At 34.7% G+C, this 72089-nt stretch overlaps 1 protein-coding gene across 2 annotated transcripts; it reads right to left on the minus strand.

Annotated features, from left to right (window-relative positions):
* Positions 1–31721: 31721 nt before the first annotated feature.
* Positions 31722–35687, minus strand: LOC108480549 (transcription factor ICE1-like). 2 transcript variants are annotated; one of them, XR_001870645.2, is made up of 5 exons: positions 34150–35687; positions 32985–33212; positions 32532–32702; positions 32084–32224; positions 31722–32014 (listed from the first exon to the last, which is right to left on the minus strand). XR_001870645.2 is itself a non-coding variant. In XM_017783586.2 (4 exons), exons 1-4 carry the CDS (start codon positions 35329–35331, stop codon positions 32141–32143), a joined length of 1665 nt encoding a protein of 554 aa, XP_017639075.1. In that variant the 5' UTR covers positions 35332–35687; the 3' UTR covers positions 31722–32140. The 2 variants fall into 2 exon arrangements, 1 of the variants encoding a protein (XP_017639075.1); XM_017783586.2 differs by having other exon boundaries at positions 31722–32224.
* Between the last annotated feature and the right edge of the window lie 36402 nt (positions 35688–72089).

Raw genomic sequence — 72089 nt, forward strand, 5'->3', positions numbered from 1 at the left:
CATTTAATTTCCTTTAATTATTATTTATTTTTGGGTTGTAATAAGGCCAATTTTAACTTTCCTTTTATTTCTTTTGAATTATTTTAATTTTAATAACTTTAAAATTGGTTAATAATTATTCAAATGGGCTAGACTTAGGGCGTGTTTTCAAAATGATACTTGTTTTCAAAATATCTCAACACCACGATTAATCGATTTATCAAAGACGTCCACTTAAACAAATTTAAACTCGATATAACAAAGTGTGGCTATTGTTGTGGGCATGTCTAGGATTGGATCCAATTAAAGAGCTTGGTACTTAGCGACCTTCATGGCTCACCTCCTCTGTCTCGGATACCTACACGGTGCCCGACTTCCATACACTTTGTTAACTCAAATTAATGTATGGTTTTAAAACACTAAAACGGAACGTGGGTTTTCAACTCCAATGTGGCACGTCAGATTCGGCCATAACGTCTGGGCCGGGTTTGGGGTGTTACATTTAGTGGTATCAGAGCCTAGGTTGCAACAACTCGGCTGTGGATCGGGTCCGAAAATCTATTTGAAAACTTAGGCCTAAGAAGGGTATTTTTGGAAATGGTTTCTGAAAAGTTCATTTTAAAGATGTTTTGCGGAAAATATATGTTAAAAAGGTACCAGTCTTTCTGTTTTAATCAAGAGTTCAAAATAAAGGGAGTTTTCAAATCAAAGTTTTCGAATTTCTATTTTCGATAATCAAAAACATGGTTTTTTTTGGAGAAAGAAGTGGCGCACTGAATCCCCGGCACCAAGTCTGTAAGTATATTTTCCTTACAATATATGATATTGATATGATATTATGAATAGTGCTGAGACCCTACTATGATACCTTAGCTAGGGTAGAGCTGTAAACGGTAGGAATGAGACTGTAGCTAGGCTATGATGATACGAAAACAATCCTTGAACTGCTATATCTACATAAGACATTTTCTTAATAAACAGTGGAACGTTATACTAATTTCATAAAATTCGTAAATCAGATAATTCGATATGAGTACTAGAGGAGCTCGTGGACGAGGCCACGGACGTGGTCGCGGAAGGGTGCAAGCTGAATCTTCATCCTCGGGGCATAGGCGGTGAGGAGCCAGTGCCGCAAGCAACAGAGACTGGGTCTTATGATCGGGCTGCGGGGGATGACGCTTTATCCCAAGCCATGTTAAGGGTTTTAGAAAGAGTGGCTGGAGCTAGTACTGGGACGGTGAATAGGGGGTCTATATCGGAGCGACTCGGGCCAACGAGCGAGGTATTTAGGGGTGTATCTGGAGTGGCCCCAATGTGGCGTAATATTGGTGGAGGCAACAGAACGGATCATGGACGACTTAGACGCTCGGTGGAGCAAAAGTGAAAGGAGCTGTGTCGTTTGCTACGTGACGAGGCATACCGATGGTGGATCACCGTAGGGAGAGTACCCCAATTGAGCAAGTAACACGGGAATTGTTCAAAGCGCCTTTAAAGGGAGGTATGTTGGAGCAAGCTATGTGGATGCTCGTCGAAAGGAATTCTTGAATCGACTCAAGGTGATAAGACATGGCAGTAGTGAGGCGAATTTTTGAGGCCGAGTCGATATGCTAGTGGTATAGTGGTAATCGAATCTGGCGCAAAGTCCGCTTCGAGGATGGTCTCCGCGATGAGCTTAGGATATTGATAGCTCCACGGAGGGAGCGTGGTTTTGCTGCTTTGGTAGAAAAGGCTAAGATAGCCGAGGAGGTGAAGTGAGTGAGAGAGAATCGTGAGAAGGATCGACCCAGTTCAAGAGGATTTCGACCCTCGAGTGCCACGAATCGAAGTGTTAAAAGAGCAAGGATGGAAGAACCGGTTCGAGCGGTTCGATAAATACTTATAGACCGCAGCTTGCGGGGACTGTGGTAGGGTGCATATGGGGAGTCTTTGGAAGCGAAGTGGAGCATGTTTTCGATGTGGGTCAAAGGAGCATAAGTTCGAGAGTGTCCTCGGAGGACAGCTCGAGAGCTAGCGGCAGCAAAGGGATGTCCAACCACGGCGAGGAGGACCACCACCACAGAGGGTCGTGGGCAAGGTAGAGGTGGCAATGGTAATGGACGAGGACGTGGGGCACTGGCGAGGTCTTGGACATCTTTGAAGCTCGACAACCGGCGTTGGTTTATGCTGCACGACGTCGTGAGGAGGGTGACGCTCCTGATGTTATAACTGGTACGTTCTTCATTCATAGCATAACTTACACTGCTTTGATTGATGTGGGTTCCACCCACTCGTATGTTGCTTGTGATGTATCTGGGGCTTTGGATGTGCTTCCTGAGAAGACTGTGAGTGGGGTATCAGTAATAAGTCCATTGGGACATTCGGTTAAGGTAGATAAAATTTTTAGGGCAGTACCGTTAGTGACACAAGATAAAATCTTTGAAGGAGATTTGATGGAGCTGCCATTTCGGGATTTTGATCTTATTTTGGGAATGGATTGGTTAATCAAGCACAAGGCGACGTTGGATTGTCTTGCAAAGAGGATGGTACTAAGAACTGAAGATGAGGAGATAATGGTCATAGGGGAACGAAGGATTATTTATCCAATGTTGTTTGACGTTAAGAGCCGAGAAGTTGATCCGGAAAGGTTGTGAGGCGTACTTGGCCTTTGTAAGTCAAACGGGACTTGAGGAGATAACGGTGGAGTCGGTTAGGACTATTAAGGAATTTCAGGATGTATTCCCAGATGAACTTCCTGGATTACCCCGAGCGAGAAGTCGAGTTTGGAATCGACTTACTACAGAATAGCTCCTGTGTCCATTGCGCCTTATCGGATGGCACCAAAGGAGTTGGTAGAATTGAAAGCTTCGATTCAAGAGTCTGCTGGATAGAGGTTTATAAGACCAAGTGTTTCTCCGTAGGGTGCACGGTCTGTTCAGAAGAAGAAAGATGGGACTATGCGAATGTGTATTGACTATCGGCGGTTGAATAAGTCGACTATCAAGAACAAGTATCCGTTACCAAGAATCGATGATCTGTTCGACCAATTAAAAGGAGCCTCGGTGTTTTCTAAGATCGACCTTCGGTCGGGATATCATCAATTAAGAGTTAAAGAGGGGATATTTATAAGACGGTGTTCGGGACTCGTCACGGACATTACGAGTTTACGGTAATGCCATTTGGGTTGACTAATACACGGTGGCATTCATGGATTTGATGAATCGGGTATTCCACCATACTTGGATCGGTTCGTAGTCGTTTTATTGATGATATCTTGGTGTATTCGGAAGCGGAAGAGAAGCATGATGAGCATCTTCGTGTAGTCTTTGCAAGTGTTAAGGGAGAAGCAACTTTATGCAAAGTTTAGTAAGTGCGAGTTTTGGCTGAAGGAAGTTACCTTCTTAGGGCATGTTGTGTCTGCTGAAGGGATCAAGGTGGACCCTCGAAAGATTGAAGCCATTTTGGAATGGAAGCCACCGAAGTCGGTATCAGAAATTCGAAGTTTTCTGGGGTTGGCAGGTTATTATCGGAGATTCGTGGAAGGATTTTACGTGATGGCGACCAGATAATCTAAACTTATAAGGAAGGGAGCACCTTTTGTTTGGACGGATAAGCGACAAGAGGCTTTTGAGAAGTTGAAGAAGGTTTTGATGGAAGTGCAGTTTGATTCACCGAGTCCGGTAAGGATTTCATGGTGTCTGATGATGCGTCACATGTAGGTTTGGGCTGCGTGTTGATGCAAGAGGGTAAAGTGGTCGCTTATGCTTCACTTACGCCTTAAGCCACATGAGGTGAACTACCCTACGCATGACTTGGAATTGGCGGTAATCTTTGCACTTAAGATATGGAGGCATTACGTATGGAGAGAAATGCATCATCTATACGGATCACAAGAGTCTTAAGTACTTGCGACTTAAAAGGAGTGAACCTTAGGCGTGAAGGTGGATAGAGTTGTTAAAGGACTATGACTGCTCGATTGAGTACCACCTGTAAGGCGAATGTCGTGGTGATGCATTAAGTCGAAGGGTCATCGCGAATTAAAGGTGATGTTTGCTCGTCTAAGTTTGTATGACGACGGGAGTTTGTTGGCGAGTTACAGGTGAGACCAACTTGGGTAGAACAGTTAAAAGCAACAGTTGGAGGATGAGTCATTGGTTGCTCGGTTTGACAAGTTGAGAAGGGGAGAATCGACTTTGGGTTAAATAGTGAGGAATTCTTTGTTTTCGAGGAGAATTTGTATCTTAGAAGAACTCCGATTTCAGATTGATGATTTTGAAAGAGGCACATAATGGACCTTGTGCTATGCATCCGGGAGGGAGTAAGTTGTATCGAGACTTGCGAGAGCAATATTGGTGGCCCTGGCTTAAGCGAGAAGTGACCGAATTTGTTGGGAGATATTTGACATGTCAACAAGTGAAGGCCGAGCATCAACTACCTTCTGGATTGTTACAGGTAGGTAAAGATACCACTTTGGAAGTGGGAAAGGGTAATTATGGACTTTGTAAGTGGGTTGTCGTTGACACCTTCTAAGAAGGATTCGGTTTGGGTGATTGTGGATAGACTCACGAAATCGCTCATTTCATACCGTCCGAACCGATTACTCACTTGAAGTTGGCCAGATTGTATATGGCGGAAATAGTACGGTTGCATGGTGTGCCAGTATCGATAATTTCAAACCGAGACCCAAGGTTTACATCTCGGTTTTGGCGAAGTTGCATGAGGCATTGGGAACGCGATTGGATTTCATCTGACTTTTCACCCTCGATCGGATGGGCGATCGAGAGGGTTATTCAGATTTTAGAGGATATGTTGAGGGTTGTGCTATTGAGTTTAAAGGCACTGGGATGACCATTTGCCCTTAGCGGAGTTCGCGATAACAACAGTTATCAAGCAAGTATTCGAGATGGCTCCATATGAGGCACTATATGGGCGAAGGTGTCGCTCGCCTACTTGTTGGGCGAATTGGGGAAAGGCAAATACTTGGACCGAGTTGGTAGCAGATCATCAAGACAAGATTAAGGTAATCGGAAGAGGTTAAAGAGGCGGCGGATCGACAAAAGTCTTATGCCGATCTGAAGCGTAAGAATATTGAATATGCGGTAGGAGACATGGTCTTTTGAAAGTTTCGCCTTGGAAGAAGATCTTGAGATTTGGTAAGAAGGGTAAGTTGAGCCCACGGTTTATTGGGCCTTACCAATCATTAAGCGGATAGGGCCGTGGCTTATCACCTAGAGTTACCTCCGAATCGGATCGCATTCACGATGTCTTCCATGTGTCCATGCTAAGGCGATATCGTTCGACCCAACTCATATCGTGCGATTCAGTAAATTGAGGTACAATCGATTTGACCTTTGAAGAGGAACTGTGCAAATACTTGATCGTGATGTCAAGGTGTTGAGAAAGAGGTCGATCCGTTGGTGAAGGTACTTTGGAGGAACCATGGCAAGGAAGAAGCTACAGGAGACCGAAGAGGCAATCGTCGTGATACCCTCAACTGTTTGGACGGAGTAAATTTCGAGGCGAAATTTCTTTAAGGAGGGTAGAGTTGTAACATCCCGATTTTCGGGTTTTTCGCGATTCCTGATATTTTAAGTAAATTTCTAAAATTTGGTATGTGATGATGGAATTCATAATTTTGGTATGTAAATGGGCTTATGGAAGGCCCATGAGTTGGCCAAAACCCGATGGAATTTTTAAATTTTGGACTTAGGAGTTAGGGGTTCTGGCTAGGTGCCCTTATATTAAGTTGTGGGTAAAGTGTATCACAAAAGATCCTCCGCAAAGTGGCTAAGTGGCGCCACTAGGGAGCTTTAAAGGTGGCGTGTAAGTGTTGGGGAAGACACAGGATCGATTCCTGTGTTGGCAAATAGGAGTATTTATTTTGTGCGGGAAGGGTAAGTGTTGGAACCCGAGTGGATTACTGTAAGAGGAGAGAGTTGGATCAAGTCAAATGCATAAATTAAGGAGGGATAAGGGGAGAGATTTTAGGGATGTGATAGGGAGATAGAGTTGGCCGAATAAGGGAGATTGGAGAGGGATTTTCGGCAAAGGGGCATTAGGTTAGTAATTTGGCATTAGGGTCTTAGTTGTGCCGATTTCTTCTTTGTGTGTAGCCTTTTCTCTCTTTTCTTTTCCAGCCGAATCTACCTCCCTCCTATTCATTTTTCTTCCTTTTCTTCTTTCAAATCAGCCCACTATTTCCTCCATTCACCATTGTTTCTTTCCCTTATCTCTATTTTTGCCGAAGTGCCGCAAAAAAGCCGAAATCAGTGAAGATAGGGGGTGCCGATTCTTTGTGACCAGCAACCTTTTTCTTCCTTTTCAATAGTTGGCGTTCGGTTCCTTTACCTTTTAGACATCCGGATTCAAGAGGAGAAAGACTGTGGTAAGTGTTCAAACTCTAAACAATTCCTAGTGTAGCTTTGGCCAAAAGCAAAACTCCAAGTTTAGGGAGATGGCCGAATATGGGCATAGACTCTATGGGGTATTCTTTTAATATTTTTGGTTTATTTATTGAAGGAGCAGCAAGGTGTAGTGTCGATTTGGAGTAGCTTGGATCGTCGGAGTAGCTAGGCCTAGTCATCAATCGCGACAAAGGTAAGGTGCCTAAGGCCATTATGGATGGTGGCCGAATGTGTAAGTGTTAATATTGGAAAGTTCTTGATTTGGTTCAATTATTGCGAGCTGATCTATTTAACAATTGATTATAGGAGAAATCGCATAGGAGATCTCGTCAAGGAATATCGCAAATCAGGTGTGTAACGAACCCTTTCATAGCTTAAAGCGATAAAATGCGAAAAGTCGAAATGCCAAATTCGGCATTTCGAGGACTTGTGAGCAATGAACGCTCACTAGTTAGTTAAAATCGATGAGACGGTGATCGAGAACGATGGAAACGGTAAGAATGTGATTTTTGGCGTTCTTGGTAAGTTGGGCCTCGAGGGGAAGTGGGGCCCATTGGGCTTTGGGCCCATTTGGGTAAAATTGGTAGAAAACGAAATCTGTTATATGGCATGATAAGACCGTTAAAACCGTTATGGAATATAGGCTAAATGGGCCTAGATGACGAAATTGGCTAAGTAGGGCCCATTAGGGTTTTAGGCCCAATAACTCGATTTCGCTAAAAATGGGCCAGAATCACTGTTTGCACCCATGGATTGTTAGTAATCGTTAATGAACATGGAAACCCTAATTTTTGGTAAAATTATGAGATTACCCTTATACCATGAAAATGACCGTTTTGCCCTAGGTAAAAATAACCATTATACCCCTAGGGTTTATGTATGATTTTAATACATGGGATTTTGATAAATATGGTATGTATGATATGCACATGAAATGTATGATATGCACATGATATGTATGATATGCACATGAGGTAATCATAAATGCATTGGGTTGGGTTTTTATATGGATGGAGGAAGTGAAAAGGGCTTATGCCCCGATTATCGAGAAGGGCTTATGCCCGATTATAAAAGGGCTTATGCCCCGATTATTGAAAGGGCTTTTGCCCGATTATTAAAAGAGGCTAGGCCTCGGTTATATGATAAAGTAGCTATCTTGCCAAAGGAGAGTATGCCGGGGGTGGGTCGAGTTAATCCCACATGGTGTGTTGGTTGGTACGGTGGAGAGTAGCGGATGGTGGGTTGAGTAGTCTCCCAAATGGGTTGCATTCTTTCATTGAAATTATATGTGATATTGAAATGGGCCTAAGGGCCATACCGTTTCTGATAAAAGGCTTGACCCAAGAATATGAAATATGAAAAGGCTTGACCCAGTGTTATGGAATATGAAACATGAAAAGGGCTATGGCCCAAGATATGTTGAGATTGGATTTGGGCTTAGACCCAACAGTCATTATTATTTTGGGCTCTAAAGGGCTTGTTGCACACCGAGTTTCCAAACTCACCCCCTTTCCTTAACCTTGCGGTGAGCCTTGATGTGGGGACTTGGTAGGAGAGGATTGAGTGGCCACGGTGATCATCTTTGGGCTTTTAAATAAGTGTTGGTTTTCATTTAATTTCCTTTAATTATTATTTATTTTTGGGTTGTAATAAGGCCAATTTTAACTTTCCTTTTGTTTCTTTTCTAATTATTTTAATTTTAATAACTTTAAAATTGGTTAATAATTATTCAAATGGGCTAGACTTAGGACGTGTTTTCAAAATGATACTTGTTTTCAAAATATCTCAACACCACGATTAATCGATTTATCAAAGACGTCCACTTAAACAAATTTAAACTCGATATAACAAAGTGTGGCTATTGTTGTGGGCATGTCTAGATTGGATCCAATTAAAGAGCTTGGTACTTAAGACCTTCATGGCTCACCTCCTCTGTCTCGGATACCTACCGGTGCCCAGCTTCCATACACTTTGTTAACTCAAATTAATGTATGGTTTTAAAACACTAAAACGGCGTGGGTTTTCAACTCCAATGTGGCACGTCAGATTCGGCCATAACGTCTGGGCCGGGTTTGGGGTGTTACAATCTCCGTGGAGGAAAATCCTCAGATTTGGTAGAAAAGGCAAGTTGAGTCCTCATTTCATAGGACCTTATGTGGTTACCAAAAGAGTGGGGCCAGTTGCCTACTGATTGGATTTACCACCGGAATTGGAAAAGATTAACGACGTGTTTCATGTGTCCATGTTACATCGATATAGATCAGACCCTTCGCATGTGATTGAGCCGACAGAGGTTGAGATTCTTCCGGACATGACTTATGGTGAAAAGCCAATCAAGATTTTGGCTCGGGAAGTCAAACAGTTGAGAAATAAGAACATAGCACTGGTGAAAGTTTTGTGGCATAGACATGGAGTCGAGGAAGCCACATGGGAACCCGAGGAGACTATGAGAGATCAGTACCCGAACTTATTCACTAGTAAAATTTTCGACGACGAAAATTTCTAAGGGAGGAGAAATGTAACAGCCCGATTTAAGGCCTAGTCAGAATAGTGGCTCGAGACCACAAATTCAAATTTGGAAAAATTATTTTATTATTATTTTGGAGTCATAGCATGTTTATATTAGCACATGAAAAATTTGGTTAGTTAATTTTGACTGTTGTGAGCCCGATTGTGAAAAAGGACTAAATCGCATAAAGTGTAAAAGTCATAAATTGATAGCTAAAGGTGTTAAATAGATAGAGAACCTAAATTAAGGGTCTTTAAATGGAAATTAGGCCCTTAGACACTAGCTTGGCCGGCCATGGGAGACAAAATTGGAGAGAAGGTCAAAATTAGGTGAAGCTTATGTCACCAATTTTGACTAGTTGTAATTTTAATAACACAAAAAGGAAAAGCTATCATTTTTATTCCTTCTTAGCTGAAGATATCAACCATTGTAGGGGGCTTGAGAGCTTAAATTTTTCAGCAACTTGAAGCACTCACAAGTAAGTGATTTTCATGTCCTTTGTTGATGATTTTTGTACTTTTGAGACCCTAGAAGCATAAGTTTTCAAATGAGGGTGCTATCTTGCAAAATGATCAAGAGTTTAGGGTTTTTCCATGAAGGGATTTATGTTGTGTGCTGAGTTTTTATGGAAGAAAATGAGTCTTAGTTGTCTTATAAACAACTTTTGTGAAAGGTGTTAGCATGAAAACACCTAAAGGGACTATTTTGCACAAGTTGCACAATAAGTGATAAGTGTATGAAATAGAGAAAATTTGGAGTTGCTATAATAGCAAAAAGGGTTTAGTTAGGCTTAAGATACGAAGACATTCGATAAAAATCGATTTTCCAGCATAGGAGTAAAATGGTCATTTTGTCAAAATCTAGGGGCGAAATGGTCATTTTACCGAAGGTGTCAATTTTCAATTGCCTAATTGTGATTAATGACTAAATGAGTGTATTTTTCTAATATAGATCAAGAATTTCCAACTCCGATCCAAGACCGAGGGAAAGCCAAGCAAATCGACTAAACCGACTAGTCGTGTATGTTTTGTAATCTGAGGTAAGTTGTATATAAATAATACAACTACATTATTAATGTATGTACTGAATTATACTTGAAATTAACATAGCATGAATTGCTTGATTTTGGAATTGAGAAAGCATGATGATAATAGAGATAGTAGGGTTCCCATTTGAACCTAGGAAATAAATCGGATATTCATGCCATGACATATGGGTTATTGTGGGCTAGTGTAAGACATGTTTGGGACATGCATCAGCCATATTATGAGAGCCAATGTAAGACCATGTCTAGGACATGGCATCGGCATTGAGACGAGTGCTAGTGTAAGACATGTCTGTGACATGCATCGACCTTGGGACGTAAGCCAGTGTAAGACATGTTTAGGACATGTATCGACTACGAAATGTGTTAGTGTAGGACCATGTCTAGGACATGGCGTTGGCACGGATATGTGAGAGCTAGTGTAAGACCATGTCTGGGACATGGCATCGGCCTCGGTGATGATAGCTAGTGTAAAACCATGTCTAAGACATGGCATCGACAACTTGCCCGTGTTTAAGGCTTATGGAATATTCGATAGTGTTCCGAATGGTTCAACGGTGAGAGTAGTGATTTTATCTTAATGAAGAAAAGTATAATCGTGTTGTGAGTGGTACACGTACCTAATTGGTACGTATGAGATATAAACTCTATATACATGATTTGTGGATTGTATGGACGGCAATGAGTAAGTTATACTTATGCCTACTTTGGTATCATGAACATAGTGATTGTTGTTGTATATTACTTATATGCAACTTACTAAGCTTTAATGCTTACTCCCTTTCCTTTTCATTTCCTTTTAGTGCCGCCTAATTAGCTCAAGGATTGCCGAAAGTCAGAGATATCGATCACACTATCAGCCGAAGAACCGGTATAGTTGGATTTATATTTTTGAATATGGCATGTATAGGGCTTAGACTTTATCATTTTGTGTATTTGAGAATTAGCCAATTGCAATTACTCGGGTTTGGAACCCTTCATGGCTAACACTTATTTTGATTTATAAAAGATGTATTGTCTTGATATTGGTTGGTATTTGCATGGAACTAGGTATATAAGGGTGGCAATGAGGCTTGGTAAATAGCCTTATATTGTCCACACGGGTATACACATGGGCATGTCTCTAGGTCGTGTGTGACACATGGTCTGCCCCATAGGAATGTAGTTCGGTCGTGTGTCCCTTGCATATAAAAATTTCAAGTCAGTATGCATGGTATTAAACACACAGGCAGAGACACAGCCGTGTGGAGGACACGGCCTAATACACGGGTGTATGCCATGGCTGTGTGTCATTTTAAGGATGCTGACGTCAGAAATAGAATGTCCAAGTTTTTGCACACAGGCTAGAACACGGGCGTGTCATGGCCGTGTGAGGGACACGGGCCATTGACATGGGCGTGTGTTCAGCAGTATGAAAACTCCTGTAGGTGTGAATTAGAATTTAATTCCACATAGGTATTGGACACGGGTGTGTCCCTAGGTGCCTAGGTTGTGTGAGCCACACGAGCCATCAGCACGACCATGTTAAAATGGAAACACAGGCATGTTGGCCTTCCATACGGGCATGTGACTGTTCAAGGATAAAATTTTCATAGTTGGTTTAGGGACCCAGAATGGTCCCGATTAGTTTTCAATGGTCGATTTGGGATTTGTAGGCCCATAATAATAAGTCTAAAGTAGATATAGAAAAAGTTTTAAAATTTGGCCGAATCTCGGTGACTTGAGATTAAGTGAGGTAATGCCTTGTACTCCGCTCGGCATGGGTTACGAGTATGGGGTGTTACAATTGTCATGTATATGAAATTAATTACATATCCGATAAACATTAAGTCTCGTTTGAATAAATGAAATTTGATGGATACAGGACTTCCTGTACTGGTTGTGGTCTTGCACATGTTGCGGACACACCATAGCTCTTACGAGCATCCTGTTATAAGCCCTCTTGAGCTTCTTGTTGTATGGTTCCTACGAGCATCCTAATCGATAGTGATCTTGCATGTGTTGTGGACTATCGCAGCTCTTTGTGAGCTTCCTGTTATATAATCAATTCTGATCCTGCATAAATTGTGAACACAAACTTAGCTCTTTATGAGCGTCCTGATATAGGCTTTTTGTGAGCTTCCTGATGTGGCTCACTTGAACTTCCTGTTATATGGCTATTCGAAGCTCCATGATAATAACTCTTCGGAGTTACCTGTTAAGCTCAATTAGATTCTTGTTTTAAACTCTTATGAGTTTCTTGTTATAGCCCGGATAAGTTTCCCGTTACATGGCTCACATGAGCATCCTATTTTATGGCTCGAGAGAGTGCTTGCTGATTATGTGCCCTAATGGGTACCCCTAAATATGAATTGACAGATCACTGTTTTGTACGCCTTGAGTGTCCTACTTGGGTATCCATCGATATTTAAATAATTCGACGGGCAAAACTCTTGATGTGAGAAAATATGATATTTAAATGAATTATATCTCTAATATCCCTAAAATACCTAGAAATCGTTGCACGATGAGCTCATCTTTGGTTTCATGATAATCATGTGAATTTCATTACTAACTTGTTTGATGGAAGAAAGTGTTTAGGCAATTGGCCAAAATGTTTTTGATGCATGTATGTATACTTACATTAAATGAACATGATTGGTAAGTTAAATTATTATTATACGAACTTACTAAGCATTAAATGTTTACTCTATTTATTTTCTCTATTTCATAGTACTCGAAAGCTTGTAAAGTTTGGAGCGGGTCGGGGTAAGATCACACTATCCTTCAACTCAATTTGGTATAATTAGCAAAACTGCTTTTGGTATAATGGCATGTATAGGCTAAGTTAGACCAAATGATGAAATGTTTTGGTTGTAAATAGCCATTGGAATGGCTAGTGATGATATATTTTATGTATATATATACATGAGGTGGTATTATGTTGATATGACTATGCAAAAAATGGTAAAATAGGTACAAGCATATTTAAATGAATGTTTGATCAAAAAGGTAAGATGGATACTTGAACATATGTAGTAGTATATCATGCACAAGATTGGTTTTGGCTTGGTTTTAATGTCTTGGATTGGTTAATGCGTGTGTGTTGTAACATTAATGTAGGTGAAAGACAAGTTTTGATGAGAAATAAAGCTTAGAAATAGTCTTATTTTGACCACACGAGCAGAGACATGGGCATGTGTCTTAGCCGTGTGTGACACACGACATGTGTACGGGCATGTGGTTTGGCTGTGTGTCCTCTACATCTTAATTTTAAGAAACAAAATGCATCGAATTGCTCACACAGGCAGAGACACGGACGTGTGTCTCAGCCATGTGTGTCACACAGCCTAGCACATGGGCGTGTGACTTGGCTGTGTGACCCTTATACTTAATTTTTGAAAATTAAATTGTCTACACAGGAGTGTGGCTGGCTGTGTGACCCAAGTCAGAGAGTTACACGGACATGGACACGGGCTGGGACAAGACCGTGTGCCTCACATCGAATGCCCACACGCCTGGGACACAGGTGTGTCACTTGGCTGTGTGGCTACCCACACGGGTGTGTGTCCCCTGCATCTAAGAAAAAATTTGAAATTTTGCGAAACATTCTTTAAGTTCTCGATTTGGTCTCGACTTGCATCTATTTCAAAAATTGGACCTCGAGGATCCATTTAAGGCACAGTGTGATTGATTATCTATGATTTTGGTTATGAATAGTAAATGATACAATTTAATTATATTTGATCTGTAAACTCTGGTAATGCTCCATAATCCTGTTTCGATTACGAATATTGGTTAAGGGTGTTACAATTTGGACCAACAATAGATAAAAAATTACTAGTTTGGAGTATTCCTGAACGGTTAGTGATATGTTTGGCACTGCTGATACATTCATTTCCTTTCCTGGAGGTTTTGGTATATTAGAGGAAATATTTTGCATAACCTCTTGGTCATCTTTCTTCAAACATAAAAAACTCATTTGTTTCCTTAATGTTAATGGCTATTATAACAATTTGCTCTCATTTTTAGATAATGTTGTGGAAAGTGGATTTGTGTTTTCAGAGCCAAGGAATGTCTTGATTGTTGCTACAACTGTTGGTGAACTATTCGTTAAGCTACAAGCATTTGAGTACCATCTAGATCTAATCACTCAATAGATTGTTGAATCAATAACAAGGAAAAGAGATTCTGACAAGCAAGAAATGGATTTAACTTCGTCTTTGTGACATTATCCAACTTTTGGGTTTAACTTATATTTACATTTATATATATGCACATTGTCATGTTTTAGTTGTACCAATCTTGACCAACTATCACAGGTGATATCCTCTAAACTTCCCTTATGATTTTGACATAGAGGACAATGCCCTAATTTGGCAAGGGGTAGGGGATACTTTTGTGAAAATCCTAAGTAACACTAAGGGTTCTTATTGTAATCAAGGTGACAGAGTATGTAAAATAATCTTGAGACTGCACCTTATTAGAATGCCTACCCTTATTATTATTTTTAAATAAATAAATTAGTAAAATACAAGTAAGGAGTGAAGAGCATTCTTGAATTGCATCATTTTATGTTGAAATGGAGGATAATGAGTAATCGTGACACCTATTTTTCACTTTTTTCTCTTTAAAAAAAAATTCTTTGTCAGTTTTGTTTTCTTTATGTGTGATGTCAATAAATGTTTTGCATGATCATTTAATATACATAGTACTTTTGAGATTTTAACATGCTTGCGAAGTACTAAAATTTGTAATTTTGAATAATTGATGATTATCGAAAGATTAGTTGCTAGCCTATTATAGAATGTGTTCAATGGGTTTTGTGTAATTAGGTTTTGTTAGGACTTTGTATTTTTCCACTTTGAACTTTATTTGATGATATTATCTTTTGAAATTTCTTTGATACATTGTCTGTCTTTAGATGATATACATGACTTGTAATGGGTTGTAAGTAATATCTTAATCATGATCTTAGAATCTATTGGCTTATTACCCTTAAATATAATGAGTAGTTCCAAATGCATGATAAGGGAAGACCTAGGCAATTTCTTTGGATCATTTGAGCCTTTCGAGCCAACCCTTGCATAAATTTTCTAAGTACCCTGATTTTGAGCCTTTTAGGGTTTTTTTTCCTTTAATGTTGTAATCTTAGCTTATAAAGCCTTAATTGCTAAATCTCAATCCTTTTGTTTACCCTAAGTATTTAGTGCTTACTGAACTTATTCTTTTAGCTTAAGTATTAAATGGGATAAGTAGAAATATTAAGGTGGATATTTTAGGGTGAGAAAATGAATAAAGCATGGCTTCACTTTGTATATACATCATGAAAAAAAATAAAAAGATAAGGACTGTTTTTTGTCTACCTCTTTTGTGCATGCTTTATTTGAAGGATGGAGAAATAAGGAGATAAAAAAAAAACAAACAAAACAAAACAAAAAATAGATGGAGATGAAAATATAATTAGTGCTCATATTGAGGAAGTAGGGAATGATACTTTAAGCTTTTTATGATATGTAAGTAACTAATGCTTAAGATTTAAGTCTAAATTGACTTTTCATCCTACCTTAACCCTAGCCTAATGTTACAAGCCAAAAGACCTAGTGAACTTGTTATGCATATTGGAATCAGATTAAAGGAGAAGGTAACTGTTAATAAACTTATAAAATCATGATTATTATGCTTAACTTACAACTTATTACTGTTTAATGCACACATAGGTAATTACATACAAGCACAGAGGTCCAAGGTTTCTAATTTTGCCTAATTATATAAATATTCATGTGACTATTTATATTTTGACTAGCATCTATGATTTCTATTTTCATCATGACTTCTTGTTTTATAATACTTTTTCACTTTATTCATATATTGTTTTAATTCGTGTAATAATTTTGGGTAATAGCAATTTTCTTTTTTTCTTTTTTGTTTTGTTCCTTAAGGACAAGCAAAAATGTAACTGTGGGGGTATGATGAGTTATCATCATATGATTATTTTGGACTATATCTTAATTACATTTGTTTAGTTTCCTGAGCATTTTTATATGTTTTAAATTTATTTTAGTGATTTGACTTTTTTGTTTGTATTGTAAATATTGTGTATTTTTAGTGTTTTTCATGTATTTAGTTTCAATAAAATATTCCATGTGGGATTTGCAGGTAAAACGGGTTTGGGAAGAAGACGTCAATACATGGAACTATAAGATTAAATGCACTAAGCCTAAAGTTGATCCAAGATGATGAAAAGTTCAAAGCTCAAAAGATTAAAAATTTGTAATTTGAACGCATTCAAAACTTTCAATCGGAACTCTTCTTAGTGTTTTGATCATGTCTCGAGCTTCAGGACTCCATTTTGGGTGTACATTATATCTTCGAAAAGGGAATTTGAAGATCTATTCAAATATTGGAACACCAACATCAAAATGCATCAGGAAGAAATTCAAAAGTAAAGATAAACTTACAAGTTTCACATTGATGGATAATTTTAAAGCATTTTCGTTTTTGGTTCATATCTCCTAACACAATTGGAGTTTGGACTTGAAATTTTTTATAACATATAGACAAGATACAGACCATCAATCAACTCTCTTGGACTATTCCCATTGAGAGCCGTTAACTTGGACAAAAGGAGTCATCTCTTAACATGTGAAAAATGCTTTAAAAGATGACAAAGAAGTAGACCTAGAAATTGATTATTAGCAAGTCCTTTGTATTGCAATTTTCCTTTTCAAAAATCTTTGTAAATAGATTTTTGTTTCAACATAGGAGGCATCTTGAAGTTGAGTTCAAGATCATTGTCTTGATAAGTTTTTGTTTGTTTCATTATTTGTGTAAAATTTCAAGCTTCTTATTTCTAATATGTCTATTTCATCTAAGTTTGAGTTGTTTACTTTTGCTATGTTATTTTAAGTTTTCAATGCTGAGGTGAAAGGGTGAAACTCTTGGGAAATGTTAAGGTAAATTGCATACTTATCATTTTAGCTAAAATTAATTATCAATCACTTGTTCTAATCATACTTGTAAAGTAAGATATTTTATTTGGTATAGACAATATATGACACAGTGAATGCTTGGATAAATTAACATTGATTTGTTGTAGACATAAAAATTGGCATAATAAATATTTGAAATCTTTTTGTAAGTCTTGAAGTTATCAGGTGATTATAATACCATATGGTTGGACTAAACTTAAATAGTTTAACTATCATATTGCACCATCCTTTGCTTATGGATTCATGTGCTAAAGTCTTCGACTTATTGGGCAATCATTTTGGACACTTCATTGATGGACATAACTTTGCTTATATGCTTAATTAGTGGACATACATTACTAAAATTTAGCACCCCATGCTCGACCTAAACGTTATGGTCGGATTATAAAGGTTACATCATACTTGCAAAAGAAATGGTTGTATAATTTTGAAAGAAACCAACTTTTTGCGAAAAGATATGTCACTTTGAACAACTCTTGAAAATCATAGCAATTTCCAAAATCGCAGCTTAAAATAGTTTTACCAAAAATCAAATCCAATTTGCTTAAGTGTTGCGAGAAAAATCTCTTATTAAACTTCAATTTATTATGTAGCGGAAAACCTTATAACATATCAATTTTAAAACTGTGATTCATTTTTAATTATCTTAAGTTAGGCGCCACTCAAGGTAAAAAGATCTGCGAGATAAATTCCAAATAATCCTAACATTCTAAACAAAACTTAAAATGTCTCAAAGTCCATAAAATCAATGAAAAGTCCAAAATGTCCATATTAAACAAAAAGAAAGTCCAAAGTACTTAAACTAAAAGAAATGTGAAATTCGAGCTCTAGAGTCATCGTCCAATCCTAAGTTGAAGGATCACCTGAAACGAAGCAAAACATAGGCATGAGCTTTAAGCCCAGTGTGTGACTTAACGCATAATTTCAATACAAGTAATCACAACCATTAATTTGTCTCATAGCATATCAGATTTCATATCAAGATATATCTTATTATAACATAACATATTGTATCATATCATACCATTTTGTAACATAGCATAACATATCATAGCATATCATGTCTTATCTCCATCCGTTACACACCATATCCATCTAGCCAATCGCACCATAAAAGACAACTAGAGTTCATACATCCAATCATATCAATAGGTGGTGATGTGCCACTCATATAATTGCAGCTAAGCTGCCATACATAAATTTACAGTCTAGCCGCCATAATTGTAGTATAAATTGCCATATATATCATAAAATATATCATAACTTACATATATCATAAATCATATGGCATGCATACATACATATTTTCATACAAATCATAACATAACACATGATTTAATGGTAACATTTCCTACTTAACATACCCTCTAAGCTTATTCGTATACTTTTATGTACTCAAAATTAGGCCTTTTTGACCTCATATGATGTCTACGAACCCAAATTTTGAGTCCCTTAAATAGCTCCTAATCAGGACCTACAATTTGGCAAAAAGGCTCACACTGCCTAAAAAACTAACCCATGTGATCCATATGGCCTACCCACATGATCTGCAAGGTTTCACACGATCATGTGCTCCACACGGCTTGCAAAAACATACACAGCCGTGTAGTACACACGATCCACCACACGGCTGTGTGGTCGTTGGGCAGTTTCGAAACCAATCCCTGTTTTCACAATTTTTTCAATTCCTGATGAGCTTTTTGAGTTAGATCATACAACTGATAATGAAATTTATCACCTACAAGTCTGAAACTTACAAAACCTACATTTGTTCCACAAATTACACCAATTAACCATCACAAGATCCAATCTAGAAGCATCTAATAATCAACACTTCAATCTTTAAAACCAAAACCAAGTCTTTACCACTCAAGTAACAATGCCCAAAATGTGACTTACTCTACTAGAGGTAATCGACCTTTATTCCCTTCATCTAACGAAAACACAGTAACGTTTAAACTACTAACACATGAATTAATCATTACATGACCCCCAAAACTGACCAAAAACAAAACAAAAGAAATCAACATAACAGAAAATATTCAATCGGACTTACACCCCAATTACAACGATTCGATAAAATTGCCGAAATGAACACAAAAGAAGATATAATGATAGCAAATAAACAAAAATGATGGAAAGAAAGATAAGATCATTTCTACGGAGAAAAATAAATAATAAAAGAAGAAAGCAAAGAAAGTGAAAAAAAAAGAAACAAAGAAAGAACAAGCAGAAGGGGGTATGGACGATTAGGAGTAAGAGCTAATTTAGGAAATTCTAAAATTCAATTTGAGAATAAAATATATTAAAAAGATATCCACCAGATTTCCTAGAGCTTAATTTAAACTCTAATGCCCAACCAAAAGAGCAAGACTAATCAAAAATATTTCTCCGTTGCATACGATAGAGCTCGAACATAGGACTAAAATGAACAATCCAAAGCACTTAGCGAACACACCATAAAAAATTACTTTGCAATCTTACACAATTAAAAACTAAGAACTTTGGGGCATTACATAGATCATTCGATTGGGACCTCCATTTATCTGTGGATTCTAATTTAATAATAACATTGAGTATTAAAATATAATCTTAATATGACACCAAGAGTTGATCCTCTAACCTCAGCATATTTTCTTCCAATTATTTGTTTTTTATTATTTTTAGTTAATTTCTTACGCTGACTTTTTATTTCTAGTGTTTCTAGCTACTACCTTTGTAACAGCCTATTTTTAGTCAAATCAGAATAGTGGTTTTGGAACCACAAATACGAAGTCAAAATATTTATTTTATTATTTTAATAAGTTCTACAGCATGATAGATTAATTATGTGAAATTTTCGTAAAGAAATTTTACTGTTTGAATGCTTAATTCGGTAAAAAGGGTTAAATCGCGTAAAGTGTAAAAGAGGAGTTCCATTAGCTAAAGGAATCTAGTAGCTATGGGATTTTAATTTAGAGGTCCTTAAGTGGTAAATATACCATCAATATCATGAGTGGACAATTTTGGACAACCATTATGTGATTTTAATGGTTTAGTATTAAGGTTAATATGGTAAATAATATTCAAAGGTTAATTAAAAAAAATAAAACATGAAAATGCATGAAAGTGTGCATCTTCTCCACCGAAACTAAAGCTTGAGAAAGCTATAACAAGCTTGAACGTTTGGCTACTTTGAAAGCTAGATTAAGGTATGGTTTTAGCTCAGTTTTTAATGATTTTTACGTTTTTGAGATTGTTGCTTCGTATTCTAGCTAGCCCGTACCTTAGATTTTGAAACTGTTAAAGATTTACCATGTTTCCATCATTGAATTCTTGAGTAATTTGATATTGATGATAGATTATGAAGGTTTACTGATAGATTTACTAATTTTGTAAAGTGATTTTTGACAAAAATGTCAAAAAGGGGTTAATTTGTGAAAATGTAAAATTATGTGGGTAAAAGTGTGAATAAATAAAAGATATGGTCTGCTAGGGACTCCATTAAAATTCGGCTAGCATGAAATTGTACTAAATTGCATGAATTTGAAATTTTATGTAATAAGGACTAAATTGTAAAGTGTGAAACATTAGGGGTAAAGGTGTAAATTTTCCAAAATATGAATTATAGGCTAAATTGAATAGATCAAATATTGAATGTGCTAAATTTGATAATATATAGATCAAGATAAGTCGAGGTCGGGATTAGATCGGAGAAATGGAAAAGTGGACAAATAGTCGATAATTTCCATTCGAGCAACTCGGGGTAAGTTCATATAATTAGAATCAAACTTTTAAATAATTGTAATGTAACACCCCTTACCCGTACCCGAGGCCGGGATAAGGTACGAGGCGTTACCGGACAAACATACAAACATTAAACTAAAATACAGGCCATAAAATTTCATTCATATTTCAAAACATTCATTCACTTACACATAGTCCCTTATTTGAGTCTATGAAGCCCAAAACATACTTTAGAAAAGGTCCGGGACTAAACCGAGAACTTACAAAAATCTTGGAAATTTCATACTTTAAGGCTCCACACGCCCGTGTCCCAAAGTCGTGTTCCATACACGGCTGAGACATATGGTCGTGTCTCTGCCTGTGTGGAATATACCTAGGCTATTTTCCAAGCTTTGGTCAACCTTAATCTCTTACACAATTATACAGAATCAAAAGCATATAACATGGTATTCATTTAATGATTGAATATTCTCAATTAAACCACAAACATAGCATTTGTATGTCATCATACATGTGTCTCTCATACTCATTTTACCTTGTTTATTATAGTACCACTTATACATTTATACCAAGATTATCATCTTACAAAATATCTTCAGCTTAATCATCAAGCATTCATATTTAAAACTAGATCATATCTTTATAAAATACCACAATTCAGATACACAAAATAACATGTTTTCCTGATACATTTCAATTTAACTCCATGCCCAACAAGCATTACATTGAGACTAGTCATATATATATATATACACGTCATGATACATATCATTCTCTTTCTGTTTTCTTATAAACACATATCATTTATTTTATTATATCAATATTTCATATACCATAGTTTCCATGTATTCCACTGATATTTATTTTCCTCCTCTTCCTCTCCATTCCACATCCTTAATGTATATAGTATTCTTGTAAGAACGATTTCACAATTTACTAATAAATGCTCACATCAAACTGTTCACACGAGTCATAGTCACTTACTTATTTATAATTAGAGCTAAAGAGCTCCAAATTAATATCCGTAAATTTCCCCTAAAACTAGACTCACATACCTTTGCACCATAAAATTTTCATAATTTTTGGTTTAGCCAATTAGTACAGTTTATTCATTAAAATTTCTCTGTTTCACTTTCGGCGATTCGACTCTCTTCACTAAAATTAATTAGCTCACAAGATGAACTCGGATAATGTTCTTGTTGATTTATCTTGAAAATATACTCATTAGGGATTTAAAAATATAAGTTTAAGCCTCTAATTATTTTTATCCAAAATTTTGTGATTTTCCAAAGTCAGAACAGGGGATCACGTAATCATTCTGAACTAGTCTCACAAAAACATAAATATCTCAAAATATAGAACTCCTTTTCTTGCTCTGTTTCTTTTTTATGAAAATAGACTCATTAAGATTTAATTTGATGTCTCATTCAGTCTCTGATTCAATTTCTACTATTTTTTTTGTGAGTTTTCAAAATCACGTCACTGCTACTGTCCAAAACAGTTTTATTGCTAATTCACTCTTTCACACTTTCTTTGTATTAACCTCATTTTAACATACATATCACAAATCATTTTCACCACATTTCATACATCACAAGTATAGGCCCATGATCACAAGGTCACCATAAAATCATCCTCATGTATAACTTACTTGTTTATAACCTCACCACATCCTCGGTCACTTAATGAACACATCATTCACATAATCAAGTTCACGCACTTATTCATCACAAAACTCACAAAGCAATACATAGAGAGTCTCCGTTGAACACTTGGATCAATCCTCGATACTTGGTGGTTTTAGCACATAGCTCCACCCATCATATAGTTCGGCTCTCTTGTACACATGGTGAACACTCAGTACCACCCATGCGACCTAGCCAATTTATCTCGTAGCTCTCTTGTCTACATGGTGTCCTTCACGTGGAACCACGCATGCAACCTAGCTATATATATCCCGTAGCTCTCTTGTCTACATGGTGTACACATAGTATCACCCATGCGACCTAGCTACATCATATTGTCTTGTAGCTCTCTTGTACACATGATGTGCACTCAAGACCATACATGTGACCTAGCTACATACTATCAGATCATCCAATCTTTCCAAGGTTCAACCGGATTTCTCTCTTTTCCAACAATTTCACCAATCAAGTAATTATCCACAAACATATTTCCAATATTATTATAAAATATCATAATACAAGTAAAATTGATGTATTACTTACATATAAACTTACATCTCATTTAATATCAAGGTAATAACATTAAATTACACATTGCCTTATTAAAAATCATATGAACTTACAATTTCCATAATATCCCTAATCATAGAAATCACATTTATGTATGATAATTCAATGCACTTCATGTACCACAGACATATTTTTAAATCAATTCATAAACTTGGCACCATAATCATTTAATTTAATATAATTCAATTAATTCACTAAATTTAACTTTCAAATATAAATTACAGCATTATTGTTGTATTATTATCATACCAACTTACATACTTTCAACACCTCGAAAATCATAATGAACATATCAATTTTACATTGAAACATGCATAAATTAATGCTTATTATACATATGATCTTAACTCGATACTAAAACGACCATTTTACCAACTTTCCCAATTTTCGATTTTTCTCTCATTCTAGGTTCAAATCTCGTTTCTGGGATCTAAAACATCATATTTTACTTGTTTAATTAATGTACTATTCAAAACAGTCCTTAACTCAAACTTTGGAAAAATTACAATTTTTCCCCTAAACTTTTGCATATTTACACTTTTGCCCCTAGGCTCGGGAATTAAACTTCATCCCTTATTCTTATGTTTTATGGCATGCTGATAACTTTTCCCTTCTATGGCAACATCAAAATCTCACTCTAACATATACTTATGACTATTAGGTATTTTTACCGATTAAGCCCTTTTACTCGTTTTCACTCAAAACCGAGTAGCACAAGTTGTCTAACATAATTTAAAACCTCATATTCTATTATAAAACATCAAAATAAACACATTTCACCTATGGGTATTTTTCCAAATATGAACCCTGGCATAAATTATTGCTAGAATAAGCTTAATCAAATTATCGGGATTCCAAAAACATAAAGAACTTGAAAAACGGGGTTAGAACGGACTTACTATTGAGCTTGGAAAGCTTGAAAACCCTAGCCATGGCTTCCCCCATGCTAATCTCGGCCTCCATGATAAAGATGAGTCAATTTTGGCTTTATTTTCCCTTTTTATTTCTTTTAATTACCAAATGACCAAAATGCCCTTCCTTACTAAACTTTTAAAAATTCCATCTATGTCCAATTTTTTCCATCACTTAGAAATTGGTAAAATTTCTATTTAAGGCCTCCTAATTAATATTTCAAAGCAATTTCATACTAGAAACTTCTAGAATGCAAGTTTTGCAACTTATTCAATTTAGTCCGTAACTTCAAATTGAGCACTTTATGCATAGAATTTCTTCACGAAATTTTCACACCATCATGAAATCATATCATAGACCTCAAAATAATCATAAAATAGTTATTTCTATCTCAGATTTTTTGGTCCTAAAACCTCTGTTCCAACTAGACCCAATTTTGGGCTATTACATGTAATTATTTGAAATAAATGTATGTAATTGAGTAAATGATCTACTTGAAATTCAAATGCCTTATTGATATGGTTTGATGGTTACCGAGCCCCGTTTGAACCGTAGGATTTCATAGGATACAAGTGACATGTCACTAGGGTTACCGTTTAGGTTGAGATCCTGTATATGTTGCAGACTCACCGCAGCTCGTATGAGATTACCGATATATCATCTCGTAAGCGTTTACTGTTTTCAGCTCAATAGAGCTTACTTGTAACACCCCTAACCTGCATCCTTCGCGGGAATGGGGTTACAAGGCATTACCAGACCAGACACAATTTCCAAATGATTACATAAACTCTTAGGTCATTATGAATGCAAATATAATAATTAAGTCACAAAGTAGAACTTCATGAAACATTAACATTAACATTAAATAAACATCTCATTCCATACTCGAACCATGTTATATTCAAAAATAATCATGTTTCCTTAAAACTTGAACAAATATTCAAGTGGTCTTTTTTTTGTTTTTTTTTCAAACCCTAGCCGAATATAAAGTTTAATGCAACTTATAGAATGAATAAAACATAAAAATTATAGTACACGTCAAACACATATTAAAAAATCGTACATAAATAGAACTCACAGAACTAAGTACATATATTCTTATCAATTTGATCTTATCATATTCGGCACATATACATTATCACATAATCAACCAGTTTATAATCATAATTTAGGGACTGACCTATACATTACTCAACATTCATCAAATATCAAGTAGGACATTTATACATCACATAAAAAAAAAAACTCATATTATCTTCATGATTTACTAACGCACAAGTCACTTTACCTTTGGTTGTTTTTCAATGCATTTAGCCGAATACAAATTTATTTAGCAAATATGCTTTAACAATTGTTCACTTTCAAGTTTATTCAATCAATTTACAAATCTATACATTTCAAAGGCTTAAACTAGTATATATATATATATATATATATATATATAAATTATATATATATCGACATAATTTGTATAAATTTTCACATCTCATAAACAAATAAAAACATGATAATATTACCTATTAGCAATATAACAAAGACCATAATTATAACTAATTTAATAACCTTATATTTGACTAAGTATTTAAGTATACATTTTACTAAGATTTATGTCATATCAAATTTATTACAACGTATGTTTATATATATATAGTCCAAATCATGTTAAATACATATACTAAACATTTACCAAAATACAACTCAAAGCCAATTTACTTTTCATTAATTCGGAAATAATAAACTATTCATAAAAACAATTCATACCATATAACATGTATATCAAAATAAAATCCAACCATGTTTAGGTATAACCTAATATTCTTTATTAGCAAACCACCTAACATCGCCTTAACTAAACATATCAACTAAATTCACATTCACTTTTATCCATGCATAAACTAAAACTGAATTAATCATTCATACACATCCAAAATCTTCAACCATCTTCAATGCACATAACACATATAAACTTAATTAAGGTTTCTTGTACTTATAATACTGGCCATAGTTTACATATAAACATATATAATAGCCAAAAACATCATAACCACAATCAAACATATCCATGGCATATTACAGCTTAAAACCAAACATCAATCCTATATGTCACAAAGTATACATACCAAAATGAACATAAACCATGGTCAAATATAACCGAACATAAACATAATGATCAAGCCTTGTAACTAAACTTAACAAAATAAACAAGCCATTTTCGCATGGCTCATTATATATACATACTTCAAACTTGACCCAAAACAACCTAGGTTATACATGCCATAGGTTCGAGTTAAAACTTATAAAATACCAAAAACAGTCGATAGTGTGATGGACTTTGCTGACGATCCCCGAGCTCGTAATTTGACTTCAAAATCTATAAAACAGAGACAAACATAAACACATACAGTAAGCTATTGTAGCTTAGTAAGTCATAAGCAAATAAATAATTCAATATCAACATCAACTCATTTTAAACAAACTAATTATACTATCATGATCACATTTATTCTCAAACTCAACATTTCATATATATATATATATATATATATATATATAACTTATACTTTCATATTCAAATTTAACCTTGGCCGAATATTCATGTATGTATATTTTTTTATCTGAGTAACATTCAACTTCAAATCCTTAATATCATCATATAACCGATTATATATATATATATATATATATATATATATATACATGAACATATATATATATATATATATATATATATGTTCATGTACATATATTTGTTTTATCATTTTATAACATATAACAAATAATCAATTTACCTTAATTCAAATAAGAAATAAGCTATTACACACCGATCATTTTAGCTCGTTTTACACATTCAATCACACTTATCATTACCTGTTGAACCCTTCAAAATTAAATAAAATACTTGGATAACCACACATATCGTACAGTGCCAATGTCCCAGACGTGGTTTTACATGTAATCACATATCGATGTCACTGACCCAGACAGGGTCTTACTCACACACATATATCAGAATCACATATCGATGCCAACGTATGAAACGTGGACTTACTCGCACACATATATCGAAATCACATATCGATGCCAACATAAACATGGACTCACTCGCACACATATATCGGAATCACATATCGATGCCACATATACTTCCAGGTATTAACTTTAAAATCGGCCAAATTATACATAAGTTCATTAACAAAATTATCATTCATAACCAAAGTCACATTATCATTAAATATTCGAATGTATATACACTTTTAATCATAATTCACATTTTAAATATCACATACATATTTCATTTAGCCGAATATAGACTTGTAATTAATATACAAATAATCAACATTTGAACATATATAATTCATATCATCACTTTAAATACTAAACTTATTCATTACTTATCATCAAACATAGATTATTTTCATTTTCAATATCAATTCGTAATTTACTTTTAATTAATATAACTATTTATTAATCACATATATTAAAAATTTAACAATTTCTATTTACTTATAAACTTACCTTGGACGATGTAAAACGGAACGAGACAGCTAGTCGATAACTTTCGTTTTTTCCCGATCCAATTCCAATCTCTTTGGTTCTTGGTCTAAACATATTCAAATTAAACTCATTCAAATATATTTTCATTCAATTTAGTCCAAAAATACATAAATAGGCAAATTACCATTTTACCCCTGACATTTACACTTTTTACAATTTAATCCCTATTGCACAAAACACAAAATATGCAAACTTTCAATATGCCCATGTTTGACCGAATATTCCTAGTATTCATACAAGTCCTTACATTTCATTTATTTCACATTTTAGTCCCTCAAATTATTATTTTTTCAATTTAACCCTAATTACTCAAATTCATCAAAAATTCAAATACAAAACATATTAATCCAAAACATATCTTCCAAAATTCATCATCAAACATCACAAAACACAAATATTAATCAATGACATAACTCAAAATATTCATCAAAATCAAAAAATCTAGCATGGGTCGGATAGTATTCGAAGCAACGATCTCAAAAACGTAAAAATTATCAAAAACTGAACTTGTTTCATACCTTGATTGAGCTCCAAAAATGGCTAAACTCTAAGCTTGGTTTCTTTTTTTCCTTTTTTATGATATTCGGTCACTAAGAAAGATAATGAATATGGCTTTTAATTATGATATATTATATCATATATAAGTTATTAATTATCTTACAAATTTAACTTTTTAAAATTAATTAGAAAACCATATTTAACAAGTCCAAAACCGTCCACTTACAAAATCAATGGAATAATTGCAACATAAGCAATTCCTCTTATAAAGACACATTCATTTTGGCCCTTTTATAGTTAACCATCAAATTTTCATTTTACGCGATTAAGTCCTTTTATTTAATCGAGCACTCGAACGAAAAAATTAAATCACGAAAATTTCACACACACAAATTCACACATAATAAATACATAAAATAATTTTAAAATATTTTTAAAATATTTTTCTGACTCGAATTTATGGTCCAGAAACCACCATTCCAATTAGGGTCTAAATCGGGCCGTTACATTACTATCCATCAGCTCAGGAGGAGCTTACTGATCATAGCTCGAAAGAGCGGAAATAATAATGAATTGACGGATTACTGATTTATATGTTATGTATATCACCCGAGTATCCTTTGATATTCTAATAGGTTCAACGGGCATAAATTTTGTTATTAATTATGTGAAAAAGCTATGTGTTACACGGATGAATTACTGTTATATGAATGAAGTACTGTTTATAGAGATGAGTTACTATTATCGAATGAATTACTGTTTATATGATTGAGAGTGAAATGTTACAAATGATCTATATGATATATGTGAATTTGATATGACACAATGTATTGAGTATTGAATTGAGATATTGGATGGTTACATGCACTTATGTGACTAACTTGTTGATGAATGCTTGTGTATAGGCATTTGGCAAGTGAACTTAATATACTTTGTTTAATTGTTTGATTATATTTTAATGGTAAGTTAAATTCTGAATTATACGGGCTTAAGCTTACTCTGTTTCTTTTCCGTATTTTATAGAGGTTCAATAGCTCGCTCAATTTAGATTAAGCCAGAGTTACGCATCACACTATCCAGTTGCCGATTGGTACCTTTGAATTTATGGATATTTTTAAACATGACATGTATAGGCTAGTTGTAAAGATGATAGTTATGGTTACTTGAGTTAGAGATTTTGGTACATGTTGTGGTATAAGATAAAGCCATGTGATTTGGCTTAACTTGGTATAATGTTTTGGTTGTGTATAAGTATTCAACTATTGTATGTTTTAGCAAGTAGTAAATGGAATAGAAATATGTAATGTTGTTTTGATATGTGATAGGCATATGAATGGAAGATGATTGTGATTGAATTAGTCTAAAATGTGTATGAAATGTTTTGGGTTGGCTGCCTATTAAGCTGTAAAAATGTTGCAATTTATGCTTGTGCAGTTATGTAAAAATAGGGTGGCAAAAATGGCTTTGCAAATAGCCTATTTTTGTCCACACAAGTAAAGATACGGGCATGTGTCTCGGCTGTGTGTGACACACGGTCATGTTACACGGCCACGTGTCTCCTAGTGTTGAAATTAAAATGAAGTCAGTTTACTCCACACTGTCTCACACACGGGCGTGTGACTGGCCATGTGGTACAAGTCAGTGTACCCCCTAATTGGCACACGGCCTAGCACACGGGCATGTGACTTGGACGTGTTGCATAAGTTAGTATACCCTACAAGTTTTGCACGGCCTAACACATGGCTTGGCACACGGGTGTGTGTGGCCACTTCGAAGGGTACACCGGCTAGACACACGGGTGTGTAGTTGGCCGTGTGACCCAAGTCAATATGTACCCCCTGTTTTCACACGGCTTGTGACACGGGCGTGTCTGGTGGTCGTGTGAGACACACGGCCTGCCCACACGGGCGTGTGTCCTCCGTTTTGAGAAAAAATTTCAAAGTTTGAGAAAGTTTTATAAGTTATTGGTTTAGTCCCAAACCGGTTCTAAAGCATGTTTAAGGCCTCGTAGGCTATTATAAGGGACAAATTGATTGTGATTGAATGAGTATTGTATAAATTGATCGAATATATAAGAAAAGCACTATTATATGTGTTATAAGTCCGGTAATGCTTCGTAACCCCATTCCAGCGTTGAATACGGGTGAGGGGTGTTACAACTTTCATTATCAATGCTTATTCCAAAATCAAGTGTTAAATTTCTGTTATAGCATAATACTTGTAATCTTGTAAGTTCTAATAAACTTCTTTGTGGACCGACCTCAAACTCACGAGATTTTATTACTTGAATATAACCTGCACTTGGGTTGTAGACCTAGAAAGTCACTGTCAGTAATACTTCGAAGACTTCTTCCATAGAAGTCAATCCCCCTCAACAATAAAAGGCGCATTTTATTATTGATTGTGGATCGTTTCCTCTAGGAGAAGTCTTCAAAGTGTCATCCTTGGGGACACCATCCCGTCTCAGCAACAAAAGGTATTTTCTTTCAGGAGGATTTTACCCTCTCCCTCCATAAAGAGTTGTGTACAGTTCACAAAGAGGAGCGTCTCGACCGTACATAGACATGCAACCACCCACCAAGTGGTGATGTGAACATTTCGCCTTTAATGAGATCGAACCTCTAACCTATTGTATATAGATCAATTACTGAGGTATAAGGTACCACTTAAAAAAATTAGAATTGAAGTCACTAAATTTAAATACCAATAGATTGTCGAACTATGTTTACCAATTGAATTATGTCCAAATTATCAATGTGACAATTGAAGCGGCCATAGTGAATTAAATATTATATTAAATTTTAATATGCAATTGTGAGTAAATGATAAATGACGTTGAAAATTTATCAAATAAAATTATTAGTATATTTTTTAGATATTTACGAAATGATTTATACTACATCAATAAATTTCATAATTTTAAAGATATATAATTATTAATTAATAGTATATGATGTATAACATCGTAAATAATAACATTTTATAATCAATAATAATATAAAGGTAAACATTAGAATAAGTAATTTATAATATACAAATAAAAACATTTTTTTCGGTGGAAGTAAATAGTCAAAGGACAGCAATTACAAGACTAACAAACAAATATTAAAACAGCCATATCCTAAATTAGAAAAGCTTTAACCAAAACTGGGGATAGTTATAAATCTGTAAATTACAATGGTGAATGTCTGTAAATATTATGAATAAAATAATAATAAATGATATATGATAAAATAAATAATTGATAATATAAAATAATAGTAAAATTAATTACATTTGTACAATTTTGTATAAACTAAGTAAAAGGTTATAAATATATTTGTATTAAAATTTCAAATTCAAAGCTTAACTTGCAATTAAATTATCAATTATATGTTTTAAAATTTACATCAAATTAATTAAATTTTTTTATAGAATATTATAATACTTATATTTTAAATACTTCATATGTAAATTTAGATAGAAAAACTAAAATGGAAAGATCATATATTTAGTTTCTACAAATATTAAGCCTTAATTTTTTTGTTATATTTATTTCTATTTTAAATTTTAAATTTCATATTAATGTAATATAATGAAGATTATTTTAATTAATTTTTATAAAACATTAAACTATCATGTAACATTTTGATAATATCACATACATAATATATGATATTAAAATTAGTATATGTTATGAACTAGAGCAGTAGGTTCATTGGTCGAAAGAGAGTTCACCTATACTCGACATCAAAGTTCGCCTGTGTGGTAGTATGTGTGAGTTTGAGCTCATGTTGTAAATAAAAAAAAAAAAAACTAGTATATATTATAGCAAGGAGATGTAAATTAGACTTTGTTTTTAAATGTTGCTCAAGTTTTGTTCTAATGTCAAATTTGAGACAAAGCAGCACGTTTCATGCAACGTAGAGAATTGGCTTAGCTGGAAAAGTCCATAACAATTCCAGGATCATATCAACCCACTTTCTCAGGTTCATATGAGTATTGTCTTTAAAAACGAATCTGAAATCTGAATTTAAAGTGTTTCAAATCTAAGGCCTAAGGCACATGTTTGCTCGACTATAGTCTACATACATTCCAAATATAACAACATATGTTTTTATTAGTAAAAAGCGGAAAAAGATTTTGCAAATTACAGATTATCAGTTTGTCCAAAAGTTTAGCTTAGTTGATGATGAGTTTCTGACCTGAAGAAACAAAGTTAAAAGTTTTTCAGGTTTATATAATTTGATCTGGTGGAACAAATATACACTTACCTCATGGAGATTTCAAGACTATTCATGGTCAAAATATAAACTTGGGGGAAGAAACCTCTATATCATGTTGGGGAAGCCAGTTGAATCCAAAAGTACGGCTTTGATATTCTCAGGATTGATGTCCTGCCCTTCCTTGCATTGCTGGAAATTGGAAAAACACAACAATTAGTATGTTAAAACTCAAAAGTGAACTGTGAATTCTCAATAAGAATATAGAAGATACCCCTCCTATCCTTTACTTGCATGATAAACCAGATAGGAGAAAGCTATAATCCAAACTGCAGATGCTTTTCTCATGATAACAGAGTTGGCTAAGAGGGAAAACTACATATATTCGTTTTTCTTTCGTGTCATGATCATGTTAAAGTTTTCACGGTCACCACCGTTATTGCTGTCATCAACTTTTGAAAAGCAAAATGGGAAGTTTACAAGGGGTCAGAAAATGTACCTCAGCTCGAAAGATATCCATGGAAAAACCGTTGAAACAGCTAATGACTGCTTGCTGGGCGTCAAGTCCAAGGTTGTCCAAAGCCCTGATTATGGAGAGCAAAAGACCTGGTCTCCGCCCACAGAACATGTGGATGTTTACAGCTTTTCCTTCTCTCAGCCTTACTTCAACCTATATAAATACAGTCACACACACACATTTGGCTAAATCAGTTGGCATACAATTTGGCTAAATTTTACAATGTGACTCATATCGAATGACGCTACATGCAACCCAATTCTATGTTACTCTCTGACTCTTCATTTTTCTTCAAGTACCCATGTACAACATATTTATGATCAGTTAAATACTGATATTTGCTAAAATTCAGAAAGACCTAACTAGATATAATTGCAGAAACAAAGAAAAGTGAAAGGTGAAAGTAACTTTTCATGATACAGATATGAAGCTTACTCTTGCTGGCTGCCCATTCAGACCCGGTGATGAACTGGGGCCAAGTTCATCCTTGATACGGCTAGGAAAGGTAGCTGGAGTGGGTGTCAATGGATGGAAACTGCTGGTTGTAGGTGTCAGTGAGGAGCTTGGAAGGATTGACTCCAATTCATTGTGGAGGTCATTGATTCTCTGTAGAAGTTCCTTCAGGTACTCGATAGCATCCCCGAGAATTGAAGCTCTATCCATCTATAAGTAAAAGGAGAAGGTAAATCATACTATTTCTAAGAAGCAAAAATGAGAAAATATGAACTTTCCAAAACCCTTCTTTTGCAAGTAAAGTAACATGCTCCTTCGTCGAGGTTAGTTAGATTAGAAGTTTAACTACTCTTCATTTGACAAACACATGGGTATGGGGTACATTCAAATTTTTTAAAGTTGTTTCCATGAATTTAGAGAGTCGGCTTCGTGGGCGAGCTAAACATAGATACTTGAAGAAAAATATAAACACAGAGCACATAAGATGTGTTGAGAATGTGCCTGAGAATGTGCCTTAGACTTGCTTAATAATAGGTCTGTAGACCAAGTCTTTAGGGCTTTTTAATTTTTAATTTTTTGTGAAATGATTTTAGGAGTAAGTTAAGTGTTTGTGGTATGATTTTAGGAGTAAGTTTAACAGGCTTCTGTTTTTTTTTTTTTTTTTTGCCTATATAATCTTAACAATACAACAGATTATTGTGTGCTTCCAATATATCTTTCTTTCATATTTTCAGTGTTTTATATTGTTGCTAAAATACCAACAATGTAACTATTTACGGTGCTCAAATATAAAAGTATAAAGACATGATAAGAAAAGATTGCAAGTATTGAACTTTACTTATGGATGAGTTGAAAGAAGTTACTGAAATGTGGTCCAAAGAATTATGGTGAAATTTGAAACACACAACCAGACTCCATGTGAGAGAAATTAATGCTAACTTTCTCACAGCATTTTGAGAACACATAAAAACAAAAGATTGCCAGTGACTCACATATAATCCAAAAATGCCACCCAGAAAACAAAAACACACACACCAAAATAAGAAAAAGTAAGAAAATTTGATGTTTTTCCGAGGATCAAAATGAACACAATAGTTCATACTTGAATTCACAAGATAAAAAAGAAAGTCTGAAAGAAAATTCTTACTTTGCTAATCTTTGGAACAACAGAGCGCAACATGTAAAGCCTATCATTGAGTTTCTTCCGACGGCGCCTCTCAGCCATCAAATTCTTAGCAGGAAGCCCTTTCCTTTTACCCTTTTGGTTTTGGTCTCCTCCAGTAGCACTAGTGTTTGCATTTATGGTATTTCCCCCATTTTTAAGAGTTTCCTCCACCTTGGTATTCTCAGTAAACTCATCTGAATCATAATTCAGAGCTGACCCATCAATGCTCACATCTTCTACATCATCTCTGCTGTTAATTTTCCTCTTCTCATTCTCTTCTTTACCCATTTCTTTCTTCCCTTTATCTCCCCCAGTACCACTTGAAACAGTAACCTTTCCTCCATCTAACACCCCGAAATTTGGTCCACTATCAGTTGAATTCTTCCTCATAGCTGCTCTTTTTTGGAATAAATTAGGTTGTGCACCAACGGAAGGACAACTTTCTAGTGGCCTTAACAACTTAGATCTCTTTAAAAACAGAGCATTTCCAGGATTCTCATCAAACCCTTGAAAACCAGCAAACCCGGCACCATTTTCTGGTAGCTGAGCTATCCGAGAACTCGAAAACTGAGCCTCAGGACACAAATTAGCAGGGTCTAAATGATTATCATGACCTAGATCAGTTAAACTACCCAAAACCCCAGCATTTCCCCTGTTCAACAAATTAATACCATTTGTTGCTTGGTTGTCAAGGAACCCAATTTCACTCAAATCAAAACCATGGTCTAAAGGGCTATTAGAAACAAAATTAAGGATTGAAGATAAGTTTGGTTTTGGTTGGCAAAAGTACTGTACCTGAGATGGGTTAAGATGGTTGAAAACGGAGGAAGATGGTGAACATGAAGATGAAGAATCCACTGAAGGGAGAGAATGATGATGGAGCAAAAGATTATCTCTATGATGGTCACCAAGATTTGAAGTAAAGGAAAGGTCTCTAATATCTTGATGGCTTGAAATGCTGTTGTTTCCTACGTACCATTCATCATCTAACATGGATTTGAATGTTGAAAAAGTACCCATATCTTCTTTGTTCTCCATTATAACACCACTGTTATTGTTGTTATTATTATTGTTGCTGTTGTAGTTGGTTCGGTTCCATGAAGCTGAGTCTTCATCTTCTTTATCTTCCATCCAAATAACACCGCCATTAACCCTTGGAAGCATGGGTTTCGGGAGAACTTCTTGATTATGCAGGACTCCAAATTTTCTTTGTTTTCTTTGAAAAGAGAGAATCAAAACCTACCTTTGTTTTTTGTTGAGCGATTATGAACTTAAAATAGTGGGGGTAGGGGGAATGGGGCAGCTTTTGAGAGAGAGAGAGAGAGAGAGTGAGAGAGTTGCAGAAATGGCGAAAGCTTTTTGATTGAATCAGCTAAAGAGAAAAACAATCAAATTGTCGACTTTAGAGGGATTAAATGATACGTGGTGAAATAAATAAAAAGGTAAATAAAGTTTAAGGAATTGAAATTGGGTGTAACTTTGTAGAGGTCACTTCCAAAATCTTCATATAAAACACACAAAATGCTCAAATTAGGCTAAAATTTGTTAAAGAAACCTTTCAAAAGAAAAAGTTTAAATTCAAATATCTTATAGATTTTAAATTATACTTTTATTTTTAAATAATATTTAATTCAATTTATATGTTTTATTTTAAATACATCAATATTTGCATAACTTTTATTATAAAGTAAATAAAATGTCTTTCTTAAAGTTTAAGCCCTTACATGATTATTTTTGAAAGATTTGACAATAATCTAAGCTCTAATGTGAACATTTAGTGAATTTATAATAGGGTTGTTTTTAAACCTAATATATAAAAAAGCCTAAGTAAAATAAGTTAATAGTAAATTAAGATTTTAATTGAAAATAACACTCAATTGAGCCCTTGGTCGAATTAATTTTAATATAAATCCCTTAAGTCCGTTAATTTCACTATGGCACGTTAAGGTTGTGCCACATGATGAAATATGCTAATTTTCATTTAAAATATTTAAAAATAATAAAAAATTTAAACTTATAAAAAATAGAATTTCAAAAAAATAGAATTTTTAAAAATATATGGAAATTTATCTAAAAATAATATAAAATTTTTTAAAAAATTTGTAAAAGAATTAGAATTTTCAAAAAATTATAAAAGGAAAAATTATAAAATATATTAAAATTTATTTAAAATAATATAAAAATGTAAAACTTATAAAATTGCAAACAATATTAAAAATAGAAAATTATTAAAATTATATAAAATTATGAAAAGAATCAGCATAGTTCACTAATTTGTGACATAAAGAATTAACCAACGAGAAAAAGAACCAAAATTGGGTTAAGGTTAAAGGGGACAGTTCAGGCTCCTAATGACAACACCATGTTCCCTTGTGGAGTTTATGCTTATATTAATGATATTGACAAGTTGACCAAACTCAAAGATGGCTGCATAAAAAAAAATTGTTATATTTTCATAATTTTTAAATATTTTTAATAATTTTTATAATTTTCTATAATAATTTTTGAAAAATTATAAAAAATTAGGTGTAATTTTTTAAATTTTAAAAATTCTAAAATTTTAATAATTTTCTATTATTTTTAATATTTTTATAAATTTGTAAATTTTTATAATTTTATAACTTTTAAAAATTCTATTTTAAAAATTTTCAAAGTTCTAATTCTTTTATAATTTTAGAATTCTTTTATAATTTCTATAAATTTTATGCTTTTTAAACCTTTTTAGGAAATTACTCAATTTTGCCACATTGCACAACCTTAGTGTGCCACGAGGCGACGTTAATGGAAATCAAAGGCTTTCACATGTTAAACTAGCTTTATTTGATAATATGTTTTGATATAACAAATTAAAACATTTTTAAATAAAAGTTAAATTAAACAAAATTGGTAAAATGATAAAATCAAGTTAAAATAGTTTTAGTTGAGTTAAACATTTTCAATTAAGTTAAAATTGTTTTAAAACAAGTTAATATTTCTCTAGGCAAAAAAGTATCAGTATCTATAGTTTTCAAAATATCGATACCCATTCTAAAATCGATACCAAATTAACATTCCGTTTTCAACCAATTTAGCTAAGTATCGGTCTAGTATCGATACTTTTTATATGGTATCGATAAAAGTTCATTGGTATCGATATCTTTAGCTCCAACAGCTACTGAACTTTGCATTAAATGCAAAAATTATTGATACCTTTTTAGTTGGTACTAATACTCGTTGTTACATATGAATTAAATGCACTACTTTTTACATCCCTAACGACTCTATTCATATCTCCAACAACCACAACAATTAGAAATCAATTATGGGGTATAAATATCAGCTTCTAAATATCCTACAACAATAAGAGAGATCATCAAGCTTAAAGATCAATAAAAAAAACCTTATTGCTTAATTCTTCATACCTTTCTTGTACACATTTCTGAGCTTTCATTGTTATTTTTTGGCTCAAGTGTATTATTATTTATTTGAGCTTTATTGGCAAACATTTTGATCTTTTAAGGATTATTTCTTTGTTTTCTTCTTTATATCTTTTAAGAGGGTTGTATCTTAAGGTTTAGGTAAAAGCCATGAGGGAGTTACAATCTTAAGGTTTGGGTAGAAACCTTAAAGGAGTTGCAATCTTAAAACTTTAGGTAGAAATCTTAAAGTAGATTGTAAGGTTAAATCTTATCCTCAAAGGTTATCAAATTATTAAATTTAGGAAAATCCTTAATTGTGGAAAGCTAAGGTAGTGGAGTAGGCAATTGGGGCTGAACCCCTCTAAATTCTTGTGTTCATTGTTTCATATTCTTTCATTTCTTCCACCATTTTTCTTAAAGGTCAATTCTCCTTCCCTCTTGGTGATTTCGAGTTGAATTATCGAGCTAAAAATTAGTATCAAAGCTAGTCTCTAAAGACTGTTTAACAACCAAAAGAAGATCCTCAGAGAAGCTAAAATGATTATCAACTCATTCTACAATAATGACATTTACTTCTAGGTCAATTTTCTTGGTAAGTCTCAATCTATTTCCAAACCTTCTTATCTCAGTGGTGTTAACTATTCCTATTGGTAGATAAGGATGATGTTGTTCATCCAAACAAATAATATTGCCATTTAGGATATTATTATGGATGGTCCTTCAATTTCATTCAAATAAGAAGGAGAGTTTTTAGTTCCAAAAAACAAGAATGAATGAAATGAGGAAGATAGGAGAAACATTAGACTTAATGCCAAAGGCAATGCATATTCTATTTTGTGCACTTGGTCCATATGAGTATAGTAGAGTTTTGCCTTGTTCAAATACCAAAGAGATATGAGAGAAGCTTGAATTCACCCATGAAGGCACTATCTAAGTGAAGAAGTCTAAAGCCTGAATTCTTAAACTCATCTATGAAACTTTCAAGATGAAGCCCAAAGAGGATATTAATGAGATATCCGATCGATTCATAATCATCATAAATGGATTGAAGTCTTATGGAAAGATTTATCCAAATGAATAGGTGGTAAGGAAGATGCTTTGAAGCTTACTTAAATCGTGGGAAGCCAAGGTGACTGTAATTGAAGAAGCAAAAATTTAGAACATTTACTTTGGATGAACTCAGTGGTTCTTTGCTTACATATGAGATGAGACTCAATGAAGGGGCTGAAGAAGAAAATGTTGTGAAGAAGAAGGTTAGTATTACTCTAAAATCCACCATAAATGAAGATAGCGAATCAAGTGAAGAGATGGATAAAGACAAAGAGATGGAAATGTTTGCTAGAAGATTCAAGAGGTTCATAAAGTCTAATAAAGGAAGAAGTTATACCAAGGAGGAAGATCACATTATTTGTTATGAGTGAAAGAAAATGAGACACATCAAGTTTGATTGTCCTCAATGGAAGAAGAAGGGATCAAACGAACAAAAGCTTAAAGCTAATGTTGCTACTTGGAGTGATGAGGTTCCTCCGATGATGAAGATCAAGAAGTAGCCAACCTATGCCTTATGGTTATCAATGATTTTAAGGTAGCTTCTAACTCATGTGCTTCAAATACTTATTCTTTTGATGAGTTGTAAGATGCCTATGATGAATTAGGCTTGCAGTTTGAATTAATGGTTTCAAAATATAGGAAAACTATTTCGAAACTAAAAGATGAAAATAAATAAAAGATGAAAATAATTCACTCTCCAAAGTCAATCATGAACTTGAAAGTAAAATAAATGATATGCAAGCTATTATAAATGATTTTGAGAAAAAGAATTGTGACTTGCATAATTTAGTTTCTAAAGTTCATGATGATCATCGAAAGTAACTTGAGTTGTTTAAGAGTGAAAAAGCTCACTCTAACAAATTTTTTGAACAAGGAGAAAGTTTAGAACAAAACTTTGTTAAAACTAGCTTTAATTTCTATAAACATAAAAGTCCTCTAAACTTTTACAAAGGAAAAATTGTTAAAAGTAGATGGCTCCCTAAAGGACTCATAACTACTAAAGATAATGATATCCTTTATAAATGGATACCTAAAGGGACTAGAATCTTGAAAACTAATGCTTACGGACCCAAAAGAAATTGGGCACCAAAAACAAAATTTAATTCTATTTTTGAAGGAAAAGGTGCATTGCTTCAAGGAGAACATCACTAATGTAAGTTCTATGTGATTGCACCTTAATGTTTACTTAGTATAGTTCACTTGTTCCTTATTTTTGATATATATGTTTGGACTAACCACTTTCTTTTTCTCTTAAGCTTTATTTGATTATTTTTAATATAGCAAAAAGGGGAAGAAGAGAACGGTAAATTTAATGGTTGATTGATTATGATTAATTGATTTTATGTCAAATTTAGTGACCATATTTTCAAAGAAAATGAATGTAAAATTTGATCTTATTTCAAATTTTTAATCCTTACATTGAAAATGAATTTTATATAGAGGAACAATTTATTCAAAAACAAATCTACAAAATGTTTTGTTATATCAAAAGGTAGAGATTGTTAAACTAGCTTTATTTGATAATATGTTTTGATATAACAAATTAAAATGGATTTGAGTAAAAGTTAAAGTTGAACAAATTTGGAAAAATGATAAAATCAAGTTAAAATAGTTTCAATTGAGTTAAACATTTTCAATCAAGTTGAAACTATTTTAAAAAAAGTTAGTATTTTTATCATTTTTATCAATACTTATCAAAATATTGATACCCATTTTAAAATCGGTACCAAATTGACATTTTGTTTTCAACCAATTCAGCTAAGTTTTGATCCAGTATCGAGACTTTTCATATGGTATCGTTAAAAGCCTATTGGTATCGATATCTTTAGCTCAAATGGTTACTGAGCTTTGCATCAAGTGCAAAAATTATCTATACCTTTTTAGTCAGTATCGATACTCATTGTTGTAGGTGAATTAATTGAACTAGTTTTCATATCCCTAATGACTCTATTCATATCTCCAACAACCATAATGGCTGGAAATCAATGAAGGGGTATAAATACCAGCTTCCAAATATCCTACATGAATAAGAGAAATAATCAAGATTAAAGATCAATCAAAACAATCTTATTGCTTAATTCTTTAATACTTTTCTTGTACACACTTATGAGCTTTCATTATTATTCTTTAGCTCAAGTATATTCTTGTTTATTTGAGCTTTATTGGAAAATATTTTGATCTTGTAAGGGATTATTTCTTTGTTTACTTCTTTGTATCTCTTTGAGAGGGTTGTATCTTAAGGTTTGGGTAGAAACCTTAAGGGAGTTGCAATCTTAAAATTTTGAGTAGAAATATTAAAGGAGATTTTAAGGTTAAACCTTTTCCTCAAAGGTTACCAAATTAATAAATTTGGGAAAATCATTAGTTGTGGAAAGCTAAGGTAGCGGAGTAGGCAATTGGGGCCGAACCACTCGAAATTCTTGTGTTCATTTTTTCATATTCTTTCATTGCTTAAAGGTCAATTCTCTTTCCCTCTTGGCAATTTCAAGTTGTGTAACACCCCTCACCCATATTCAACGCCGGAATAGGGTTACGGAGCATTACCAAACATACAATACAGTTAAACATTCATTTAACATACATTTTCTCAATTCAACCATTCATCATTCAATCTCAATCAATTTGTCCATAAATTGAGCCTACGAGGCCCTAAACATGCTTTAGAAGTGGATCAGGACTAAACCTATAACTTATGAAACTTTTACGAAACTTAAAAAATTTTCCTCAAAACAGGGGACACGCCCGTGTGGACATTCAAAATGGGAGCACATCGCCGTGTCCCAACCTGTGTCCTACCCCGTGTCCAAACAAGTGAGCTTACTAACTTGGGTCACACGGCCAACCACACGACTCTGTGTCTAGCCTGTGTGCCCTTCGAAGTGGCCATACACACCCGTGTACCAAGCTGTGTGCTAGGCCGTGCCAAACCTGTAGGGTATACTTACTTATGCTACACGGCCAAGTCACACGCCCGTGTGTGAAGCCGTGTGGAGTATACGGACTGGATTTCAATTTCAACATCAAGGGAAACACGGTCATGTAACATGACCGTGTGTCACACACGGCTGAGACACACGTCCGTGTCTCTGCCATTGTGGACAAAAATAGGCTATTTACCAAGCCAATTTGCACCCCAAATTTCACACACCTACACAATCCAATTGGTACACATTCATAGCATAAATAGATATCCAAATCAACCACAACCAAGACCAAAATGTACCATTTCAAGATCAACATCTAACATACTTTCAACTCCATACTTTGCCCACTCAATTCATTTTAATTCACATTTCCAAAGCATTTATATATATATATATATATATATATATATATATATATACCATTTCAATTAAGCAGTTCTTAGCCTAAAATCACAAACACAAATATTCTCAAATTTTCAACCATTAGCTACCATGAAAGTTGCATTCAACAAGCCATTCACTATCAAACGTGAACCACATCACTAAGAGGCATTAAGGCTTATATATATATACATCACATAATTGCCAAAAGAAGCCAACTTACATGGCTAACATAAAACCAATCACTTAATATATACAAGGCAACACAAATGGCCAAAATCATGCTATAAATACCAAAATGACTCAAAGTTCCTATACATGCCATATACCTAATTTACCAAAGTTCAAAGGTACTAAAAGATAGGTAGATAGTGTGGTGTGATCTCCGACAGTCCCCGAACCTGAGATAGCTTTGTTAACACTATAAAACATGGTAAAAATAAACAAAGTAAGCTATAAAGCTTAGTAAGCTTGTTGAACTAAACTTAATGCAATCACATAAATATAATTCAATAATACGAAAACATCAACATGTAACTTACATTAGCTGACAAACCTTTCAAATACTTATTCACAAAACTATGTACTTTCATTATCACTTCTTTGATTCAATGTTAGAATAGTTTATGCACAATGCTAGAATAGTTTATGCACATACCTGTACCATCCTGTACAAATCTCATACACATTTTTGTCTTACGTTTACCCGTTGAACCATTCAGAATAGAAGTCGGATACTCAAGGGTCTCACATGATAAGTACCTATGCCATGGCCCGAAGCCAAATCAAGGTAACTTATCCGAAATACTGATATTATGGCCCAAAGCCAAATCAGTTGATATGCATGGCCCGAAGCCAAATTGGTTTATCTCGCGCCCGAAGTGCTATATCATGGCCCGAAGCCAACTCACTATATCCTCTAATGACATGTCACTAGTATCCTAAACTATTCCTAAGGTTCAACCAGGATTCCAACTGTTGAATCATTGTCTAATCATTTCCAAACTTGTCCGTAGACACATAATCACAATTTATGCTATATCAAAGCATATAGAATACATTTGAAATGAAATTATAACATAGAACTTACCCCGGATGCGTAAACGATAAAATTGTCGATTAATTGAGTACTTTATCTTTTCCTCAATCCAAGTTTGATCTAAATATGTTCAAAATTAACTTATTTAATCATCTATTTATTTAATTTATTCCTTATTTCATAAAATCACAAATTAATAAAATTCCAAATATACCCATGCTAGCCGAATTACTATTATGCCCCTAGTAGCCCATATTTTTCATTTATTTCACATTTTATCCCTTAACTTTACACATTTCACAATTTAATCCCTATTTTGCATTTTCACCGAAAATCACTTAACAAAACCTATTTAACTATCAAAAACGATTCAAAATCTATCATCAATCATCAAAACTCATACATATTCATCAATGGTAACTTTCAAAATCTTTAACAGTTTTGCAAGATAGTCCCTGAGCTAGCTAGTACTAGCTGCAACGATCTCAAAAACATAGAAATCATTAAAAACATGATAAAAACCGTACCTTAATGAGCTAGGAAAGCTTGGCCGAATGAAAACCTAACCATGGCTATTCTTCCCTTTAAAGTTTCGGCTAAGGAAGATGATAATCTAACAAAAAATAAACTTTTGTTTTATTTAATTAACCTTTATTTACCAATTACCAATTTACCATTGATTAATAATCATATAAATCACTTAATGCTTGACCATCTTTGTCCACTCACAATTAAAATTGTCTAATTACCATTTGAGGACTTTAACTATTAAATTTCGTAGACATTTGATGCCTTTAAGTAATACAACACAAGTTTTACGCTTTACGCGATTTAGTCTTTTTTATCATATTAACCAATCAAACAATAAAATTTCCTAATGAGATTTTCAAACAATCACATTATCATGCTATAGACATTAAAATAATAATGAAATAATATTTTGACCTCAAATTTTTGGTTTCAAAACCACTGTTTCGATTTGACCAAAAATGGGTTGTTACAACTCTCCCACCCTTAGGGAATTTTGTCCCTGAAATCTTACCAGTGAATAGGTTAGGGTACTATTTTTTCATAGCTTCCTCGAGCTCCCATGTAGCCTCTTTAACACCATGACGTTGCCATAACACTTTTACTAAATCTATGAATTTATTTCTCAGTTCTTTGATCTCTCGAGCTAGAATTCTGATCGAGTCTTCGTTGTACGTCAAATCAAGTTGAATTTCAATTTTTGCCGGAGAAATTACGTGTGAAGGGTCCGATCTATATCGACGCAACATCAATACATGAAACACATTGTGGATCTTTTCTAACTCAGTTGGAAAATCTAGTCAATATGCTATTGGACCTATTCTTTCAATGATCTCGTACGGCTTGATGAAACGCAGACTCAATTTGCCTTTGCGACCAAATCGAAGTATTTTCTTCCACGGAGATACTTTCAAGAATACTTTATCATCGATCTGAAATTTAATGTCTTTTCGTTTCAAATCCGCATACGATTTCTGACGATCTAAAACTGCTCTCAAACAATCGCGAATTACTTTTACTTTCTCTTCAGTTTCTCTAACCAAATCAACCCAGTGAATCTGTTTCTCATTAAGCTCGGTCCAATACAATGGAGTTCAAAATTTGCGACCATATAAAGCTTTGTATGGTGCCATCTTTATGCTCGTTTGGAAACTGTTATTATACGCAAATTCAACCTGCGGCAAATATTTCTCCCAATTGCCTTCGAATTATAAAACATAACATCTGAGCATATCTTCGAAAATCTAAATTACTCTCTTAGACTGATCGTTGGTTTGCGAATGAAAAACTGTACTAAAATTCAACTTCGTACCCAGAGCTTCTTGCAATTTCTTCCAAAACTGCAATGTAAACCTCGGATCTTTATCCGAAATAATTGAAATTGGCATCTCGTGCAATCTAACGATCTCATAAATGTACAGCTCGGCCAATTTATTAAGCGAAAAATCAATACATATCGGAATGAAATATGCAGATTTCATCAGTTGATCAATGACAACCCAAATTGCATCTTTCTTTATCGGAGATAGGGGTAATCCCGATACAAAATCCATAGTCACTTTATCCCATTTCCACTCAGGTATCATCACAGGCTGAAGCAAACCCGAAGGTACTTGATGCTCAGCTTTCACTTGCTGACAAATCAAACACTTCGATACAAGCTCAGAAATGTCTCGTTTTATACCCAACCACCAATACAATTTCTTCAAATCATTGTACATTTCGGTACTCCCTGGGTGAACATATAAACAACCACTATGTGCCTCGTATAAAATTTTTTGAATCAACTCTAGATTTTTCGGTACGCAGATTCTATCTTGGAACATAAAACAATCATCGGATCCGATTTGGTACTCTGAATCACTAGTCGACTCGCATTGCACTCTTTTAGCTTGCAATTCACTATCACATTTATGAGCTTCATAAATTTGCTGAAGAACTACTACTTTAGCTTTTAACTCAGCTAAAATTGAACCATCATCAAATAATGTCAAATGTGTATTCATTGCTCTCAAGGCAAACAGTGATTTTCTACTCAAAGCATCTGCGACTACATCGCTTTCCACAGATGATAATGGATTACTAACTCATAATCTTTCAATAACTCGAGCCATCTTCGTTGTTGCAAATTCAAATCCTTCTGAGTCATAATATATTTTAAGCTTTTGTGAGTAAAGATGTGGCATTTACCATCGTACAAATGATGATGCCAAATTTTCAATGCAAAAACTGTAGCAGCCAATTCTAAATTGTGCATTGGATAGTTCTTTTCATGCAGTTTCAATTATCTGGAAGCATAAGCTACAAATTTTCCCTCTTGCATCAATACGCAACCCAAACCGTTCAATTATGTGTCGCTGTAAATCACAAATTCTTTATCCGACTCAGGTTGAACCAACACTGGTGCCTCAGTTAACAATACTTTTAATTGATCGAAACTTTGTTGACATTTCTCAGACCATTCAAACTTTACATCTTTCTAGAGCAGGCTGGTCATCAGTGTAGCAATCATTGAGAACCCTCTAACAAAATATCGAAAGTAACCAGCCAACCCCAGAAAGCTTCTGACCTCGGATACATTTCTAGGTGGTTTCCAGTCAACAATTGCAGAAATCTTACTCGGATAAACTCAAATGCCATCCACCGAGACAATATGTCCCAAAAATCTGTCTTCCCAGAGCCAAAACTCATACTTACTGAATTTAGCATACAGTTGCTTATCTCTCAATGTTTGTAACACAATCCTCAAGTGTTCAGCATGCTCAAACTCATCTCGTGAATAGATCAGAATGTTGTTAATGAGCACAACAACAAATCTGTCTAAATACGGTCTAAATATCTGAATCATCAAATCCATAAAAATGGTAGGAGCATTAGTCAATCCAAAAGGCATAACAAGGAATTCATAATGTCCGTACCTCATTCTGGACATAGTTTTCGGCACATCTGAGTCTTTAACTTGCAACTGATAATAACCAGATCCCAAATCAATCTTTGAAAACACTGTTGCACCTTTCAACTGATCAAACAAATCGTCTATTCTCAGCAACGGATACTTGTTCTTTATTGTAACCTTGTTGAGCTGTCTATAGCCAATACACATTCTCATTGACTCGTCTTTCTTCTTTATAAACAATACTAGCGCACCCCAGGGTGAAAAACTTGGTCGTGTAAAACCTCTATCTGTTAACTCTTGCAACTGAGCTTTCAACTCTTTCAACTTTGTCGGAGCCATTCTGTACGGAGCTATAGATATCGGTAAAGTGCCCGATACTAACTCAATAGCAAACTCAACCTCTCTGACTAGTGGCAACCCAGACAATTCTTCTGGAAATACATCCGGGTATTCACAAACTACATGTACCGATTCAATCTTTTTCAGACACCTTGGCATCTAAAACATATACTAAGTACGCGTCACAACCTTTTCTCACATATCTCTGAGCCGACATCAATGAAATCACTATAGGCAATCTATCCGACTCATCAAATTCAATCCGAAGAATTTTGTTATTCTGACACTTCAATTCTATAATATTTCATTTAGAGTTCATAACGACGTCATGTAGAGTCAACCAATCCATACCCAGAATTACATCAAACTCATCAAATGGTAAAAGCATCAAGTCAGCTAGAAAACAGTAACCCCGAGTCATTAAAGGACAGTTCTTGCATACTTTGTCAACTAGAACATATTTTAAGGGTTTGATACTGTAATTACAAATTCTGTAGACTCAACAGGTAATTTTTTACTAGACACTAAATTCATACAGATATATGAATGAGTCGGTCCAAGATCAATCAATACAATCACATTAGTGTCGTAAAGAGAAAATGTATAGGTGATAAAATCTGGCAACAATGCTTTTTCACGAGCACGAATAGCGTAAGCTCTAGTGTCATGGGTTGCGAAGATCCTAAGTCCGTGACACTAGCAGATGCTTTCGGATCTCACAACTGAGTTCCTGGTCACACTTCTACCACTGGACACATTCTTCTATTTCTTGGTGGTCTCTCTCTCGCAGTCGTATTGCTCAATCTAGCATTCTAGAATTTATCTTTCTCAGATAACTCTGGATAATATCGAATAAAATGATCTAGTGAGCCACATTTGAAACAAGCTCTATTATTCTTATTCCAGCACTCTCCAAAATGTTTCCTTCCATACTATTGACACTCGGGTTTATTGTTTCTCACACTGCCAACACTCGACTGAAGTTACTTGAGCTTTAGGATTCACATGTTGATTTCCACGATCTCTATTCTAATATCCCACTTATACATTTGATCGATTATACAAATCTCAAAATTTTTTTAATGAAGAGTGATATGGTTTATTTATCTGTCTTTTCTTTGAATCTCTAGCCTCTGAATTAGCTTTCTTCTTTTTGGGGCTAAAGCCTTCGGCTTTGCAAGCCCGGTCAACTAACACAACAAATTCTTTCAAATCTAAAATCCCGGCCAGAAGTTTAATATCTTCATTCAACCTGTCAACAAACCTCTTACACATAATATTTTCGGTAGAAACAGACTCCCGAGCATATTTACTCAACAGCACAAATTCTCTCTCGTACTCGGTTACAGTCATACGACCCTATTTCAATTCTAAAAACTATTTATGCTTTTGATCCAGAAACCGTTGGCTTATGTATTTCTTCCAGAACTTGGTCTGAAAGAACTCCCTGGTGACTCTCTCTCTCTCTCTCTCTCTCTCTCTCTCTCTCTCTCTCTCTCTCTCAGCACCACTGATACTAATGTATTCCACCACTAGCATGCGGTGTCTCTCAGAAGTGATATAGCACACTTTAAACATTCAGCCGATGTACAAGAAAGTCCATCAAACACTTAAATTGTATTTTCAAGCTAAGACTCGGCTCTCTTAGGATTATCATCAACACTAGCTTTGAACTCTTTAGCCTTGTGTTTAAGGATCTTATCAACTAGAGGCTTATTCAATCTTAAAAGCTCAACTCCTTGAGGAGCTACGGGAACTGGTTGGGGATTAGGTGGAGGTGGAGGTTGTTGAGCAGTCGGGTTCATTCGAATATATTGCATGAACCACTCGTTCATTATTTGGAAGAAGACTTCTCTAGCCTCTCCTCCCTGGCTACCTGTCACGGGTCTAGAATCAAACGGCGCTGTCCCTTGAGCGGAAGCTGACGTATTACTTTCAACCTCATCAACCATAGCTCAATTGGGATCCATTTACTATATGAAAACACATTTTAAAATGTTAGGAGTCATCACACTATCATAGTTTATATATGGCATTTATAGCTAGACTCTTACATACGCTATGTTTGCCCTAAAATCGACTAAAACATAGCTCTGATACCAATAAATGTAATACCCCTCACCGTATTCAATGCTGAAATAGGGTTATGAAGCATCAATATAATTAAACATTCATTTAGCATACATTTTCTCAATTCAACCATTCATCATTCAATCTCAATCAATTTGTCCCTAAAATAAGCCTACGAGGCCCTAAACAGGCTTTGGAAGTGGTTCAAGACTAAACCGATAACTTATGAAACTTTTACGAAACCTAGAAAACTTTCCTCAAAATAGGGGACACATACCCGTGTGGCCAGACCGTGTGTCTCACACGGCCTCCAAACACGTCCGTGTGGACATTCGAAATGGGACTACATCACCGTGTCCTACCCCATGTCCAAACAAGTGAGCTTACTGACTTGGGTCACATGGCCAACTACATGCCCGTGTGTTTAGCCCGTGTATCATTCGAAGTGGCCATACACACCCGTGTGCTAGGCCATGCCAAACCTGTAGGGTATACTTACTTATGCCACACGGGCAAGTCATAAACCCGTGTGTGAGGCCGTATAGAGCATACTGACTTGATTTCAATTTCAACACTTGGGGAAACACGACCGTGAAACATGACCGTGTGTCACACTCGGTTGAGACACACGCCCATGTTTCAGCTCGTGTAGACAAAAATAGGCTATTTACCAAGCCAATTTGCCACCCCAAATCTCACACACCTACACAATCTAATTGGTACACATTCTTAGCATATATAGATATCCAAATCAACCACAACCAAGACTAAAATGTACCATTTCAATATCAAAACCTAACATACTTTCAACTCCATACTTTGCCTACTCAATTCATGTTAATTCACATTTCCAAAGCATTTATATATGTACCATTTTAATTAAGCATTCCTTAGCCTAAAATCACAAACATAAACATTCTCAATTTTTCAACCATTAGCTACCAAGAAAGTTGTATTCAAAAAGCCATTCACTATCAAACATGAACCACATCACTAAGAGGCATTAAGACTTATATATATACATCAAAAAATTGCCAAAATAAGCCAACTTACATTGCTAACATAAAACCAATCACTTGGTATATACAAGCTAACACAAATGGCCAAAATCATGCTACAAATACCAAAATGACTCAAAGTTTCTATACATGCCATATACCTAATTTACTAAAGTTCAAAGGTACCAAAAGATAGGTGGATGGTGTGATGCAATCTCCGACGGTCCCCGAACATGAGCTAGCTTTGTTAACACTATAAAACATGGTAAAAATAAACAAAGTATGCTATAAAGCTTAGTAAGCTCATATGAAGTAAACTTAATGCAATCACATAAATATAATTCAATAATTTGAAAACATCAACATGTAGCTTACATTAGATGACAAACCTTTCAAATACTTATTCACAAAACTATTTACTTTCATTATCACTTCTTCAATTCAATGCTAGAATAGTTTATGCATATACTTGTACCATCTTGTACAAATCTCATACAAATTTTTGTCTTACGTTTACCCGTTGAACCATTCAGAATAGAAGTCGGACACTCAAGGGTCTCACACGATAAGTACCTATCCCATGGCCCAAAGCCAAATCAAGGTAACTTATCTGATATACTAATATCATGGTTCGAAGCCAAATTAGTCGATATGCTTGGCCCGAAGCCAAATCGGTCTATCTCGCACCCGAAATGCTATATCATGGCCTAAAGCCAACTCACTGTATCCCCTAATGACATGTCACTAGTACCCTAAACTATTCCTAAGGTTCAACCGGGGTTCCAACTATCGAATCATCGTCGAATCATTTCCAAACTTGTCCGTAGTCACATAATCACAATTTATGCTATATCAAAGCATATAGAATACACTTGAAATGAAATTATAACATACGAACTTACCTTAGATGTGTAAGCGACGAAATTATCGATTAATCGAGTACTTTATCTTTTCCCCGATTCGAGTCCGTATTTCTCCTTTCTTGATCTAAATATATTCAAAATTAACTTATTTAGTCATCTATTCATTCAATTTAGTCTTTATTTCATAAAATCACAAATTAATAAAATTCCAAATATACCCATGCTAGCCAAATTACTATTATGCCCCTAGCAGCCCATATTTTTCATTTATTTCACATTTTAACCCTTAACTTTACACTTTTTACAATTTAATCCCTATTTTTCATTTTCACCAAAAATCACTTAACAAACCTGTTTAACTATCAACAACGATTCAAAATCTATCATCAATCATCAAAACTCATACATATTCATCAATGGTAACTTTCAAAATCTTTAACAGTTTTGCAAAATAGTCCCTAAGCTAGCTAGTACTAGCTGCAACAATATCAAAAACATAGAAATCATTAAAAACGACCGCACCTTAATGAGCTAGGAAAGCTTGGCCAAATGAAAACCAAACTATGGCTATTCTTCCCTTCAAATTTTCAGCTAAGAAAGATGATAATATAACAAAATTTAAACTTTTGTTTTATTTATTTGACCTTTCTTTACCAATTACCAATTTACCCTTGATTAGTAACCTTTATAAATCACTTAATGCTTGTCTATATTTGTCCACTCATAATTAAAATGGTCTAATTACCATTTGTGGAGTTTAACTTTTAAATTTCATAGGCATTTGATACCTTTAACTAATAGAACACAAGTTTTACGCTTAATGCGATTTAGTCATTTTTATCAAATTGACCAATCAAACAATAAAATTTCATAATGAAATTTTCGCACAATCATATTATCATGTTGTAGACATTAAAATAATAATAAAATAAATATTTTGACCTCAAATTTGTGGTTCTGAAACCATTGTTTTGATTTGACCCAAAATAGGCTGTTACAAGTTGTATTTTTGAGATAGCAACACAAAAATTGTTTTTTTAGGGCTTAATTGATTGATTATATTCTATTAAAGGCTCAATTGGGTGTTGTTTTTGATTAAGGACTCAATTGATTATTTGTGGTGTTTGCATAGCTTTGTGCCACTAATTTAGTTCTAGTACATCGTGGGATTAACGTCTTGTTGGCTTGTATGCGATGTAGGTCAGATAAGGGCCTTGAGCACATTCTTTTCAATTATTCATTCACCAAGGACGTTTGGTGTAACACCCATAACCCATTTCTGTTGTCGAAATAGGGTTACGTAGTATTACAATACATATTAGAACTTTTCATATCAATTGCCATCCAATTATCAAATAAATTTCATAAATACATATATGATTCAGAATGAAATAGAATATAAATTTACGTGCCTTAAATCGAGCCTTTAAAGCCCTAAAATAGGTTAGAAACATTTAGGTTAGGGACCAGATCGAAACAAAGTAAAACATTAAGGGAAAATTAAAAATTTTCACTACAGGGGTTACACGTCCATGTGTCCAAGCCATGTGATAGAGCCTAAACCGTGTGGCTTGAAACATGGTCGTGTGACTATCCCACATGCCCGCGTGCTATCCGTGTGTCCACCCGTGTAACTCACTAACTTGGGACACACGCCCCTGTCTCAACCCATGCGCCAGCCTGTGTGAACCTTGCACCTAACACGCTAAAGGAACATACTCGTGTGTGACACACGTCTGTGTGTATCTAAAAGTTACCTAACATATGCTTATTTTCACCCAATTGCATATGAACTGTAACACCCCAATTTTGGGCCTAGTCAGAACAGTGGTTTCGGGAGCACTAATCCGGAGTCGGATAAAGTATTTTATTATTAATTTTAAGTTATAACATGTTTAAATTAGTGCATGAAAAATTTGGTGAAATAATTTTAGTGATTGCATGCTTAATTGTGAAAAAAGACTAAATCGCATAAAGTGCAAAAGTCCTATTTTGATAGCTAAGGGTGTCAAATAGTTAGAGAACCTAAATTGGAGGTCATTAAAGGGAAATTAGACCCTTTAGAATAGCATGGCCGGCCATAGGAGACAACGGTGGTCAAAAGCCAAAATTTGGTGAAATTAGGTGTCGAAATTGAATAAAATAAAACAAATAGTAAAAGTTGTCATTTTTTTTCATCTCTCTTTCTTCTCCACCAATTTTTCTCCAATAAAATGGCCTTGGAAGCTTGAAAAATTTTTAGCAACTAAAAACCTTTGCAAGTAAGTGATTTGATGGTTTTTCTTGAATATTTTTGTACTTTTGAGGTCCTTGTAGCATGAGCTTTCTAACAATGGGACTATTTTGAAAAATGGTTGAAAGTCTAGGGTTTTTCCATGATAGTAGACATGTTGATTTTTGAAATTTTATGGAAGAATATGAGTTATAGTTGTGAAATAAATAACTTTTGTGAAGTAGTTTTCATGGAAACCCTAACTAAGGACCATTTTACATGAGTTGTAAAATAGGTGATAAATGTGTGAAATAATGAGAATTATAGGCTGCTCCTAGCATAAAAAGTATTCGGCTAGGCTTGGTTAATGAGAAAATGTGAAAAAAATCAATTTTCGGGTCTAGGGGCAAAAAGGTTATTTTGCCTAATTTTAAATTATTGAATACCTAGATCGATAGAGTGATTAAATTTGTGAATTTTTATCATTATAGATCAAGAATTACAAAATCCGGGCCTAGACTGGGGAAAAGCAAAGCTAGCAGACTAAAACTGACTAGTCGCCTACATTTTGATTACCGAGGTAAGTTGTATGCTAATAATGCAACTATATCTTTATGACGCGCAATTGAATTGAAATGGCATAAATTGTTTTAATTTTGAATATGAGAATACATGTTGAGGAATTAGCATAGTAGAGATTTTCGTTGAACATTTGGAATAAACTTGGATATTGGTACCTTGATATTGGGTGATTGTGTGCTAGTGTAAGACATGTCTGGGACATGCATTGGCCTCGAGATATTTAAGCCAGTGTAGGACATGTCTAGGACATGCATCAACATTGAGTCGGGAGCTAGTGTAAGACATGTCTGGGACATGCATCAGCCTCGTGGTAGACAAGCTAATGTAAAACCTGTCTAGGACATGGCGTCAGCTTGTCGTGTGTCAGTGTAAGACCTGTCTGGGACATGGCATCGACCTCGCTATATGAAAGCTAGTGTAAAACCATGTCTGGGACATGGTTTCGGCATCTTAACCCATGTTAGGGCTATTGAGTATCTAGTAGTATTCCAAATGGTTCAACTAAAAGGTTGAAATGCATGAGATATGGGTTCAATGTATGCAATACAAGTTGTATTGGATGGTGATGAGTAAGTTGTATTTACGTCTACTTATGGTGTTCATGAATAAGCTATGAAAAATTATGAGCAAATTGCCTTATGATAAGTAGTTGTTGTTTATTTTCATGCAACTTACTAAGCTTTATGCTAACCCTATTTCTTTCCATCTTCTTATAGAGCCACCTAGTTAGCTCGTGGATCAACGGTCGTCGGAGGCATCAATCATACTATCAATCGAAGTACTTGGTATAGTTAGATCTCTTTATTTTGATTACGGCATGTATAGGACTCTTGACTTTGTTTTAGTGTCACGTGATTTTGGGGCCAAATGTGTTGGCTTACTTTAACATTTGACTCATTTTGTACAAGGCCATGAAAAATGGCTAATATTGAAAGTTATTATATGAATGTAAAGTAATCTTTCATGAATGAGGAATTGTTAGTATGGTTGAAATATATGAATCGTATGTAGACCTTAGCTATGGTTGTTTGGTTGTGAAATCATACTAATTTAGATTTTGATTATGTTGGTTGTTGTTATGTTGTGTTTCAGGGTGGCATAGGGCTTGGCAGATAGTCCTATGTTGTTCACACAGGTAGACACACAGGCGTGTGCACGGCCATCACCATGGGCGTGTTGTCCAGCCATGTGTCCCCTGCACATAAAAATTTCAAGTCAGTACACATGGTAGTAAACACAAGAGCAGAGACACGGCTGTGTGTCTCAGCCGCGTGGAGGACACAGCCTATGGCCACGGGACAACCGTGTGCCTTAAATGGGATGTTGATGTCAGAAACAGAATGTCAAGGTTTTTAGACATGGGCTAGGACACAGGCATGTCATGGCCGTGTGAGGAACACGGGAGAAGGACATGGTCGTGTATCAGGCCGTGTGAAAACCCCTGTAGGTTTGAAAATATAATTTATTTCACAAGGGTAATGGGGACAGGCGTGTCCCTAGGTGCTTAGGCCGTGTGTGCCACACGGGCCATCAACACGGCCATGTCATAGTGGCCACAAGGGCGTGTTGCTCTTCCACACGGGCGTGTGCCCTGCTTCAAGTAGTATTTTTCATAGTTTTCAAAGACATTGAGATTAATCCCGAGATATGTCCAAAGGGTGATTTAGGTCTCATAGGCCCATATTAAGAGCTTGTAGATTAAAAATGAAAAGTTTTAAATTTGGTCAAGTCTTGATGAATCGTAGAAGTTAGAATGCATGTGTTAAGTGAGGTGACGCCTTATATCCAGTTCCAGCGTGGGGCTCGGGTGTGGGGTGTTATATTTAGTGGTATCAGAGCATGATTTAATCAGTCTAGGACTAACCTAGCGTGAGTACGAGTCCAGCTATACATGCCATAACTGTATATTGATAGTGTAATTATTCCTGACGAGATAAATTGTGTTTTATTTATATAGTAAATGGATCCTGATGTAGCTACGGCCGATGACGTGGAAAGTAATGTACCAGCTCCCGCTGAAGGGACCTCGCCAGTAGACAGTGTGCCCGTGAATCTGAGTCAGGGCGAAGGGGTTAGAGAGGCTTACCTCCATATGATGGATGCTTGGTACACGCGGTTAGTTCGTGCGAATCGAAACACTTCACCTCCTCCACCTCCTCCACCTCCTCCACCTCCCCTAATTCCTCAACCCATTTATATAGCTCCTCAAGGAGCAGAGGTAGCTAGGAGAGAGAAACCTCCAGTAGATAGAATCTGTAAACATGGGGACGATGAATTTTGGGCAAATATTGATGATGACCTAGAAAAGGCTGAGTTTTGGTTGGAAAATACCACCAGAGTTGTAACACCCTTCACCCGTATCCAACTCCGGGACAGGGTTCGAGGCGTTACTGGACTTAAACATTCACAAACATACAAAATTGGGTTACCAAATTTCACCCAAAATTTAAAATTTTCAAACACATGCATATTGTCCCTTATACAGGCCTTCGAAGCCTATAACATACATCGGGGTGGTTCGAGACTAAACCAAGAACTTTCGAAAGTCTTTGGGCAACCTAACAACTTTCTAGCTTTGGAGAGTCATATGCCCGTGTAGGTTGGGCCGTGTGGTTGCACACGTCTGTGTGGCTTGGGACACACCCGTGCCCTTAGCCCGTGTAACTCTCTGTTTATGACGTCAGCAACCGTTTAAGGACACACGGCCAATGCACACACCCGTGGCCAGAGGCCGTGTCTTCCACACGGCTGAGACACACGGCCATGTCTTTACCCGTGTGGTAAAGACTTAGCCTAATTTCCAAGCCTTTTTGTCATCTTTACATACACACACATACACTATTTCAATGGCATTCATCATGTACATATGCCATATACTTCTCATACATAGTGAACAAGCACAAGCACAATCACATAACCACATCACAAGACATTAACACATATCATGGATAAATAGGCTTACATGCCAAAATCATTATAAGCCATATCTCATGGCTATAAAAAACAAATCAATATAAACCAATACCTTTTGCTAATCACAACAATAGTTATCATAGAAAAACTAACTCCCTATACATGGCACTCATTTGAAAACATTTAACATACACATATCAGTACTCCACAGATAATGGCTCGATAATGTGATACTGCCTCCGATGATGTCCAACCCCTAGTTGACCGGAAAAAACTAAAAGAAATGGAAAGAAGGGAGTAAGCTTTACGCTTAGTAAGCTCGCATGAAAATAATAAGCAATGCGATAACATGCTATTTTCATTTTTTTTCTATTTATTCAAATTCCAGCTAAGCTATTTTCCCGAGTCATAGTCATTAAATTATTTATATCCAGAGATACATAACTCCAAATTAATATCTGTTAATTTTCCTAGAAACTAGACTCATATCTCTTCTTATCATAAAAGTTTCAGAATTTTTGGTCTAGCCAATAACTACAGTTTATTATTCAAATTCTCCCCTATTTCGCTATTTGATAGCTTTGACCTTTCTTTACTAAATTTTATTTATCTCCTAGTACGGGACTCGGATAATGTTTTTGTCTCTTTCTCCTGAAAGCATACTCATTAAGGATTTCAGTCATATACATTTTAACTCATAATTATTTTTGTACAATTTATAGTGATTTTCCAAATTCAATACAGGGGAGTCTAGAATCACTTCGACTCTGTCTCACAAGAATTCAAATATCTCATGATACAAAATTATTTTGCTTTCACCGTTTCCTTTGTGTGAAACAAGACTCATTAATATTTAATTTCATATTTTATTAAGCTTCTCACTCAATTTTTACTATTTTTAGTGGATTTTCAAAATCGGACCAATGCTGCTGTCCAAATCTGTTTTGGTATAATATAATGATCACTATCATAAAATCATTTCCAACTATCATGAACTTACCATTTCATGGATCCCTTACTCATTTTTTCACAATATAAAAGTTATTATTTCTTATGGGCACACTTAGTCATACATTTCAAGTATAGGATAATTCCCTGTCACATGCACTCAATCATCAAATTAGTCTCATGACAATGCACCATGTAAATTTGTCTTAGAAGAGCTCATCATTTATCATTTCATTGATATACATCATATTAATCCGGTTGAGTTTCTAGGAAATTCTGATGGATTATTCATTTACCGTCAATTCATAAGAATGATCATTTCATGTATGCACTCCCGCGAACCTCACATCTTACAGCGGGATTACCAGTCCAGGCTAAATCCCCCGTATCGTAAACGCATAAGGTGATGTCGGGATTACCAATCCAGGCTAAATCCCTTATTGCGAAAAAAACCCTTACTGAGTTCAGATCTGAATTGCCAGTCCAGGCTAAATTCAGACCCTAATCGGATTACCCATTTGGGCTAAATCCAATGCGCATATATTCTTCGGGAGGGTCAATCATCCAAAGGAACACCCCTCCGGGCTAGATCCTTTTCATAATTAAGGTCAACGGATTACCCATCCTGGCTAAATCCTTTCTGCAACACATGCAGGATCTGAATTCGCTTGTAAATCATGGTTTATCCATCGAATTCCCTTTTTAACCTCAACCGAGACATTTTTCGACAAATCATTTTCAAAGATGCATTTCATGTAATTTCATGCCATCAATAAATGCACTTATCATGCACTTATAAATCATACAATTAGGCATGTTAGGAGTTTACTTTAAGTTATCCGAACTTACTTGTCGAAATCTCGTCAGGTACAACTGTGTAGCAATTCATACAACCCAATAATATTAATTTATCTCTCAATTCATGTAACAATAATTTGCCATTCAATTTCACATGACACAACAAGCATTACATTTTTCCATATCATACACACCATCCATCAACTTCTCTTAAACATATTATTTCATACAATTTATGCCATATCAATAGAGAATTACAATTCATGCATGGTATTGCATTATTGTTAACATACGAACTTACCTCGATCTAGAAACGGTAATTTACCATTTTAGTCCACAACCTTGTATTTTCTCGATTTAAGACCAAATCTTGATTTTCTTGATCTATAATATCACATTTAGACTAATAATTAGTCACATTATGCATACGGGTCCAAAAATATTTCTTTAAAATTGTGCATTTTGACCCCTAAACTTTTGCATATTTTCACTATTTCCCCAAGGCTCAGAAATTAAACTTCATCCCATTTTCTTATGTTTTATGATATGCTGATCATTTTTCCCTTCTATGGAAACATCAAATTCTCACTCTAACATGTACTTATGAACATTAGGTATTTTTATCGATTTTGTCATTTTGCTCGTTTTCACGTAAAATCGCTTAGCAAAAGTTGTTTAACACAATTTCAAGCTTCATATTCTACCATTAAACATTAAAATATATGCGTGTCATTCATGGGTAAATTTTTAACAACAAACCCTAGCTCAAATAAATGGTAGAAATAGCTAGAACATGTTACTGAGACTTCAAAAATGTAAAGAACATTAAAAACGGGGCTCGGGATCACTTAAAAATGTGCTTGGAAAGCTTGAAAACCCTAGTCATGGTGTTTTTCATGAGACATTCAGCCATGAGGAAGAAGATGAGCAAATTTGGCTTATTTTGGCATTTTTAATTCATTTAATTCCTGATTTACTAAAATGCCCATAATGGAAAACTTTTAAAAACCTATCATACCATGTCCATTTTTGTCGACAAACTTCAAAATGGTCTAGTTACCATTGAAGGACCTTTAATTTAAAAAATCATAACAATTAGAAACTTCTAATATGTAGAACTCAACATTTTCACTTTTTACAATTTAGTCCTTTTGACCAAATTCAGTGCCCAAACGTCGAAATTTTCGAAAGAAATTTTCCCGAAATCATTCCGTGAAATCTTATACCATAAAAATATAATAAAAATGAAATTTTCGTAATCAGATTTGTAGTCCCGAAACCATTGTTCTGACTTGGCCTAAAATCAGGATGTTACATTTCTCCCCCCTTTAGGGATTTTCGTCCCCGAAAATCTTACCAGGAAAGTGGTTTTAGTTTTTCACTTGGATTCCTCAATCCTATAATCGATGTCAGAACTTTCACTCAAGCTGAGCTTTTACTGCCTATCTCTTTAAATTCCATATACAAAAATCATAAGTGGTATTCACTTTACAATACTTTCACTAAAACTTAATCTGTACCAAAAAGCTCATGTACTCAAAAGTCTGATCCATACCATCATGTTACATATACATTCGCACCCGAATCTTTTTGGATTCAAATAGTGAAACTAGTTAGTTCATCTCGGCCTCGTACTCTTTATAATTCCACACAGTCCAATTCAACTTTTAGTTACCTTTCATTTCAAAGCCTCCTCTGGCTTTCCCAAGAAATCATGCTATGAATCCTGGATCTCAATCCAATTAGTGGATATTAAAATTCCATGATAACCAACATTCATAAAGACACGAAATCCTATGAATCTGGTGAGTAGACATTTGGGTATACTAGCATAATTTACACATCTCACAACGTTTAACAACATTACATATTGCTTTCCTCTTTTAAGGACAGGAACGATCCAGACAAGAAAATCCATATTAACCTTTTCTATTTCCATTCTAATTCCCAAACGACAAAAATAATTCTGATGATTCTTGCTATACATCTTTAAACTTTCAACATTTCAAGAATTTGTACTCAAAGATAAACAATGATCATTTCAGCATTTTTAAATACCCAGATTACCTTCACATTATCAATATCAGATCTTCTTATCGCATGCGATTCTTCTAAGAAACATACACTTCTTAATTAGACTATTTATCTTTTTACCCGTGAAGAAATAAAATCTTATTCTCAAGCATGAGCATTTCATTAGATTCTAAACATATATTCCATACAGATAGAACAATCAAGTCGACCTTATTCATCCGTAATTGATATTTTAAGAAATTCTCTCTTCTAGTGAACTGAACGATTCAACATGCATCATTCTAAATTCACTCATCATGCTAATCAAAGACCATAACATATGCATTAGCATAAGTAATACTGATACCTCAACTGAGTAGATTAACTCTGATTAACTTACTTGAGAAAGGAAATCCACCATACACATTGGGACTTGAAATTTCACCACATTATCAGGATCAATTCAGAGGTATAGTCATATTTGTTCTTTATATACATCAATCACAAGCTGGAAGTCATGCTCTAAATTAAAGCCATGATCAGCAAGTTACAAGATAAAATATCCAAAAAACCTAAGATAGAGAAATCTAAAACGGAGAAGCCCAGAATAAAGAAATCCAAGATAAAGAAATCCATGATAAGGAAATCCAATTTACAGCACTGCATCAGAAGACCGAGAACCAGACTCATAAGAATATGAAAGACCCCAATGGTTTTTCAAAGAAAAGAAATTAAGAATAACATCATTCCAAACCATTGACAACAAATACGACCGGAACTATATGCTTCCCATATATATATATATATATATATATATATATATATAATCAATCAGAGCAATGATCAGTAGAAATAGAATCATGGCACCATACACAAATTCTCATCGATTCCTAACAGGCGGAATATAACAAAATACCAGAGAAAAACAGAACCATGCAGATTATAACCAATCAGACTGACAACACATTCGTCTAAAGTTAAGATCAGGGAACATTTTCATATTTCGAACATTATTCCTTTAACTATTTCTGCCGTCCCAAGTTCCATAATATTCCCTTCACTAAGAAAAGCAGTTCATGGGGGAATTTCAATCAATACATTTCTCGACATCATATCAGGATAGATCGTTTGACCAAAATTAACCTTTTCTGCTAACTAAGATGTTGCGAAAGTTAAACAATCTTTCGGTCAATCCGATATCTTTCTAGCTCATGTCTGTACTTATCATCCCATTCTCAATCTCTAATCATGCTTATAACCATTCTATCATTGAACTCTTTGGTTTCTCACCTGGAAACTCATTCAACATAAATCTCAGGAATTTCCATTATAAAACACCACTTCGATAAGGCGGAGAGGGTTGTAGGGTCTCTGACTCAAGTCTCATAGACATATACATGTAACACAGTTTTCATCATAGCAATCATATCTCAATCATGTCATTCATTTCGAGTAACTAACATTCATATTGATTTAATGCCCACTTTCCAGTTATCTCATTTAGTCAAGTATAATTATGCATGCATTCCATGTTTTTTAGATAACTTTACTTATCTATTCATGTAATCATATAAGTCATGCACATGATATCATACATGGGCCAACAAACACAGATAAGTTTATCATAATCCATACTTTTACCTGGTACATTATCATTTAGACATATCGTTACAATCATATGAAATAGTCCAAGCAATTTAACACATTTACTTAAGCTATACGAGCTTATCAACCATGATTTTTTTCATATAAGCGTACGTGAATGTTCATTCCATCTATATCTTTGGTAGGTTATCTAAACACATGCATTCACTCAAGCAAATCGACCATGTACATCATAGAATTATCTATTAATCATAGATAAGCTCATTTCACCATGTACACATTTCATGAATCCTTATTCGTAACTTTCCAAGTTTTAGTTCATCATGACTACACTTTACTCGAATATTTTAGCATCATATTCAACATGGTCACTGTAGCTCGGTTAGAGAGTACCTTTGTCTAAACAAAGTGGCTCCCACACACGTCGGGAGACATCACACTATCACGAATCGGCGACATGTATAGCTGGACTCTGATACATATGCTAGGCTAGTCCGAGAACCAACTAAACCATAGCTCTGGTACCACTAAATGTAACACCCCTCACCCGTATCCAACTCCGGGACAGGGTTCAAGGCGTTACCGGACTTAAACATTCACAAACATACAAAACTGGGTTACCAAATTTCACCCAAAATTTAAACTTTTCAAACACATGCATATTACCCCTTAGACAGGCTTTCGAAGCCTATAATATACATCAGGGTGGTTCGAGACTAAACCGAGAACTTTCGAAAGTCTTTGGGCAACTTAACAATTTTCTAGCTTTGGAGAGTCATACACTCGTGTGGGTTGGGCCGTGTGTTCGCACACGTCCATGTGGCTTGGGACACGCCCGTGTCCTAAGCCCATGTAACTCTCTGTTTATGACGTCAGCAATCATTTAAGGGCACACGGCCAAGGCACACACCCGTGGCCAGACGCTGTGCCCTCTACACGGCAGAAACACATGGCCATGCTTCTACCCGTGTGGTCAAGACTTAGGCTAATTTCCAAGCCTTTTTGTCATCTTTACATACACATACATACACGATTTCAATGGCATTCATCATGTACATATGCCATATACTTCTCATACAAGCGAACAAGCACAATCACATAACCATATCACAAGACATTAACACATATCATGGATAAATAGACTTACAAGCCAAAATCATTATAAGCCATATCTCATGGCTATAAACAACAAATCAATATAAACCAATAATAGTCATCATAGAAAAACTAAATCCCTATACATGCCACTCATTTGAAAACATTTAACATACACATATCAATACTCACGGATAATGGCTCGATAGTGTGATGCTGCCTTCGACGATCTCCGACCCCGAGCTAACCTGACGAAACTAAAAGAAATGGAAAGGAGGGAGTAAGCTTTACGCTTAGTAAGCTCGCATGAAAATAATATGCAATTCTATAACATGCTATTTTCATTTTTTTCCTATTTATTCAAGTTCCAGCTAAGCTGTTTTCCTGAGTTACAGTCATTAAATTATTTATATCTGGAGCTACGGAAGTCCAAAATAAAATCCGTTAATTTTCCTAGAAACTAGACTCATATCTCTTCTTATCATAAAATTTTCAGAATTTTTGGTCTAGCCAATAAGTACAGTTTATTATTCAAATTCTCTCCTGTTTCGCTATTTGACATCTTCGACCTTTCTTAACTAAAATTTATTTATCTCATAGTACAATACTTGGATAATGTTCCCGTCTCTTTCTCCTGAAAGTAGACAGTCATATAAATTTTAACTCAGAATTATTTTTGTACTATTTCTAGTGATTTTCAAAAGTCGATTTAAGGGAGTCTAGAATCACTCCGACTCTTTCTCACAAAAATTCAAATATCTCATGATACAAAATTCTTTTGCTTTCACCGTTTCCTTTATGTGAAACTAGACTCATTAAGATTTAATTTCATATTTTATTAAGCTTTTAACTTAATTTTCACTATTTTTAGTGTATTTTCAAAGTCAGACCAAAGCTACTGTCCATCTGTTTTGGTACAATATAATGATCACTATCATAAGATCCTTTCCAACTATCATGAACTTACCATTTCATGGATCCCATACTCATTTTTTCACAGCGGAGATCAATGTAAAAGTTATTATTTCTTATGAGCACACTTAGTCATACATTCCAAGTATAGGATAGTTCTCTATCACATGCACTCAATCATCAAATTAGTCTCATGACAATGCACCATGTAAATTTGTCTTAGAAAAGATCATCATTTATCATTTCATTGATATACATCATATTAATCCCGTTGAGTTTCTAGGAAATTCCGATGGATTATCCATTTATCGTCAATTCAGAAGAATGATCATTTCATGTATATGCACTCCCGCGAACCTCACATCTTATGATGGGATTACCAGTCCAGGCTAAATCCCCCGTATCGTATACTCATAAGGTGATGTTGGGATTACAAGTCCAGGTTAAACCCCTTATTGTGACAAACACCCTTATTGAGTTCTGATCTGAATTTCCAGTCCAGGCTAAATTCAGACCCTAATCGGATTACCCGCCCGGGCTAAATCCTTTCTGCAACACATGCAGGATCTCAATTCACTTGTAAATCATGGTTTATCCATCGAATTCCCTTTTTAACCTCAACTGAGACATTTTTCGACAAATCATTTTCAAAGATGCATTTCATGTAATTTCATGCCTTCAATAAATGCACTTATCATGCACTTATAAATCATACAATTAGGCATGTTAGGAGTTTACTTTAAGTTATCTGAACTTACTTGTTGAAATCTCGTCAAGTACAACCGTGTAGCAATTCATACAACCCAAGTAATAGTAATTTAACACTCAATTCATGTAACAATAATTTGCCATTCAATTTCACTTGACACAACAAGCATTACATTTTTCCATATCATACACACCATCCATCAAATTCTCTTACACATATTAAATCATAAAATTTATGCCATATGAATAGAGAATTACAATTCATGCATGGTATTGCATTATTATTAACACATGAACTTACCTCGATCCAGAAACGGCAATTTATCATTTTAGTCCATAACCTTGTATTTTCTCGATTTAAGCCCGAATCTCGATTTCCTTGTTCTATAATATCACATTTAGCCTAATAATTAGTCACATTATTCATACATGTCCAAAAATATATTTTTACAAATTTTCACTTTGACCCTTAAACTTTTGCATATTTGCACTTTTTCCCCAAGGCTCAGAAATTAAACTTCATCCCATTTTCTTATGTTTGATGACATTCTGATCATTTTTTCCTTCTATGGAAACATCAAATTCTCACTCTAACATGTACTTATGAACATTAGGTATTTTTACCGATTATGTCATTTTACTCGTTTTCACATAAAATCGCTTAGCAAAAGTTGTTTAACACAATTTCAAGCTTCATATTCTACCATTAAACATCAAAATACATGCATGTCATTCATGGGTAAATTTTTAAACACAAACCCTAGCTCAAATAAAAGATAGAAATAGCTTGAACATGTTACCGGGACTTAAAAAATGTAAAAAAGTAAAAAACGGGGCTCGGGATCACTTACAAATGAGCTTGGAAAGCTTAAAACCCTAGCCATGGTGTTTTTCATGAGACATTTGGCCCTGAGGAAGAAGATGAGCAAATTTGGCTTATTTTGGCATTTTTAATTCATTTAATTACCAATTTACTAAAATGCCTTTAATGAAAAACTTTTAAAAACCTATCATATCATGTCCATTTTTGTCCACAAACATCAAATGGTCTAATTACCATTGAAGGACTTTTAATTTAAAAACTCATAACAATTAGACACTTCTAATATGTAGAACACAACTTTTGCACTTTTTACAATTTAGTCCTTTTGACCAAATTGAGTGCCCAAACATCGAAATTTTCGAACAAAATTTTCACGAAATCATTTTGTGAAATCTTAGACCATAAAAATAAAATAAAAATGAAATTTTCGTTTTCGAATTTGTGGTCCCAAAAACAGTGTTTTGACTGGGCCCAAAATCAAGATGTTACATTTCTCCCCCCTTTAGGGATTTTCGTCCCCGAAAATCCTACCAGGAAAGTGGTTTTGGTTTTTCACTTGGATTCCTCAATCCTATAATCGATGTCAAAGAAATTTCACTCAAGCTAAGCTTTTACTGCCTATCTCTTTAAATTCCACATACAGAAATCATAAGTGGTATTCACTTTACAATACTTTCACCGAAACTTAATCTGTACCAGAAAGCTCATGTACTCAAAAGTCTGATCCATACCATTATGTTACATATACATTCGCACTTGAATCTTTTCAGATTCAAATAGCAAAACTAGTTAGTTCATCTCGGCCTCATACTCTTTATAATTTCACACAGTCCAATTCAACTCTTAGTTACCTTTCATTTCAAAGCCTCCTCTAGCTTTCCCAAGAAATCATGTTATGAATCCCAGATCTCAATATGATTAGTGGATATTAAAATTCCATGATATCCAACATTCATAAAGACATGAAATCCTATGAATCTGGTGAGGAGACATTTGGGTATACTAGGAGAATATTCCATGATATCCAACATTCATAAAGACATGAAATCCTATGAATCTGGTGAGTAGACATTTGCGTATACTAGTAGAATTTACACATCTCATAACGTTTAACAACACTACATATTACTTTCCTCTTTCAAGGATAGGAGCGATCCAGACAAGAAAATCCATAATAACCTTTTCTATTTCCATTCTAATTCCCAAACGGCAAAAATAATTCTGATGATTCTTGCTATACGTCTTTAAACTTTCAACATTTCAAGAATTTGTACTCAAAGATAAACAATGATCGTTTCAGAATTTTTAAATACCTAGATTATCTTCACATTATCAATATCAGATCTTCTAATCGCATGTGATTCTTCTAGGAAACATACACTTCTTAATTAGACTATTCATCTTTTTACCCGTGAAGAAATAAAATCTTATTCTCAAGCATGAACATTTCATTAGATTCTGAACATGTATTCCATACAGATTGAACAATCAAGTCGACCTTATTCATCCATAATTGATATTTCAAGAAATTCTCTCTTCTAGTCAACAGAACGATTCAACATGCATCATTCTAAATTCACTCATCATGCCAATCGAAGACCATAACATATGCATTAGCATAAGTAATACTGATACCTCAACAGAGTACATTAACTCTGATTAACTTACTTGAGAAAGGAAATCCACCATACACATTGGGACTTGAAATTTCACCACATTATTAGGATCAATTCAGAGGTATAGTCATATTTGTTCTTTATATACATCAATCACAAGCTGGAGGTCATGCTCTAAATTCAAGCCATGATTGACGAGTTACAAGATAAAATATCCAGAAAACCTAAGATGGAGAAATCTAAAACGGAGAAGCCCAGAATAAAGAAATCCAAGATAAGGAAATCTAATTTACAGCACTACATCAAAAGGTCGAGAACCAGACTCATAAAAATATGAAAGACCCCAATGGTTTTTCAAAGAAAAGAAATCCTGAATAACATCATTCCAAACCATTGACAACAAATACGACCGGAACTATATGCTTCTCATATATATATAAAATCAATCGGAGCAATGATCGGTAGAAATAGAATCATGACACCATACACAATTTCTCATCGATTCCCAACAGGTGAAATATAACAAAATACCAGAGAAAAATAGAACCATGCAGATTATAATCCAATTTGACTAACAACACATTCGTCTAACGTTAAGATCAGGGAACATTTTCATATTTTGAACATTATTCCTTTAACTATTTCTGCCGTCCCAAATTCCATAATATTCACTTCACTAAGAAAACCAGTTCATGGGGGAATTTTAATCAAAACATTTCTCGACATCATACCAGGATAGAACGTTTTACCAAAATTAACCTTTTTTGCTAACTATGACGTTGCGAAAGTTAAACAATCTTTCGGTCAATTCGATATCTTTCTAGCTCATGTCTGTAGTTATAATCCCATTCTCAAATCTCTAATCATGCTTACAACCATTCCATCATGGAACTCTTTGGTTTCTCACCTGGAAACTCATTCAACATAAATATTAGGAATTTCCATTATAAAACACCACTTTGGTAAGGGGGAGTGGGTCGTAAGGCCTATGACTGAACTCTCATATACATATACATGTAACACAGTTTTCATCATAGCAATCATATCTCAATCATGTCATTCATTTCGAGTAACTAACATTCATATTGATTTAAAGCCCACTTTCCAGTTATCTCATTTAGTCAAGTATAATTATGCATGCATTCCATGTTTTTTAGATAACTTTACTTATCTATTCATTTAATCATATAAGTCATGCACATGATATCATACATGGGCCAACAAACACAGATAAGTTTATCATAATCCATACTTTTACCTGGTACACTATCATTTAGACATATCGTTACAATCATATGAAATAGTCCAAGCAATTTAACACATTTACTTAAGCTATACGAGCTTATCAACCATGATTTTTTTCATATAAGCATACGTGAATGTTCATTCCATCTATATCTTTGGTAAGTTATCTAAACACATGTATTCACTCAAGCAAATAATCCATTTACATCATAGAATTATCTATTAATCATAGATAAGCTCATTTCACCATGTACACATTTCATGAATCCTCATTCGTACCTTTCCAAGTTTCAGTTAATAATGACTACACTTTACTCAAATATTTTAGCATCATATTCAACAGGGTCAGTGTAGCTCAGTTGGAGAGTACCTTTGTCTAAACAAAATGGCTCTCATACACGTCGAGAGACATCACACTATCACGGATCAGTGGCATGTATAGCTAGACTTTGATGCATATGCTAGGTTAGTTCGAGAACCGACTAAACTATAGCTCTGATACCACTAAATGTAACACCCCGCACCCGTATCCAACTCTAGGACAGGGTTCGAGTCGTTACTAGACTTAAACATTCACAAACATACAAAACTAGGTTACCAAATTTCACCCAAAATTTAAACTTTTCAAACACATGCATATTGTTCCTTATACAGGCCTTCGAAGCCTATAACATACATCGGGGTGGTTCGAGACTAAACCGAGAACTTTCAAAAGTCTTTGGGCAACTTAACAATTTTCTAGCTTTGGAGAGTTCCACGCCAGTGTGGGTTGGGCCGTGTGGTCGCACACGTCTGTGTGGCTTGGGACACGCCCGTGTCCTCAGCCTATGTAACTCTCTGTTTATGACATCAGCAACCGTTTAAGGGCACAAGGCCAAGGCACACACTCGTGGCCAGAGGCCGTGTCCTCGACACGGTTGAGACACATGGCCTTGTCTCTACCCGTGTGGTCAAGACTTAGGCTAATTTCCAAGCCTTTTTGTCATCTTTAAATACACACACATACACGATTTCAATGGCATTCATCATGTACATATGCAAGATACTTCTCATACATAGTGAACAAGCACAATCACATAACCATATCACAAGACATTAACACATGTCATGGATAAATAGACTTACAAGCCAAAATCATTAAAAGCCATATCTCATGGCTATAAACAAAAAATCAATATAAACAAATATCTTTGGCTAATCACAACAATAGTCGTCATAGAAAAACTAAGTCCCTATACATGCCACTTATTTGAAAACATTTAACATACACATATCAATACTCCACGGATAATGGCTCGATAGTGTGATGCTGCCTCCGACGATCTCCAACCCCGAGATGACCTGACAAAACTAAAGAAATGGAAAGGAGGGAGTAAGCTTTACGCTTAGTAAGCTCTCATGAAAATAATAAGCAATGCGATAACATGCTATTTTCATTTTTTTTTCTATTTATTCAAATTCCAGATAAGCTATTTTCCTGAGTCATAGTCATTAAATTATTTATATCTAGAGCTACGGAACTCTAAAATAAGCTCCGTTAAACTTCATAAAATTTTCAGAATTTTTGGTCTAGCCAATAAGTACATTTTATTATTCAAATTCTCCCTTATTTTTGCTATTTGACAACTTCGACCTTTATTCACTAAAATTTATTTATCCATAGTACGAGACTCGGATAATGTTTCTGTATCTTTTTCCTGAAAGTAGACTCATTAAGGATTTTATTCATATGAATTTTAACTCATAATTATTTTTGTAAAATTTCTAATGATTTTCCAAATTCGATATAGGGGAGTCTGGAATCACTCCAACTCTGTCTCACAAGAATTCAACTATCTCATGATACAGAATTCTTTTGCTTTCACCATTTCCTTTATGTGAAACTAGACTCATTAGGATTTAATTTCATATTTTATTAAGCTTCTAACTAAATTTTCACTATTTTTAGTGTGTTTTCAAAATCGGACCAATGCTGCTGTGCAAATCTGTTTTGTTACAATATAATTATCACTATCATAAGATCATTTCCAACTATCATGAACTTACCATTTCATGGATCCCTTACTCATTTTCTTCACAACGGAGCTCAATATAAAAGTTATTATTTCTTATGGGCACACTTGGTCATACATTCCAAGTATAGGATAATTCCCTATCACATGCACTCAATCATCAATTTAGTCTCATGACAATGCACCACGTAAATTTGTCTTAGAAGAGCTCATCATTTATCATTTTCATTGATACACATCATATTAATCCCATTGAGTTTCTATGAAATTTCCATGGATTATCCATTTACCGTCAATTCATAAGAATGATCATTTCATGTATGCACTCCCGCGAACCTCACATCTTACGACGGGATTACCAATCCAAGCTAAATCCCCCGTATCGTAAACTCATAAGATGATATCAGAATTACCATTCCAGGCTAAATCCCTTATTACGACAAACACCTTTATTGAGTTCGGATCTGAATTACCAGTCCGGGCTAAATTTAGACCCTAATCAAATTACCCATTCGAGCTAAATCCAATGCACATATATTCTTCGGGAGGCTCGATCATCCAAAGGAACACCCGTCTGGGCTAGATCCTTTTCATAATTGAGGTCAACGGATTACCCGTCCAGGCTAAATCCTTTCTACAAGACATGCAGGATCTCAATTCGCTTGTAAATCATGGTTTATCCATCGAATTCCCTTTTTAACCTCAACTGAGACATTTTTCGACAAATCATTTTCAAAGATGCATTTAATGTAATTTCATGCCATCAATAAATGCACTTATCATGCACTTATAAATCATACAATTAGGCATGTTAGGAGTTTACTTTAACTTATCCAAACTTACTTGTCAAAATCTCGTCATGTACAACCGTGTAGCAATTCATACAACCCAGGTAATAGTAATTTAACACTCAATTCATGTAATAATAATTTGCCATTCAATTTCACATGACTCAACAAACATTACATTTTTCCATATCATACACACCATCCATCAACTTCTCTTAAACATATTAAATCATAAAGTTTATGCCATATCAATAGAGAATTACAATTCATGCAGGGTATTACATTATTATTAACACACAAACTTACCTCGATCCAGAAACGTCAATTTACCATTTTAGTGCATAACCTTGTATTTTCCCGATTTACGCCCGAATCTCAATTTCCTTGATCTATAATATCACATTTAGCCTACTAATTAGTCTCATTATTCATACGGGTCCAAAAATCATATTTTTACAAATTTACATTTTGACCCTTAAACTTTTGCATATTTGTACTTTTTCCCCAAGGCTCGGAAATTAAACTTCATCCCATTTTCTTATGTTTTATGATATGCTGATCATTTTTCCATTTTATAGAAACATCAAATTCTCACTCTAACATGTACTTATGAATATTAGGTATTTTTACCGATTATGTCATTTTACTCGTTTTCACGTAAAATCGCTTAGCAAAAGTTGTTTAACACAATTTCAAGCTTCATATTCTACCATTAAACATCAAAATATGCATGCCATTCATGGGTAATTTTTAAACACAAACACTAGCTCAAATAAATGGTAGAAATAGCTAGAACATGTTACTGGGACTTCAAAAGTGTAAAGAACATAAAAAACGGGGCTCGGGATCACTTACAAATGAGCTTAGAAAGCTTGAAAACCCTAGCCATGCTGTTTTTCATGAGACATTCGGCCATGAGGAAGAAGATGAGCAAATTTGGCTTATTTTGACATTTTTAATTCATTTAATTACCAATTTAGTAAAATGCTCTTAATGAAAAACTTTTAAAAACCTATTATACCATGTCCATTTTTGTATAAAAACTTCAAAATGGTCTAATTGCCATTGAAGGACCTTTAATTTAAAATCTCATAACAATTAGACAATTCTAATATGTAGAACTCAACTTTTGAACTTTTTTACAATTGAGTCATTTTGACCAAATT

This window comes from Gossypium arboreum, chromosome 1, assembly GCF_025698485.1.
Source record: "Gossypium arboreum isolate Shixiya-1 chromosome 1, ASM2569848v2, whole genome shotgun sequence".
Lineage (NCBI taxonomy): Eukaryota > Viridiplantae > Streptophyta > Magnoliopsida > Malvales > Malvaceae > Gossypium > Gossypium arboreum.

Bases quoted from the DNA above. Each gene is read 5' to 3' on its own strand.
- LOC108480549 (XM_017783586.2), bottom strand. From the start codon at position 35,331: ATGCTTCCAAGGGTTAATGGCGGTGTTATTTGGATGGAAGATAAAGAA. The intron at 33,213-34,149 runs GTAAGAATTTTC...TTTTACTTATAG, and splicing joins TTGTTCCAAAGATTAGCAAA to ATGGATAGAGCTTCAATTCT. The intron at 32,225-32,531 runs GTACATTTTCTG...TCCAATTTCCAG, and splicing joins TGGATATCTTTCGAGCTGAG to CAATGCAAGGAAGGGCAGGA.